The 72089-nt window shown below is 42.9% G+C and overlaps 2 long non-coding RNA genes across 4 annotated transcripts; one reads left to right on the top strand and one right to left on the bottom strand.

Annotated features, from left to right (window-relative positions):
• The first annotated feature begins 21545 nt into the window (after positions 1 to 21545).
• LOC111092585 lies at positions 21546 to 59922 on the top strand. Of its 3 annotated transcripts, none has more exons than XR_005379198.1 (4): positions 21546 to 23313; positions 28904 to 29048; positions 29365 to 29592; positions 59770 to 59922. It is a non-coding gene; the product is annotated as an uncharacterized LOC111092585 (long non-coding RNA). The 3 variants fall into 3 exon arrangements; XR_005379197.1 differs by lacking the exon at positions 59770 to 59922 and adding an exon at positions 35700 to 35938 and having other exon boundaries at positions 21548 to 23313; XR_005379196.1 differs by lacking the exon at positions 59770 to 59922 and adding an exon at positions 30583 to 30887 and having other exon boundaries at positions 21549 to 23313.
• Positions 25484 to 28931, bottom strand: LOC119866160. The gene is made up of 3 exons (XR_005379199.1): positions 28794 to 28931; positions 28299 to 28438; positions 25484 to 26399 (listed from the first exon to the last, which is right to left on the bottom strand). It is a non-coding gene; the product is annotated as an uncharacterized LOC119866160 (long non-coding RNA).
• Positions 59923 to 72089: the final 12167 nt, after the last annotated feature.

Below are 72089 nucleotides of genomic sequence, written 5' to 3' on the forward strand. Positions count from 1 at the left end.
GGGATCTTCTTTAACCCCATCTCGCTCTGCACTCGCCCCCCGATCAGTCACGCAGCCCTGTGACTTCTATTTCCCGCGGGATCCCCAGGCTCGCCCTTGCACCCCTTCTGGGGGAGCACTGCAGCGCTGCCAACGGGAGAAGCCAGGATGTGTGCATCCCGCCTTGGGAAACCAGGCCCAAGGGAAACCAGGTGCTGCACCGTGTGTGCCTCTTTAGCTGTGTGCAGACTGAGACCTGACCCAGGGCCCGGTGTGGTTTGTGCTGCCCTCCTGATATCTCATAATCAACATTATTACAGGTGCAGGGATTTTACGCTTCAGGAGATACAAAGTCTCGAGCAGACCATGACACGTGTGTGTTCATGTGTGTGTATCTGCACACATATGTCTGCGCACCTACGTGTTTGTACACTTCCGTCTGATGTTTATTTCTATGCCCCTCCACGGACAGAATCTACAAGATGTGGGGAAAATCACAAGATGTTTCTGCAAAACCGCAAGCTTGCTTCTTTAACTAGGTCATGGTTAGTGTCATTTCCCTATAGCCCCGCACTCATGTGCTACAAGACGAGTTACTTCTGCTGAAAGTCAAACATCACCATAGAGATTTACCAGAAGGACTGTTGAGAGGATTATGTAAGGATAGGCCTGCGAAGCACTTAACTCGTACCTGGCACATGGAAGCATCTAGTACATTCTAGTACCGTGGTTATCATTATTACTATTATTATAAGGAAGAGGCTTTTTTTACTATCATGTTCTTTCTGGGTCACGTCCTTAAAATTTCGCGTCTTGATAAATGACTACAGACAGCTAAGACAGAGCAGTTCCCTTTTCATCCTGAAAATGAGCAGCACCTCCTTAATTAGCAGCCACTGGGAACATCAGAGTGTTGTCCTCTCACTGTTTATATTAACAGCTTTCATTCATCACACATAAGATAATAGACACCGTCATCCCACCACACCATGTGTGAAAAAAAATACTCAAGTTAATTGTGTCTGAGTAGATGTCTGCACCCTCAGAGAAAATGTTCAGAATGGAAACTATTTCAGCCTCTCTTTCTTTGTACTGTCTTGAAGTTGAAAGGTGGCTCACTGGAAAAAAGTTTAAGAGATGGGAACTGTAACTTTAATTGTATTTCCATTATATAATGGTGACTTAGCCAGCGTTCACGCTTTAGACAGCACACTCCTCTTGGGCCTGTTTTACCAGCTTGGAAAATGAAGCTCAGAGGGACCATGCCACCTGTGCAAGTTGACAGAGCTGGCCACTCCCCGTACAAAGCAGTAGTAAATGATTGTGCATGGACATTAAGTAAAACAGCACAGGTAAAGTGCTTGCAACAGAAGGGGTCACGTGAGATGCACTCTATAGGTGCTAGTTATCTTGCACTGCAAATTAACACAATCGCAGGCATTTTCACTAGTTTTTTCGTTTTTTTTTTAAACAGCTGTATAGTATTCTAAGGCAAGGGCCAGCAGATTATGACTTATCGGTTAAATCCAGTTCCCTGCCTATTTTTGTAAATAAAGTTTTATTGGCATATGACCCATCCATTCATGTGCACACTGTCTGGGGCCGCCTTCAAAATACGAGTAGAATTGGGTAGTTGTGGTTGAAACCCAATAGTGTGGCATGTCCACCAAAGCCTAGAATATTGACTCCTCGGCCTTTATAAATATTTTGCTGACCTTTGTTTTAAAGGATAAGAGTCTATTGATAGACATTCAGATTGAATCTATTTGTTTATGTGTGTGTGATTACCTCCGTATCCAGACATATTTGTACCTTCATGTGGATATAGCTGTAGGATATATTCTTAGGTGTTGCATTGCTGAGACAACTAAAAAGCAGGAAGCTTCTGAGAGTAAGAGATAATAGTTATTTAAAGTCCTGGACTCCTTCATGGAATGGGCACCTGACCTTTTTTGTCTGGGGAGGAGACCTAGCTGTAAGTCAGATTTGGAGCTTTTAAAGTCCTTCACTCATAGCCGCAATGATTCAGACACAAAAATCAGAGCAACTCAGAATCCCTCGGACTGTATTTCCATTAAAGTTTTATGCAACAGTGCAGCATCAGACATTTTTCATGTGTCTGTATTGGGCCAGGTAACAGCAATCTAAAATCTCAGAGATTTAATTTTTAGTACAGGGGATTTTAAATGGGTTCCAGTCGAGGTTCTTTCATAACTCAGGAAAGCTACAGAGAGCCTCTGCCTACAGCTACACGTTCATGTATAATTTTTCAGAGTTTCAGAAGATTGACAGTTTCCCTGAAGCCCTTCCATTGACTTTCTATAAGTTCTTGGATTAAGAATCACTTTTCTAACGGAGAGACTGGCCCATAAAGAACAAAATAGTATAAAGTATCATAAATGTGTATTTGAGGTGCATGCAAACTATAGTGTGTGCATAAGAGTGAAAGAAATCAGCATTGCTTTGTGGCAGAGCGTGGGGTTGGGAAGGTCAGGGAGGGGCCCTTGTAGGAAATGGCACTTGAAGGATGCGTAGGAGTTCTCTGGATTGTCTAGAAATAAGGGAGGCAATTTCATCAAGGAAAAATCCATTGGGGTAAGAGGAACTCTGAGAAGGTCTTAATGTTGATGCCCAAAAGTCTGGACTATTTCTGGCTTGTCAAATGACTCTGGAAAAAAGGGCAAATATCTTAACCTCAATTCTCCCTCCCATATCCCCAATCCCCCATGGCCTCATCACATGAGGGCCAGAGCAGAACTCACTCCCTTTTAAAAGTTGTCTGGAATCCAGAGATAAAAGCCTCCATGTTAAAAAAAAAATATCACAAATGCTAAAGAGGGCCAATTCTCTGGTTTCATGTTTCGTGTCTGATGCTTTTTCCCCCCATGACTTGCTCGATCAGGGTTGCAGTGGAAGTTTGTCTGTCTTTTTCTTTTTGTTATTTCCTTGAAAATTAGTATTCATGTAAGGAAAATGCTAAGAAGGCTTCTTGGTCATTCTACCTCTTTGAAGTGTATGGTGCTTGTATGTGTGCATGCGTGTGTACATGTGCCCTTTTCCTAAAAACTAGAATACTCTGGGTCATTGAATTCGGGAATATGAATACATTGAATAATGCACTGGAAAGTACAGAGCTGGTTCTGAATATGTGAGTCATGGGTTACTGATAAAGTGTTCAGGAGGGCACTTAGGTTCAAATCCTGCCTCAACCACTGTGTTAGTTTCCTAGGACTTCCATAGAAAATTATCAGAAAAAAAGAAAAAGAAAAAAGAAAATTATCAGAAATTGGGTCCCTTAATACAACAGAAATTCCCTTGCAGTTCTAGGTGTAAAAGCCTGAAATCAAGTGTTGGGCAGGGTTAGCTCCTTCTAGAGGCTTTGAGGGGGAATCTATTCTATACTTCTGATGTTGCTGGCAATCCCTGGCATTCCTTGGTCTATAGACACATCACTCCAATTTCTGCCTCCATCTTTATATGGCATTCCCCTCTGTGTGTTTGTGTCTCCAATCTCTATCTGCCTTGTAAGGACACTAGTCATTGGATTTAGGATCTTCCTAAATCTAGCATAATCGTATCTTGAAATCTTTGATCATATCTGCAAAGACACTACTTTAAGTTTGCATTCAGAGGTTCTGGGTGGACATGTCTTTTGAGGGCCACCATGCAACCCACTTAGCCACATACCACCCAAGTGTCCTTGGGTATGTTCCATACCCACTGCTGAGCCTTCATGGTGATCTCATCTTAGGCTGAGGCTACTAGGAGAACCTCGCTTGACAGAATAAGATAGTGCACGTAAAAGCCACTGCCCCAAGCCTAGCACACTCAATGTGCACACACAAAAGGGCGATGCTGTTATTCATAGTAGCAAGGATGATATCAATGTTGCTGCCTTTCAGCCAGGAGCTCTGACACACAGAGGGTGGGACAACACGACCTCAAACAGCTGTTTGGCATCCCATAGACTCCAGAAGCAGATGACAGGATGTCAATATGATTGACTATCCTCTTCCCTTTCCCCCAGATGCTGTTTGGCAGGTTGGCTGAGCCTACACGTCATGGACACTTGTCACTGAAGGCGCACATGTGTGTTTTTTCAAAGTTGGTTGCCTGTGATTTCCATGGACGGTAGGACTAAGTAGCTGTCCTGGATGGCATCAAATATATACATAGTCTAGAGGCCCATCTAATGGACTGGTTGGGGATGTCATGAACTTTGGGGTTACGCAGAACTAGGGCTTAGAATCTCAGCAGTGCTACCTGGGAGCTGAGAGATTCTGAGCAAGTCTTTACACCCCTTTGATCCGACCTTTCTCATCGTTGAACTGGAACTAATTATGACTCTTGCAGGGTTATTCTTACCATTAACTGAAGTGATATAATATATATTATAATTGTTACTCATAGTAAATTATATCGTGTATTGGTTCAGATGACTTGCATGGAAGGTTGGTTGATTCAATAGCCCCCTATAGTGGAGTGTTTTACTCAGCAATTGAATTGACAGTCTCCAAGCACTTGTTGCTAGAAAATACAGGTTCAAACCCTGTCTCAGCTCTATGACTTCACATCTGAGTCTCAGGGATCGCCTCTATAAAATAGAGGTAATAAAACTCTCTTTTTATGAAACAGAAGTACTCTGGGGATCAACGAAAGCCAGTATTCTTACTTCTTCAGTCAACAATTATTTATTGAGCTCTTACTATGTTTCAGGCCTCTGAAAGGCAGGGTAGAGGTGGTGAGGAACAAGACAAGGTTCATTCTTGCTCTCAGGGCACTTTTAGTTCAGAGTGTATTGTAAATGATGAGGAAATGTATCAATGTTACAACTTTTTAAAAATTTATTTATTTGAGAGAGAAAGAGCTCATGAATAGTGAGGAGCAGAGGGAGAGGAAGAAGCGGACTCTCCACTGAGCAGAGAGCCTGATGTGGGGCTCTATCCCAGGACCCATGAGATCATGACCTGAGCTGAAGACAGACACTTAACTGACCAAGCCACCCAGGTGCTCCTGTAACAACTCTTTATTTTCATTCATCCTTATTATGCCTTTCCTCTGATAGCCGAATAACATGTTGGAATCCACTTTACAAAGTTTTTTTCAAATTTGGCCTGACTTTGGGGAGCGCTTGTGTCCTACTGGATATGAGTGTGCCGGTGGCCAGTGCTTCGGCAGCCCTGCAGCCCCATCCAGCCAGCAGCATTCCTGGTTCTAGGGGCATTTTACAGAAGATGAAAAAGTTATGAACTCAGAGCTTTTGGTGTGTAGGAATCTGGGCTTCTGTATTTCAAAAATCTGAGCTCTCTGAATTACACATTTAAAAATGGTAAAAATGGTAAAAACAAATGGTAAAAATTTATAACATAAATTTTATGTTATATAGATTTTATCAGAATTTTTTTAAAATGCTGAGAAAGGCTTGAAGTCTTAAAATACTCTGGGCAAAATATTTCTTCCAGAAACAGAAGATTGGAAGAATGAGGGGTGGTGGCAGAGCTGACGTGCCTTGCCTCACAGGTGGGACTCTCTGGGCTGAAGAATGTGAGGGCAGTAGGAGGAGTCTCCAGAACATTCCATGATGGCTGCATCCCTAATGTGGGCTCACTGGATGAAAACTGAGCCTCCAGAAGGGCTTAGAGAACAGAAAGAAGAGAGAACCTGTGCCTCCTTCAGGCAAGTGAAGCATCTGGAGTGAAAAATCAAAGATGCTCATTGTCAACTGTCTAACATCTGCTCGCATGGCTCTGAGAATGATTGCCTCCTTCAGTTTTGTGCCCGGGCACCTCTTGAAGGAAAACCTTTTTATTGTGGTAAAATATATATAACATAAAATTGGCCATTTGAGGGACGCCTGGGTAGCTCAGTGGTTAGGGTCTGCCTTTGGCTCAGGCTGTGATCCCAGGATCCTGGGATCAAATCCCACATCAGGCTCCCCACAGGGAGCCTACTTCCCTTCTGCCTGTGTCTCTGCCTCTCTCTGTGTGTCTGTCATGAATAAATAAATAACATCTTTAAAAAATTAGACATTTGAATCATTTTTGAGTGTACAATTCAGTGGCATCAACCATATTCACAATACTATGGAATTATCCCCATCCTTTGCTTTCCCACTTTGTCATCACTCTGAATAGAAACTCAGTAAACATAAAGCAGTAATTCCTGGTTCTCCTCTTGCACCTCACCCCTGGTAACGTCTTAGCTACTTTGGATGAATGTGCTCATTCTGGATATTTCAAATAAGTAGAATCATACAAATATCTGCCTTTTTGTGTCCTAGCATGTTTTCAAAGCTCATGCATATTGTAGCATGCATCGGAATGCCATTCCTTTCTATGGCTGAGTAACGTTCTCTTGCACGGATGGACCACGTTTCCTTTATCCAATTCATCTGTTGATGGTCCTTTAGATCATTACCACCTTTGGACTAAGGTGAATGATGCTGCAATGAACATGGGTGCATAAATATCTGTTTGAGTCTCTATTCTCAATTTCAGGGGCAATCATTGGAGTGGAATTGTTGGGTCATCTGGTAATTCTATATGTCGTTTTTTGAGGTGCTGTCAAGCTGTTTTCCACAGCAACTGCGCCATCTTATAATCCCACCCCCAGTGCCCAAAGATTCCAATTTTTCCACATCCTCTCCAACACTTGTCATTTGTCTTTCTTTCTTTTACTTTTATCGTGGCCAGCCTAGTGGATGTTAAGTGGTATCTCATTGTGGTCTTGATTTGCATTCCCCCAATGAGTAATTGCATTGAGCATCTTACTAAATGTTTATTAGCCATTTATGTATATTTTTTCCTTTTTTTTAAAGAAGATTTTATTTATTTATTCATAAGAGACACACAGAGACAGAGGCAGAGACACAGGCAGAGGGAGAAGCAGGCTACCTGCGGGGAGCCCTCAATCCCAGGATCCCTGAATCACGCCCTGCACCAAAGGCAGATGCTCAACCACTGAGCCACCCAAATGCCCCTTATGTATTTTCTTTTCTTTTTTTGCCCCTTATATATTTTCTTTGGAGAAGTGTCTGTGTCAGTTCCTTGCCCATTTTTAAATTGGGTTGTTTATATTTTTGTTACATTTTCTGAGTTTTTATAGATTCCAGATCTTTAGCTCTCATCAGTTACCTTGCTTGCAAGTGTTTTCTCCTATTTTGTAGGTTATCTTTTCATTTACTTAATAATGTCTTCTGATGTACAAAAGTATTGAATTTTGATAAAGTCTAATTTACTTATTTTTTTATTGCTCATGCTTTTGATGCTCTATCTAAAAATCCATCACCAAATTCAAGGTCACAATTTCACCCTATGTTTTATTCTAGGAGTTTGTGTGGTTTTAGCTCTTCTATTTAAGATATGGTTCCATTTTCCTGGGTACCTCACTCTTAAGAAGGCACTCGCTCTCAGGGTCATGCAAGTAAGAACTGATATTTGACAGAATTCCTTCTTCAGTTTTTCATCACAGGTACCTCATATCCCTTCCCCGGGGGAGTCAGGGCAGGTGGCAAGCCTCCCCACAGTTTGCCTGAATCAGGCTTAGTGAGGGAGGACAAGAGGAGAGAATTCTAACTACATTGCCTTGGCTGATGGGTCTCAGATGATAAACACATTCCCCATGGCCTCAAGAGTGGCATGGAAGCAACTTAGGAAGATGGCAAGGCCCAGAGAAGTTCTGATAAAGGGACGATGCAGAAGGTACCAGGCACTGGGAGCGACTCAGCACTTGCTGGGATGAATGAATGACCTTGGCCAAAGAGCCAGTGCACCCCCACAGCCAGGCCTTGTCCTCTGAGTCTATAGATCTTAGCCATGACTTGATAACTTCAGAGAATGTGGGGGTGATCAGACTCCAGACAGATGAAGGCAACCCTGAATTGACTGCAATTTGCCTTAGTTAACAAAGAGGAAACTTTTGTGACCCAGTATGATCGAAGGTCTAGGTGGGAATTACATTCCACCCCAGATGAATCAAGAAAGAACCACTGCAGTGTGGCGTTGACACCGTCCCTCCATCTGATCTCCACATGTGAACAGAGCACATAAAAGTAACATGTTTTACCTCCAATTTCCTCTCATGTTCTAGGTCACTCATCTCCTCCAGGAGGGGAACACTGCTTTCTAGCCTGTATTTCCACTTTTGGGGAACTATACACCAGCAAAATTTTTAGAAAGAGGCAGAAATCTCTATGGTAGTGGTTTTTACTTGTGTGTGTGGGGGGGGTGATTTCTGTCCCCAAGGGGACACTTGGCAGTGTGTGCAGACATTGTTTGGTTGTGAAAACTGAGGAGGAGATGCTACTGGCATCTGGTGGTTAGGGACCAGGGATGCTGCTAGACATCCTACAATGCATACAGCAGCACCCCCACTCATGACAAAGTCTATCCCCAAATGTCAGTAGTGCTGAGGTGGAGGAGCCTGGGTGTACAGTGATATATGTCACGCTCTCTACACAGGCAGAATGTAGCACATCATCACCCTTCTCTTGCAGCACATCATCATGTCATAGAAAGAACACTGGGCTGTGAGATGTCAGGTGCAGGTGTCTCTGACTGGCTAGGAGCCTTAGGTGGGCCACTCCAGCTCCAAGAGAGATTCATTCTACACATTGTAAACCAGGTGTCATGAGCTCTGCCTTCCTCTCAGAGGCTCAAATGAGACTATAAGTTGTGAAATTCCAAAAATGCATCTTTCTAATAGTCAGCAGTAGTGCCAATGATCTGGTTATTGAAGCAGCGGTGGAAAATTCTCAAAATTCTTTCAAGCATTCTAGGAGGAGACAAATTTCCCAGCCCAGACTGATTTTCTTCAAGATGTTTGTATTATTCAAGGTGATTAACACTAGCTGCCATAATAACCCACCAGATTTTGGTGGCTTAATGACATAACAGTTTAGATCTTGTTGATGCAACAATCCAACTTGTTTGGGTGGCTCATTTAGATGGTCCCTAATGAATAGCAACTTGGAGATCCAGGTGTGTATCTTCCTTCCTTCCTTCCTTCCTTCCTTCCTTCCTTCCTTCCTTCCTTCCTTCCTCTTCTCCATCCCCAGAGGCCTAGAGTATTTTGCTTCCAGTTTCATAGATGCAGAGAGAAATTGTAGAGGTTCAAGAGGGAGGTTTTCTTAGGAGGCAGACCTACTGGTGGTGGGTATCACCTCTTCTTATTTTCCATTGGCCCAACCTCTCGGTCACATGATCCCACCTGACTGCAGAGAAAACTGGAAAATGTAGTCCGACTCTGTGCTGAGGACAAAAAGAAAATGAGTTTGGAGAGCACATGGTGGCTTCCTCTAACATCCTTTTTGCACCAACACAAATACATGCAGATTTGGTCTAAATTGGGGTTTGAGTCATGGAGATTGGGAGTTTATCTTCCATAAGTGGCACATGCTCCTCCTGAGGGTATTACACCTGCCCCACATCAAAGGATTAAGTACAACAACCCCAGAGCTTGTCTTGCCTGAGTGCAATTCTCTTCCTTCATGCAGCAATGATTTATGGAGTTCTTTCTGAGTGCCCGGAACCATCATAGATGCTGTGGATATAGCCGTGAACAAAGAGACAGAAAGATCCCTATCCTTATGGCGTTTGCATTCCAGTTGGAGAAGATAGTGAAGAGGCATGTGATAAACAAACAAACAGCAGGCAGGGATGTCCTTGAGGGTGCTCTGCAGTACAGACATTAGCCTGCCTTCATTTTAGGAGCATTGGGCCAGTTGGATTTTTCTCTCTTGGGAATTTGCAGTTGGGATTTGGAGACTGGATTTTCCACACAGTTTTGGAGGCCAGAAGTCAAAGATGAAGGTGTTGGCAGGTTTGGTCTCTTCTGAAGCAAGATGGTCACCCTCTTGCTGCATCAAGTGGTCATGTCTCCATGCATCTACATCCCTTTTCTTGCCTTTATAAGGACACCAGGCATATCAGCATAGGGTCCTACCTAACAGCCTTATTTTAACTCATTTATCCCTGTAAAGATCTTATTTCCATAGGCTGTGATGTGCGGAGGCACTGGAGGCTGGTATGCAATGTCTGAACTTTGGGGGGACACAAGTCAGCCCATCCTAGCCACCTACCTCTTCTGTCCTCCTACTTTGTGAGAACCCTGATCTTCTTCCACCAGCTCTTCTCACTTTTTCTTGTGCAGTTTTAGTTAGTGTCTGTCCCCTCTCCCTTACAAAATTGCTGCCTAGGTTAGTCTTCCCTTCTGTGCTGTACTCAGAAGTCAGTTGTTCTGCAGCAGACATGACTGGTCTCATCCTTTGGGCCAGATCCAGGGACACAAAAGGGAGGAAGATGTGGGTGCTACTCTCAAGGAGTTAGCATTGTGGACTTTTGGCAATTGCAGGTTGAAGGTTTCTGGCAATAATTAATCTCTATGGTAGGCATGTATGGTAGGCCACTGTTTGGGAAAATGGCCCACATGATAAGCTGTGATGGAAGGAGAATATTGATTAACCTGTCTTTAGGAAAAAGACTCAAGCATCTTCAAAATCTTCAAAGCGGCAGATTTATTGCAAGGATTTTTCTTAGGGAAATCACAGGAGAACACAAAAGTCTCACAACAAAGATGCTCCTTTCACCAATAGCTGCAATAGCAAAAATGGGAAAAACAAAGTGCCCAGGAATAAAGAATTAGTAGATAAATTATGACATCTCCAGAAGATGGAATGTTCGACCATTATAAACTATTGCTATAAAAAATCATTTAGTGACATGGAAAGATGTTCCTGATGTATTTTTGAGTAAAAAAATGAGGCCATAATTTACTACAGTGAGTATGATCCCATTTTTGAAAGAAAAAAAGGCACATAGGAAAAATACAGACAGAACGAAGAATAAAATGGAAGTATTAGGTGTCTCCAGGTGGCAGGTGTGGTTGTTTTCATTGTGCCCTTTTTGACTTCACTGAGATCATGTACAGTGCTTATCATTGCCTGACATGCAGAATCATTAAGTAGATGATAAATCTTGTTATTATTAACGCCCCCCATCAGTTGAATGGAGTAAATATCCACCTTCTACGTTTATTAGACGTAAACAAGGTCATAAAGCACCTGGTACACAGTAGGCTTCAATGGATAATGTTTTTGTATTTATTCTTTTTTGTTTGTTTGTTTTTCCTTGAAGAGAAGGTAATATAACACAGGGGTTGAGAATGAAGTTTCCTTAGACAGGTAGGCTTTGATTCAAATCCTGCTGCTTAGCCATTTGCAAGCTGATCAAGAATGTGGGCAAGTTCCTTATGTCTTCTGGGCTTCCCACCGTTTGAAGATAGAGACTAGTAGTTTTATCATAAGATTATTGTCAGCATGAAAGATTGTGTATATAAATCATGTAGCACATGGGAGGTAAAGCGTTAGTCTCTGTTTTCCACCATATTGTGGGAAAAGGATGTGTATTACATTGGTAAAACAAAAAAGTGCAATTTTAAATATGAGAAAAACATAGATCTTAAAGCATGTGGTGTCCTCTCTTCATCTCTCCGCTGCACCATACATCAGGAATGCATTTGGCATAGAGCAAGGCTGTTACCAGTTTCAGTGAAGAAAAAAGGTGTAGAATGAGCTCACAAGAGCCAGAAGCTGTTAGTGGGAGGGACAGAGGAAAGAAGTTTATGTGAACTAAAAGGAATCTAGCTCAGCCCTTCTTTTTCAGCAAGGCTTCAGGCTAGAGCAGGGAAGGTGTCGGGAGCATGAGTCTTATCCAGTTTACTAGGATCATCTGCTTTTCATATCTCACAAATCCTCTGTGATCCCTGAAACAAAGCCAGCTCAATTAGCAAGCTGCTTTCATTTGATTGGTAAAGAAGCTATTTGTAAGCAAAATGTACAAAGGGATAAAGATATATCGTTAAAATCGGCATCATATATTATGGATACACACACACATGTATCTCTACACTATCATCCTTTTTCTCCTCTTTAATTGATCTCTTTTTTTTTTAATTTTTTAATTTTTATTTATTTATGATAGTCACAGAGAGAGAGAGAGGCAGAGACACAGGCAGAGGGAGAAGCAGGCTCCATGCACTGGGAGCCCGACGTGGGATTCGATCCCGGGTCTCCAGGATCGCGCCCTGGGCCAAAGGCAGGCGCCAAACCGCTGCGCCACCCAGGGATCCCTTAATTGATCTCTTTATTTCGACTAGCCTTGTTGAGATGTAATTGAAACATAATGCTGTATACGCACACGTGTTAATTTGATACATTTGTATATTACAAAATGATTATCACGATAAGATTAGATAATACATCCATCATCTCACAGAGTTGACACTTTGTGTGTGTGTGTATGTGTGTGTGGTGAGAATTTTAAGGCCTATTCTCTTAGCAGAGTCCCAGTATCCAATATCATACAACTATAATCACCATGCTGTACAGCAGATCCCTAGAACTTAGGCATCTAATAACTAGAAGTTTGTACCCTACGACCAACATCTTCCCATTTCCCTCATTCCCCACTCCCTGGCAACCACTAATCTACTCTCTTTTACTGTGAGTTAGGATTTGTTAGATTCCAGCTATAAATGATGCCATATAATATTTGTCTTTCTCTGTTTGATTTATTTCACTTAGCACAAATGCCCTCCAGTTTCATCTGTGATGTGGCAAATGCATATATCTTGGAATGTCAAGGAACTTTCCCCCTATCCTTTCTTCTAGGAGTTTTAGGTTCTTAGGTCTTATAATTAAATACTTAATCCATTTTAGGTTAATTTTTGTGAGTGGTGTAAGACAGGGTTCCAATTTCATTCTTTTGCAGGTGAGTATCCATTTTTCCCAATACCATGTACTGAGAGTTCAGTATTCTTGTTAAATATTAGTTGACCATATATACATGGATTTATTTCTGGGATCCCAATACTTTTTTTAAAGATTTTATTTATTTATTCATGAGAGACACAGAGGGAGGTAGATACATAGGCAGAGGGAGAAGCAGGCTTCCTGAAAGGAGCCTGATACAGGACTTGATCCCAGGACCCTAGGATCATACCCTGAGCCAAAGGCAGACGCTCAATCACTCAGCCACCTAGGCATCCTTCTGGGATCCCAATTCTGTTCCATTGGTTTCTTTGTCCTTTTTTTTAATGCCAGGCCATATTATTTGGATTATTATAGCTTCATAGGACAGTTTGAACTCTGGAAATGTTATTCCTTCCAACTTTGCTCTTTCTCAAGATTTTTTTGGCTGTTCAGGGTCTTATATGGCTCCGTGGGAATTTTAGCTTTTTTCTATTTCTGCAGGGGGAAAAATGCCATTGGAATTTTGATAGAGATTGCATTGAATCTCCAGATGGGTTTGAGTAGTATGGGCTTTTTAACAGTATCACTCAGCCAGAAAGAGGGAGGGGTGCACCCAAGCCCAGTTCTGTCAGTCAAATGTCAAAGAGGAACCCAGTTCCTCTTCAGTCACTAGATGATCCCTAAGGGCAATTCCAATTCTTGGACTGTATAAATCTTGCTGTCACATTCTTCTAGAGTTCAGTGTTCCAAATTCATGGTGACTCTTTCCATCTCTTTTCTTGGAGTCTCTTATAGGGGATTCCTTTTGATTTCAGCCTGATGGGACAATTTTGGGGATGAGGATATGGACAGAACTCTGGAATTGTGCCTCCAAGTATCAGAAAAGTCCAAGGACTAGCCCAGTCCAGGGCTTGAACCCAGGCATCTCGCCTTCTAGCTGTAGCTTCTGTAGTGCCCCTTAGGCCTTTAGGGGAGAAGGGAGAGACCCCTGCCAGCCACCTTTGTTCCAGACAAGCCCAGAAGAGCTGCCAGAGGAGGACAGAGTTCCCAAAATGAGGGCATTTATTATTTAAACATTGATTGTTCTTTTGAAATCATACAGATGGAAAAGGCTTTCCATTTATACAAGTCATTTTTTAATGGCAGATCAAAGTCTGCCGACATTTCGCTGGACCCTGTGTTCTTGTGGATGCCAAAGAGGTGTGAGTCCAGCTGACCAGAGCAGGATGGGGAAGAACCAATTCAAGATAGTGCTGAGCCCCACTTTCCCATCTGGCAAATGGAAAGAATAAGCTTCTTTAGCATCCTGTATCAATCAGTGCCCCACCAGGAAAACAGACCATCCTAGGTCTTTCATATGGAAAGAATTTAATATAAAGAAGGAATTACCCAGGTGATGGAACAGTGTAGAAGCCAAACAGTCAGTGGAAAGACAGCTCAGAGCTTAGCGACAGAAGTGGGATGCTAACATCCTCGGGCTGGGGGAGTAACTGAAGGAGTTGGGGCTGACTGGCAGGAATTCCATCCATGGCAATTTCTACTCGGCAAGAATCGAAACCAAGATGGGAAGCTTGGTTAAGGTATGTCGTAGCACAACTCAGATTGAAGGAAAGGAAAAACAGATCACCTCTTGACATGTGGAATGACATGTACCTATAAGGAAGGAAAGAATTGATGGCAGCCGTCTTTGGAGAAGCTACCACAATATGCATTTAGTACTATTAACATGCTCCAATTTATCTCTAACCATGCTCCTTATCTGGAATTACGCTTCATCTGATGTTGATACAACCATCTTAGCTTCTTTATTTTACCCTATCAGTGTCTTTACATTTGTGGTATATCTCTTATAATGCAATATGGTTGGTTCTTGCTTTTTATCCAGTCAAATGATCTCTGTTTTATAATTAGAATATTTAGGCCATTTATATTTGATGTAATCATTAACATGGCTGGGTTTGTCTACCATCTTATTTGTTTTCTATTTATCCTAGCTGGTTTTTTTTGACCCTCCCATTCCTGCATCCTTTTGCACTGAGTATTTTTAGTACACCATTTTAAGTTTTTTTAATGTATTTTTAGCACTTACATTGAGGATCATAATATGCATCCTTAACTTACCCTACTGTAATCTGAATTTGTGTTTGACTTACGGACACGTACACTGAATTAATTCTAATGTCTTACTTTTCATATAATGTAAGAACCCTCCCACCGGACACTTGTATTTGTCCTTTATGTTATTTTTTTTTAATTTATTTTTTATTGGTGTTCAATTTACTAACATACAGAATAACCCCCAGTGCCCGTCACCCATTCACTCCCACCCCCCACCCTCCTCCCCTTCCACCACCCCTAGTTCGTTTCCCAGAGTTAGCAGTCTTTACGTTCTGTCTCCCTTTCTGATATTTCCCACACATTTCTTCCCCCTTCCCTTATATTCCCTTTCACTATTATTTATATTCCCCAAATGAATGAGAACATACAATGTTTGTCCTTCTCCGACTGACTTACTTCACTCAGCATAATACCCTCCAGTTCCATCCACGTTGAAGCAAATGGTGGGTATTTGTCATTTCTAATAGCTGAGTAATATTCCATTGTATACATAAACCACATCTTCTTTATCCATTCATCTTTCGTTGGACACCGAGGCTCCTTCCACAGTTTGGTTATCGTGGCCATTGCTGCTATAAACATCGGGGTGCAGGTGTCCCGGCGTTTCATTGCATTTGTATCTTTGGGGTAAATCCCCAACAGTGTAATTGCTGGGTCGTAGGGCAGGTATATTTTTAACTGTTTGAGGAACCTCCACACAGTTTTCCAGAGTGGCTGCACCAGTTCACATTCCCACCAACAGTGTATGAGGGTTCCCTTTTCTCCGCATCCTCTCCAACATTTGTTGTTTCCTGCCTTGTTAATTTGCCCCATTCTCACTGGTGTGAGGTGGTATCTCATTGTGGTTTTGATTTGTATTTCCCTGATGGCAAGTGATGCAGAGCATTTTCTCATGTGCATGTTGGCCATGTCTATGTCTTCCTCTGTGAGATTTCTGTTCATGTCTTTTGCCCATTTCATGATTGGATTGTTTGTTTCTTTGGTGTTGAGTTTGATAAGTTCTTTATAGATCTTGGAAACTAGCCCTTTATCTGATATGTCATTTGCAAATATCTTCTCCCATTCTGTAGGTTGTCTTTGAGTTTTGTTGACTGTATCCTTTGCTGTGCAAAAGCTTCTTATCTTGATGAAGTCCCAGTAGTTCATTTTTGCTTTTGTTTCTTTTGCCTTCATGGATGTATCTTGCAAGAAGTTACTATGGCCGAGTTCAAAAAGGATGTTGCCTGTGTTCTTCTCTAGGATTTTGATGGAATCTTGTCTCACGTTTAGATCTTTCATCCATTTTGAGTTTATCTTTGTGTATGGTGAAAGAGAGTGGTCTAGTTTCATTCTTCTGCATGTGGATGTCCAATTTTCCCAGCACCATTTATTGAAGAGACTGTCTTTCTTCCAGTGGATAGTCTTTCCTCCTTTATCGAATATTAGTTGCCCATAAAGTTCAGGGTCCACTTCTGGATTCTCTATTCTGTTCCACTGATCTATGTGTCTGTTTTTGTGCCAGTACCACACTGTCTTGATGACCACAGCTTTGTAATACAACCTGAAATCTGGCATTGTGATGCCCCCAGATATGGTTTTATTTTTTAAAATTCCCCTGGCTATTCGGGGTCTTTTCTGATTCCACACAAATCTTAAAATAATTTGTTCTAACTCTCTGAAGAAAGTCCATGGTATTTTGATAGGGATTGCATTAAACGTGTATATTGCCCTGGGTAACATTGACATTTTCACAATATTAATTCTGCCAATCCATGAGCATGGAATATTTTTCCATCTCTTTGTGTCTTCCTCAATTTCTTTCAGAAGTGTTCTATAGTTTTGCGGGTATAGATCCTTTACATCTTTGGTTAGGTTTATTCCTAGGTATCTTATGCTTTTGGGTGCAACTGTAAATGGGATTGACTCCTTAATTTCTCTTTCTTCAGTCTCATTGTTAGTGTATAGAAATGCCACTGACTTCTGGGCATTGATTTTATATCCTGCCACGCTACCGAATTGCTGTATGAGTTCTAGCAATCTTGGGGTGGAGACTTTTGGGTTTTCTATGTAGAGTATCATGTCATCAGCGAAGAGGGAGAGTTTGACTTCTTCTTTGCCAATTTGGATGCCTTTAATGTCTTTTTGTTGTCTGATTGCTGAGGCTAGGACTTCCAGTACTATGTTAAACAGCAGTGGTGAGAGTGGACATCCCTGTCTTGTTCCTGATCTTAGGGGAAAGGCTCCCAGTGCTTCCCCATTGAGAATGATATTTGCTGTGGGCTTTTCATAGATGGCTTTTAAGATGTCGAGGAATGTTCCCTCTATCCCTACACTCTGAAGAGTTTTGATCAGGAATGGATGCTGTATTTTGTCAAATGCTTTCTCTGCATCCAATGAGAGGATCATATGGTTCTTGGTTTTTCTCTTGCTGATATGATGAATCACATTGATTGTTTTATGGGTGTTGAACCAGCCTTGTGTCCCAGGGATAAATCCTACTTGGTCATGGTGAATAATTTTCTTAATGTACTGTTGGATCCTATTGGCCAGTATCTTGTTGAGAATTTTTGCATCCATGTTCATCAGGGATATTGGTCTGTAATTCTCCTTTTTGGTGGGGTCTTTGTCTGGTTTTGGAATTAAGGTGATGCTGGCCTCATAGAACGAATTTGGAAGTACTCCATCTCTTTCTATCTTTCCAAACAGCTTTAGGAGAATAGGTATGGTTTCTTCTTTAAACGTTTGATAAAATTCCCCTGGGAAGCCATCTGGCCCTGGACTCTTGTGTCTTGGGAGGTTTTTGATGACTGCTTCAATTTCCTCCCTGGTTATTGGCCTGTTCAGGTTTTCTATTTCTTTCTGTTCCAGTTTTGGTAGTTTGTGGCTTTCCAGGAATGCGTCCATTTCTTCTAGATTGCCTAATTTATTGGCGTAGAGCTGTTCATAATATGTTTTTAAAATCGTTTGTATTTCCTTGGTGTTGGTAGTGATCTCTCCTTTCTCATTCATGATTTTATTAATTTGAGTCTTCTCTCTCTTCTTTTTAATAAGGCTGGCTAATGGTTTATCTATCTTATTAATTCTTTCAAAGAACCAACTCCTGGTTCTGTTGATCCGTTCCACAGTCCTTCTGGTCTCGATTTCGTTGAGTTCTGCTTGAATCTTTATTAACTCCCTTCTTCTCTTGGGTGTAGGATCTATTTGCTGTTTTTTCTCTAGCTCCTTTATGTATAAGGTTAGCTTTTGTATTTGAGTTCTTTCCAGTTTTTGAATGGATGCTTGTATTGCGATGTATTTCCCCCTTAGGACTGCTTTTGCTGCATCCCAAAGATTTTGAACGGTTGTATCTTCATTCTCATTAGTTTCCGTGAATCTTTTTAATTCTTCCTTAATTTCCTGGTTGACCCTTTTATCTTTTAGCAGGATGGTCCTTAACCTCCACGTGTTTGAGGTCCTTCCAAACTTCTTGTTGTGATTTAGTTCTAATTTCAAGGCATTATGGTCTGAGAATATGCAGGGGACAATCTCAATCTTTTGGTATCGGTTCAGACCCGATTTGTGACCCAATATGTGGTCTATTCTGGAGAAAGTTCCATGTGCGCTTGAGAAGAATGTGTATTCAGTTGAGTTTGGATGTAAAGTTCTGTAGATATCTGTGAAATCCATCTGGTCCAGTGTATCATTTAAAGCTCTCGTTTCTTTGGAGATGTTGTGCTTAGAAGACCTATCGAGGGTAGAAAGAGCTAGATTGAAGTCACCAAGTATAAGTGTATTATTATCTAAGTATTTCCTCACTTTGGTTAATAATTGATTGATATATTTGGCAGCTCCCACATTCGGGGCATATATATTGAGGATTGTTAAGTCCTCTTGTTGAATAGATCCTTTAAGTATGATATAGTGTCCCTCTTCATCTCTCACTACAGTCTTTGGGGTAAATTTTAGTTTATCTGATATAAGGATGGCTACCCCTGCTTTCTTTTGAGGACCATTCGAAGGGTAAATGGTTCTCCAACCTTTTATTTTCAGGCTGGAGGTGTCCTTCTGTCTAAAATGAGTCTCTTGTAGACAGCAAATAGATGGGTCCTGCTTTTTTATCCAGTCTGAAACCCTGCGCCTTTTGATGGGGTCATTAAGCCCGTTCACATTCAGAGTTACTATTGAGAGATATGAGTTTAGTGTCATCATGATATCTATTCAGTCCTTGTTTTTGTGGACTGTTCCACTGAACTTCTTCTTAAAGGGGAATTTTAAGAGTCCCCCTTAAAATTTCTTGCAGAGCTGGTTTGGAGGTCACATATTCTTTTAGTTGCTGCCTGTCTTGGAAGCTCTTTATCTCTCCTTCCATTTTGAATGAGAGCCTTGCTGGATAAAGTATTCTTGGTTGCATGTTCTTCTCATTTAGGACCCTGAATATATCCTGCCAGCCCTTTCTGGCCTGCCAGGTCTCTGTGGAGAGGTCTGCTGTTACCCTAATACTCCTCCCCATAAAAGTCAGGGATTTCTTGTCTCTTGCTGCTTTAAGGATCTTCTCTTTATCTTTGGAATTTGCAAGCTTCACTATTAAATGTCGAGGTGTTGAACGGTTTTTATTGATTTTAGGGGGGGATCTCTCTATTTCCTGGATCTGAATGCCTGTTTCCCTTCCCAGATTAGGAAAGTTTTCAGCTAGAATTTGTTCAAATACATATTCTGGCCCTCTGTCCCTTTCGGCGCCCTCGGGAACCCCAATTAAACGTAGGTTTTTCTTTCTCAGGCTGTCGTTTATTTCCCTTAATCTATCCTCATGGTCTTTTAATTGTTTGTCTCTTTTTTCCTCAGTTTCCCTCTTTGCTATCAACTTGTCTTCTATGTCACTCACTCGTTCTTCCACCTTGTTAACCCTCGTCGTTAGGACTTCTAGTTTGGATTGCATCTCATTCAATTGATTTTTAATTTCTGCCTGATTAGCTCTAAATTCTGCAGTCATGAAGTCTCTTGAGTCCTTTATACTTTTTTCTAGAGCCACCAGTAGCTGTATAATAGTGCTTCTGAATTGGCTTTCTGACATTGAATTGTAATCCAGATTTTGTAACTCTGTGGGAGAGAGGACTGTTTCTGATTCTTTCTTTTGAGGTGAGGTTTTCCTTCTAGTCATTTTGCTCAGTGCAGAGTGGCCAAAAGCAAGTTGTATTGGGAAAAAGAGAAAAAGAGAGGAGAAAAAGAAGGAAAGAAAAGAGAAAGAGAAAAAAAAAGGGAAGAGAAAAAAAACGGAAACAAAAAAAGAAGAAAAAGAGAAAGAAAAAGAAAGGAGAAAAAAAAGGTGGTGGGGGAAGGAAACAAATCAAAAAGCAAAACAAAACAAAACAAAACAAAACAAAAAAAAAAAGAAGAACCACCGGGGAGTATCTTCTGATTCTGTGTACTTTAAGTCCCTTGGCTTCCCCTGGAAGTTGTCAGTCAGTCTAGCTGGTGTTCTGGGGGAGGGGCCTGTTGTGCTGATTTTCAGGTGTTAGCAGTTGGGGGAGCTGCTGTGCCCCTGCCTGGTGCAGGGCTCAGGGGGGGCTGTTCACCCCGTGAGGCCCCAGGAGGAACAACGGCAGTGGCGGGGCCAGCTCTGCAGCCCTGGAGTCAGCTCCTGCAATAACTACAAAGCTCTCCGTGTGCAGGGCCTGGAGGCTCCGGGGCGGGGCCGCTGATCTGCTCAGCTGGGGCAGGAGCGTCCTCGCTGTCCTGGGCCCTCCCGGCCTCTGCCTGTCCCGGGGGAGGCCGGATCCTGGGCTGTGTCCCGGCGCCCTGTGCTCCGGAGCCTGCGCTGGTGGATTCGCGCTCCCGGGCCGCGCAGCCCCCTCCGCGGAGCCGCCGCCCGAGCCCCTCCGAGCTGCTCCTGGAACCGCGCAGCCCCCTCCGCACGGAGCCTCTTCCTCTGCCCGAGCCCCTCCGAGCTGCTCCGGGTCCCGCCGTGCGCTGCAGCCCTTAGGGAGCTCGGCGCACTCTCCCGGGGCGCAGTTGCTCTGTTACTGTCCCAGGGAACCCGAGGGCATCCCCGCCCTCCCGGGTCCTGCTCCACCTCCCTGCGAGCCCCTTTCCCCCGGGAAGGTCGGTGCAGCTCCTGCGTCTCCGGGACGGGGCTCTCCTGTCCTGGGGACACTCGCCCCGGCCTCAGCCCGGCTCCTCGCGGGGCCCCTCCCCCTTGGAGGCCTTTGTTTCTTTACTTCTTTTCCCCGTCTTCCTACCTTGATAGAAGCGCGAACTCTTCTCACTGTAGCATTCCAGGTGTTCTCTCTTTAATTCTCAGGCCGAATTCATAGATTTTCAGGATGATTGGAAGGTTTTCTAGGTAATTTGGTGGAGACGGGTGATTTGGGGACCCTACTCTTCCGCCATCTTGCTCCTCCCCCCCTTTATGTTATTATTATAATTATTTTAATTTTATAAGTATTACAAACCCCATAACATATTGTTAGTATGTTTTGCTTCAAGAAATTGTTTTTTTAAAGAAATTACCTTTTTTTAAAGTCATTTATATTTATCCATATATGTCCCATATCTGGCCTATTTCAGCCTTTTATGTAGATTTAATTTTCTGTCTAAGGAACTTCCTTAACATTTCTTGTAGGCAGGATGGCCGGTGATGAATTTAGATTTGTTTAGCTTTCTTTGTCTTTTGCTCATCTTCCTTATTGAAGGATATTTTCAATGGATACAGTATTTTAAGGCAACTCCCTTAATTTGCTCTTAAAGATGTAATTACTTGCCTCTGATTTCCATCATTTTTTAATAAGAAGATAGCATTAAAAAAAAAAAAAAGAAGATAGCATTTATTCTTCCATTCTTCTTTGTGTGCCATATGTCTTTTTCTTCCGGTTGCTTTAATGATCTTCTGTCTATGTTTTTCATTTCCAGCAACTAGATGATTACATACTAGGTGTGTTTCTCTTCGCAGAGACCATGCTAATGAAAATATGAATCGTCTTCTCTTCCTTTAAAGAGAATTGAGTTTTATTTTGGCAAAGTAGTTAATGGGTTGGATGCTCAGGTTGACCTCAGAGAGTGACCTGGTCAGGTTTTGTTAACATGGGTAGGGAACAGCTCCATCTCCCAAGCTAGAGGAGTTTTATCCCTAAAGGCATGCACTTCCTGGGGGTATCAATCCATTGCTTGGGTTATTCAGAATACTCTGTTCCTTCCCTGGTCAGAATTCCAACATCTCCTGGCCCAGGGTACCCTCTGGAGTTGCTCTGTGACTCACCCCTTCCCTGGCCCTGCCAGTGGCTCTTCCCCATTAAGCTTTGGTGTCTTGCCTCGCAAATCCACAGTAAGTATTTGGCCCAGAGGTAAGGGGACCTCCACGCAGATTTGTGGTGTTTCTTGTTGATACAGCTTCTTATATCTCTCTCTCTTTTTTTAAGATTGTTTTATTTATTCATGAGAGACACAGAGAGAGAGGGGCAGAGACACAGGCAGGGGGAGAAGCAGGCTCACTGTGGAGAGCCAGATGCGGGACTTGATCCCAGGACCTGGGATCATGACCTGAGCTGAAGGCAGATGCTCAGCTGCTGAGTCACCCAGGGGCCCCGAGCTTCTTGTCTCTTATTGTCCTCTTCCACTAATTCTGGCAGCATTGTTACACCGAACTCCTGCCTCTGTTTTCTCAGCCCAGCAAGGCCACTACCCATCTGCTTTGGTTGTGCTTCTCTCTGCTGGGAGTGGAAAATAGGGTGAACATGGAGGTGGTCCTGAGTGTTCCTTTCTCTCAAACAACTCTTGACTGTCTGAAAGCAGTTGCTTCATACATTTGTGGATGAGGGAGAGATTGAGTCTGGTATCAGTGACTCCATCATGGCTGGAATCAAAAATAATCTCACAGGGTTTGGAGAATAAGTGATAGAATGCTTATGAAGTCTCAGGTACACAGTAAATGATTAATAAATGCAGCTGGTATTATTTTAATATTTTACTACATATTTAACTCTGTTTCTAGACTATATAGATTCTTTAAGTTAAAGACTGTGTCTTCATCATCTTTAAATCCTCAATACCTAGCACGAAGCCTGGCACACTGCAAATGTTATTTGAACTCGAGTTATCTTAACCAAGAAATGTGTTGACCAAGCACTCCTATATGTATAAAGATGGAGTTCAGGAAAAAGAATTGTCAGGCAGCTCTTGGTACTTATTTTGAACCCATTCCAGGGTTAAATCAAAACCAAGAGTATTGACAAACTCTTTCATTTACTTATTTCTCTACTGTGGATGTATCCAATAACATCGAGGCTGCTTCCCAGTGTCAAGTCCTTGGGCAGGGCTGGAGCAGAGAAATGGGAGAAGATGGGAATTATGACCCTGTCAACTTCAACACCTGTATCAGAGATGATACCACAAATATGCATATAGTACTTCAATGAAGAACCAATTCTGATAAGTCTGTGGAGTGATCAAAAGACTTCAGGAATTCCAGAAATGGGAGATAATGCATATATTCGGAAGGGATGGCTGAGGAATGGGAGGTAAGTCTGGATAAGTTACTGGTTGGATCAGATTTTATTTTGGGTCTTGACTCGCACACTAACCCTAGACTATAGAAGTTTGGACTTTTGAGGTGGTGTTAATGGGTAGAGTCTCAGAAGGTTTCTCATGCAGTGAAATGATAGATTCTGATGCTCTCATGTACATTAATTTTTACCTGAAAGTACTCAAAAAAGGACAGCAAGAAAGCTAGGGAAAGAGAGCCCAGAAGAGGAAAGAGAAAAATTCAGATAGTCTACTGAAGAATCCACAGAAATCTGACACAGATATTCAAACCTCGGTTCCCTGTTTGGGTGATCTTGGCTTCCATGCATAGATTTTCTTCTTCCTGGGTGCCCATCTCAAATAGGACCATGAAGTGGAATAGGACAAATTTGGTGTTTGGACTCTCCAGAAGCCACTGGCTGATTTGAGATCAGTCCTGCATGGGGCCTTCATCTAGCCGTATTTGCCCTCACCATGCACAAAGGTCCCCTTCTCATTTTCCATGATCTGAATCCTGAACACTTTTCTTGGAACACCAAGCTTGATTTGTTTAAGCACCAGGACTTCGAACCTTGCTACTTACTTTCTTGTTTTCCCCTCACTTGGAAGGGCTTTTCTTGGGTCTCTTGGCATCCATCAGTTCAATCTTCCTCTATCTTATCTGATCTCCCTGTGGAACCCTTCCTCTGCATATAGCTCTGACCTGCATATTCGAAGCACAGCATAAACTCTTGAGGATGAGCTGTTCTGCTTCTCTCTAATCCCTTCCCATTTGGTCCCAGATTCTTATGTAGGATCCAGTTGGTTTCCTTCAGGGAGGCAAGAGAGCACTTTGGTTAAAAATCATGGGTTTACAGAGTTAGGCCTAGATTCAAATCCTGACTCTGAAATTTTTATAGATGAGCGATCTTGTCCATTGAACACAAAACCCCTCATTCAAGATTAAGCCAAGGTTGTACTTCAGAAACTCCTCCTTCCTTTTGCATGTTCAGTATGAAAATAAAAAAGTTAGCTACAACTTTTACTTGGCTGGGTTTTGGGGATTTTGTACCAATGCCTGGAAAACCTAGATGTGGTATCTATGTTGGTCCATCTTATTGTCCAAGTGAATGGCTTATTCCTGAATTTTTCTCCTCAAAATTTCTAAAGACTTCACTCCCTTCCCTTAGGCCTGGGTCTCCAGCTGGTAGAAGCCAGAAAGAACCACAAAAACAAAATCCTTAAAAAACAAAAACAAAACAAAACAAAACCAAAATCCTTTTCCAGGATTGCTCAATGGCATTTGATTATGCCCAAGGCCGCAAGTGGTGTTAGGGATGCAGCCCCAGACAGGCAGCATTATCTCCATCAAGGGGTTGATGATTTACTCTCGCGATTTTTCTGGCTTCTTTGAGGAAATGGGTCCCTAAATCCACCATCGTCTAGACAAATCGCCAGCCTTTCCAAAACCATCTCCCATAAATTATCTATACGGTAGGGCGTTAACATCCATTGGGGATCTATTTCATGCCAGTCATTGGACTAAACCCCTTAGGTAGATTCACTTTTGATTCTTCACTCAGGTCTTGTGAGGCTTCCCTTAGCCCCATTTTACAGATGAGAAAACTGAGTTCAGAAAATGTAGATCATTTGCCCAGAGGTGATTGCAGACAGATGGGCGGAGCCAGTTCAAACTCCCTCCTATTCATTCAACCAGCCTCTGCTGCCTCTTTGAACAGATCTTCTACTTTCCACCTCCCACATGGATAGCTTTATTTTTGAAAGCTGTTAGTTTTTCTAGCCTCCACCCCCCACCCCCTCTGCAGTCATTCTTTTATGGAGCATTCAATACATTCCGCCTTTGAAAGGAGAAACAAACCTAAAAGCTCCAGTGAAATGAAAATGCTAAGGCTTCTTCAAACTTAAGTAGCATTAGAAGCAATTACATTTGTGCAAATGTAGAAAGGTTTGTTGCTATTTCTGACTCCCCCATACCCCAAGGCAGTAAACCGGAGGTGGGCTGTTAACCATTTCAGGGCGAAGTTCAAGGTAGCAAAGACTCAGGTTTTATTGTTTGCATTCTCTATCGAGTACCTTTTTAAAGTGAAAGCCACCATCTGTTTACTCAAATAAATTAATGCTTTTATTTCAAAATACACTTTTGTGAGAATAGGGTTGCACGGCCATTCATTAGAAAAAAAAAAAGACAAAGTAATGAAACATACCCTTACATCTTTGCAGTTAGCGACAGATTTTAGTTCTTCTTCCTTTTTTTTTTCTTTTTCTTTCATCTGTTGACCTAAACCCACAGCACCATTTTCACAAAACGCGTACAAGCGTGTGGCTTATGAGAGGATGATGACAAATGAGGTGATGTGAGATGCACTTAAAAATGTATGAAGATGTAAATAATATCACTTGCAAAGTGCAAAGATGTAAAACTTGCAAAGATAGAGGCTGTTAAGTCTGAAGGAGAGAGAAACAAATTCTGCCCAGCTGACTCCTTAGGAATATTTTCCTGTTAGCTGTTGCTGCATGACAAAGGGCCCCAAGTTTAGGAACTTAAAAGGACAAAATATCCTTTCTGACAGTTCTGCAATGTGAGCAGGGCTGGGCTGCACCATTCTTGGGCTCCCCCCAGCCCCGCCTCTGCTGGGGCTGAAATGTCCAAGATGCATGTGGAAGGGTAGCTGGTGCTCCTTCTGGAATGGCTGGAGGGGCTGGGGTCTCCTCGGGCATGGCAATCTCTCCCCATGTGGGTTCCTTGGGTTTTCCTACAGCATGGGGAGCTCAGAGTCACTGGGCTTCTCAGTCAGTGCTGGCTTCAAAGAGGCAGAAGCTGTCAGTGCTTTCATAAGGGCTGGATTCAGCAGTCCAAGGGCTTGAGATCCTCCGTGTTTTATTGGTCAAACCAATTCATGAGGCCATCTGAGGTTCAGGGAAGGAAAACAGACTCCACTTTTGGAGTGGGTGCCGAGCACTTGGAGGTGAGGAGGGATTCATGAGGACTGCTGCTGGAGACTCTGCCCCACACAGGCGCTGGCTGCTATCCGATATCAATTCTTTCATCTTTCAGTTCTGATTAATGGAATATTCTACAGCACTGAAAAGATAAGTCACAGCTACATGCAAGAGCTTGATAAATATTCCAAACATCACAATGATAGAACGAAGACACACAATAATGCAATGCTATATGATTCATTTTATGAAGTTTAAAAGTAAGCAAGGTGAACTATATTGTTCATTGATGCATAGATAGGTGGCAAAATTATTAAGAAAAACAGGAAAATGATTATCATAAAAGTCAGATTAAGGATGCAGGTGTTTGTGGGGGGGGGACATTAGAGGCTTCTTGGTGCTGGTAATATACATTTTTTTTTTTTGCTTGATGTGGGTCATGGTCATGTGCATGTTTGATTTAATTGTATCATTTATGCAGATTTTGTGCTTGTAGGTTATATCCCTAAATTTTTAAAAAATTGTGAAAAGTTAAATTTTGGCCAAATTTAAAATTGTCATCTGTATACTTGACACGTACAGCTCAAAACTCTGGCTAATTTTTGTCTCTGATGAGACAGATAAGTGGGGGTAGCCTTGCCTAAAATCTTAAGTTTATTCATGGGAATGATTGCTCATGATTTTCAAACAGGTGGCATGTCCTAAGCTCTCAGTAGGTACTTAATATATTACTGTACCCAATGCAGAGAAAAGTCTGAGTAATACGTATTACACCCATTTTCCAGAAAAAGATACAATGGCTTGTTAAGTGTAGCCTCAAAGTCACACAGCATTTGAACCTAGTCTCGCTGACTCTGAACTTCCTCTATAAACAAGCTCATGGCCCAGGGGTCCTGAACATCGACAGATTTCACCCATCTCCTGTGCTCCAGCTGGTCAAATCCAGAATGGGCAGCACCCAGGTCACCACTAGCACAAAAGCATAATTGTTTCAGGCTCTGTTCTCACCGGAGAAGCAGCCCATTGCAACCACGGGTGGACTTGGCTCAGTGTCAAGCCCTGGATCGAGGCCTCTCCCCTTGGCTTCTGACTGTTGACAGGCAGAGTGGCTCCCTTGGCCAGGCCAGGTTGTAATAAAGCTGCCTGGCACCCAGGATCTGCCAATGAAGGGAGGGCAAGGGCAGTGGAAAGAGCTGGTCTCCAAATTCCAGGAACCACATGGTGTTTATTCTGAGGCCAGCCTCCCATCACCCACCCCACTGGAAGCTGCTGCTGCCGAGTCTGGAGAGAATCCAGATTAAATAATAGTGTAATAAGGAGTACGTCTCTGTTTTGGTTTTTACAGATTATGCCATTTCAAAGGGACAAGAGCAAAGTCTCCTAAGGCCCTTATTGGGGTCTACTGAACCATGACCTAATTAAATCTATTGGAGAAAAGTCTCTTGTTGAAGAAAAGGGGGGAGGGCTGCATTGTTTCTTCTGAGAAATTATTTAGCCTTATGATGGCACTTATTTTTATGGGTACTAGAGAAACACAGACCAAACACTACATTGCCATTAGTGACTCCAAGGGGGTGGGGGACGGAGGGGATGTTCTCTGTAAGGACAATGCTTACATTGTCAAAGCTCTTTCACATCCATTATTGTCTTCCAACTGCTCCACAAAGCGGATGGGTCAGATATCACCAGATTAATTTTCAAGATGAACCCAAGAATTAAAGAGGTTGCCTTATAAAACTCGTTTACAGACTGGATTATTTTCCGTGTTCTTCACATATTCATAACGGGAAAGAAATTTTGAGGAATGATGATTACGTTAAAACGAATACAAATACCGTTGATGCTAATATTAGGATGAAGAAGAAGAACAAGGCCCATAGCAAAGGGATGGAGAGAGGGAGGGAGAAGGATGAGGAGGGGAGGGAGAGAAGGGAGGGGAGAAGGAAGAGGAGGAACAAGAGGAGGAGAAGAGAAGGAGAATAAGTAGTAATGACGTGCCTTGAGCACCCATGGTGCGCAATTCATTGTGAGGAGTTCTTACCTTCTCCTCCCTTGGAGGAGCTGTCTGAGAAGGGGCTGCTACATCTTTCCTCGCTGATCATGCATTGGAGACTTGGCCCATGTTGGCCCACTTTGAGATGAATCATTGAGACTATCTCTGAGCCTTTCACCCAAATTTCTCTGTGTGGTAGGAGACACAACGGAAGCACAGAGTGGATAAGCTACTTGCTCAGACATATGACCAGCGAGCACTGCAGAGCTGAGACAAGCATGGAGAGTCCCCTAGAACCTGAGATCTTTTCCCCTACTAAAGGTGGCTGAGGACATGTATGGGTGTTTGTGCTCACATCCCTATTATTTGGGCACTCAATTCAAGACTCCTTTGGTTGCCAGTGGGAAAAAAAAATCTATTCAAGGTCATGTACAATTACAAAAACTACATTTATTTCTCACATCTAGGAAGTCCACTCAAGGGATATAATTGGCTTGAGCCATGACTGCATTCAGAGGCTTAAGCCACCTTGTCTGAACCTACCTTCTCCCTCCTTCAGCTCTATTTCCTCCTAGTTGGCTTCATTCTGAAAAGGACTTTCTTTACTCTGACAAAGATGGCTATACGTAAGTTCCCGATGTGTGTCTTTACAGGTAGTCCATTCTAGCTGGATGAGGGAAGCCACCTACTGTTCCAGCCAACCTTCTAGAAATGGCTCCCATTGGGCTGATTTGAGTCACATGTCCATTACAGAGCCAATCACTGGCCAGCAGGAAGGAATGCTTTGGCCACGATGAGGTAATGGGCCCACTCTGGAGAACTAGTGACTATACTCAGCCCACATTTACCCTCTGGCCTAAAAATAGGAGCGGGGTCATAGTTCACAGGAAAGACTGTGTGCTGTTATGCAAAGAAAGTAAGGTGGACAGGAGGTGGATAAAACCTACAGACACCCAGTACAGACCCATGCAATTAGTCCCATCCTGTAACCTATCAGCATACACCATTGTCTAGAATCCTTTAGAATTGGGTCAGCAGGCTTGGTGGGGGATTTTAGGAATTAGGCAACTGTCGAGGTTTTGAAATCGATTAGCTCATATTCCTCATTTTACAGCTGAAAAGTTAAATGACTCGCCTCAGGCACCCATCTATTGAGAAAGAGGCTAGCGCTGCTCCTTAGGCCCAGGCTGGGATGCTGCATTGGCCTTGAACCCTGACATCTTCCTTCCCAGGACTGCCTTGACTGACCCAGCAACCCAACATCTGGCAGGCTCCAGGCTTCTCACTATTTCCCAACAAGACTTCTGGCGTTGCCTTGACCAAAGAGGATGTTGCAGATGCTGTAAGTAGATGATATCAGAAATCCAAATGCAAAACAGGCATTCCCACATCCCCATTAGCCAACGTGAGTGCCTATTATAAAGCATTTTTCCCCATATTTATAGACATTTCATTGTGACCCAACTAGTCCTCGAAAAACAAAATGTCTAAGTAAGGAAAAGGTCTGACGTAGTATTGATGCAATTGTTCTTATGAACGTAAAAGGAAGAGAAGTCACCCAGATGTGTTATCAAGCGAGATCTTGAACTATTTTTTTTAAGATTTTTTTTAAAATTTATTTATGAGAGACACAGAGAGAGATGCACAGACACAGGCAGAGGGACAAGCAGGCTCCCCACAGGGAGCCTGATGTGGGACTCCATCCCAGAACCCTGAGATCACGACCTGAGCCAAAGGCAGACGCTCAACCGCTGAGCCACCCAGGCATCCTGAGATCTTGAACTATTTTCTAAAATGATATTTAAAAAACCAAACAAAACACACACACACACACAACTGCTCTTTGCTTTTCACAGTTGTGTGCAGCCCTGTGTAGAGAGTGGTCTGTTTCTTAGAACAGGGCCCGGCAGAAGGTGGCCTGTGGGCCCAGTCTTGCCCACACCTTATTGTAAAGTCGTATTGGAGCAAAGCACACCCGTGTCTGTAACTGTTGCCTGAGCCTGCTTCTGTGCAACACACACAGGGGGTGAGCAGTTGTAGCAGAGACCATATGGCCTGCAAAATGGAAGTCATTTAGTCTCTGGCCCCTTATGGGAAACTTCCGACCCCAGGGTTAGAATACTAGATTTTCAGAGCTAACTATAATCTTAGCATTCGTTTCATCTAGAGGTCTCTAACTGGGGGTCTAGGGGCTGAATCTAACACACCAGCATGGGATTCTTGGGGGCTAATGTATTATTTAGTTCACTCTTAACTGAACCAATTTTTAAACACAAGAGGAAGATGTTTTAAACTTCAGATATCTGGCTTTTGTTTTTTTTTTTTTTTTTAGATGATTTGAAGATCTGGGGACATGAAACCATACCTATTTAGCAACCATTGGCAGGAGTTGAATAGTGGTTCTCCTTCTTTGACACAGAAGAGTTGGTGTATTTTTCTACAATCTCTCTCTCTCTCTCACCTCATCATTAAGGCTAAGTCTCAGTTGTCATGAATCATTACACTGTTGTCTCAAAGTCCAGAGAAATCCATCTGTGGTGATATTTCTATAAAGAGATAAAAAAGAACAACACCCCAAATCATTGCATGTATAGATGACCCTTGAACAACACGGCTTTGAACTCCACAAGTCCTCTTATATGCAGATTTTTTTCCCAATAAATACAGTATAGTACTATAAATATATTTTCTCTAGCTTGTGATTTTCCTAATTACATTTTTTTCTTTTCTCTAGCCTACTTGACGGTAAGAATACGTTATAAAAAAATATAATATATACAAGATGTATTTTTTTACAGCAAAAGGAGTTCTTTTTTTTTACATTTTTAAAATTTAAATTCAACAGTATTAATTGGCTAACTGTTCATGTTATTGGGAAGGGTTCTGGTCAACTGTAGGCTATCTGGTAGTTAAGTTTCAGAGGAATCAAAAGTTCTACATGGATTTCTGACTGCATGGGAGGTCAACACCCCCAACCTCTGTGTTGCTGTTCAAGGGCCAACTATATTGTGAAAAGCGGTAGAAGGCATATTCCATTACAGGATATAGTGAAGAATCTTCTTCCAAGTTTAATATGAAGACATATGGCCCTGGACAGTCACTACTTTTGAGGAATTTAAGTTTGTGGCCTAGTGATCAGTGTGACATTCTCATGGTTGAGGTGGGGAAACTGAGTCTCAAATCAGAAAAGAGACTTATTCAGGGACCACTATCACACAATAAGCTGGTGGTAGACACAAACCACCCAGGGTTACTAATTCTTGCTTCCATATTACATCATTATTTGGCACTATTGGCGCTCATCCAGGGCTTCTATATCATATCAAAATCAGTGCCAGCTTGTGTGTGTGTGTGTGTGTGTGTTTTAAAGATTTTATTTATTTGTTAGAGAGAGAGAGCACGAGAAAGAGAGCATGAACTGGTGGAGGGAGGAACAGAGGGAGAAGAAGACTCCCCGTTGAGCAGGGAGCCCGATGCCAACCTCGATCCCAGGACCCTGTGCTTATGACCTGAGCCTAAGGCAGACTTTTCACAGATTGATCCCCTCAGCCACCCCCAGTGCCAGCTTTTGTAACAAATGTTTTGTAAACTCCCTTTACCACACTGAAATGAAAATCGCAGATAACAAAATCTATTACAGACAAATTTGTGGATAATACAACCAACCTACACATCATTCACAAACACAGACACACAGACACGCACACCCATAACCACAGACTCAATGAGAAAGAGGACAAAGAGAACCATGACAAATAATCCACATTGCACCTACATGTGGGCCTGCTGTGAAGGCAGCGGCTACTGTGCCAGCTGATACGGACGTGCTGTGCTCCACTGTGCTGGCAGCTCAACTCCTGCTAATGGCATTGTCGTGAGTGACATATTTTTCCATCTTGTCACCAACACAGCCAAGTCCAATTTTCCCTTGGATTGCATGATAGTGGCATGTATGGAAAATCCAGGGTACATTGAAATTGAGAAAAAAATGACTGGTGCTTTTATATATATATATATATATATGTATGTATGTATGTATATATAACACAGGGTTAGATTCTGGGCTCAGCTAATTATTAACAGGTTTTCACCCATATGAATGTCTGTCTCATGGTGTATTCGAAAGTCCTGTGGGAAACAGTCATTTTTCATATGGTGAGATCATCCTGTTGATTATAGGACATCTCACATCCCCAACCCTCGCTCACTGAATACCAGTAGCATCCCCACACCACTGAGATAAAGAAGGCCCCCACAAATTTCTGACACCCCCTTAGTGAGTGATACCACTGCATTGAAAACCACTGTTCCAGACCTTTCCCTGTTTCATCCTGGACTGTTTGGATGAATCTGTGCAGCTGGATAGATAGCCCAAAGGATCATGGGATATTTTGAACCACTGGAAGCGATGCCTAATGACCCCAGTCCCTGGGAATTTGCCCAGTTTTCTTAATAGGGAGCATCCTGCAGTGATTACTTGGGAGTGGACTCAGAGAAAACTCAGCAAGACCTGGGAATAATATTCCAAATGCCCACATATGTCCTCCCAAGTGAAAGCAAATCTCCCAACGGAAACCAGTCAGATGGGGGGATAGAGGGTCCATCCCCAAAACCTAGAGCATGGAGAGAAAAGATGACCCCAGAGAGGTGCCAGGGCCCAAAGAGTAGGTCCAAGAGTTCAGACCAAGCCCTGCCCCTTCTAAGAAACAAGAGGAGCTGGGGCTGTGGGCATTGTTATGCAAATGAAGCACAAAAAAATCCCCAAACTCTGAGTGCTCCCTTGAACAGTGGCTTAAGAGAGTCCTCAAAGATGTTTTTACCACATGTGCAAGAAATTAAAATTAGGCTTAAGCTATCTGAAGAGCCACTTTGACATTGCCATATGGTGGAAGCAAAAGCTGCTTTTTGGATTTAGCAAACATCTTAAACTATTTTTCAAATGATTTAGGTCCAGCAAGACCCAAAATGTATTTTTTTCTCCAAGTACCTTTTCCCCCCTCATTTTAAACCCTAGAGTATTTTGAAGGGAATTCAAGCCACATGTTTCTGATTCATTTACACTTAACTCATCAACATGTTGTTTTGCAAGAGTCATTTGATGTCCAAAAAGACCTTTTGAAATATATATTAAGTGTACGTGTACACGCACATTTATATTTATACACACACACACACACATACACACTTAACGATATCTTCTCCTAAAGAGCAAGGAGCTATGTTTTGCTTAGAATTAACCATCTCTAAATACCCAAGAAACAAATCAGACAAGAAAGAAGCATCCTTCAAGTTCTTGAGTTGACCAAAAAAAATTCCCCCTTCCCAGCCAAAGGTTTGTGTCCCAGAATAGCCTCGTCCAGAGGGAGGTCCATTGAGCTGCAGGAATATGACCCAAAGGTGCAGAGTGCCTCCTTGAGGACGGGAGGCTGGACGCCAGCAGAATGTGGACCCTGCCTGCTTTGCACATAGGTGCTGACCAAGGGTTTAGACTGTGCTTCTATGTAAGTCAATCTTGTTCATGCTATAGGTTGCTTTGAAATGTCTCTTTCTGTCTCATTGGATAGATGATTGATGATAGATTAGATAGATAGATAGATAGATAGATAGATAGATAGATAGATAGAGTAGGTAGATAGATAATAGATATAGGTATACTTGTATATGCATATATATTTACAGATATAGATTACATATTCATATATATTTCATCTATCTATCCATCTATCTATATAATTTTGAAGAGAAACAATTCCAGGAAAATCATGTGGAAATCATTATTGCTTCTGGGTTAATAATGTGTGAATTATTTACATTGTCAGAACTGCCTTTCTTGACACCACATTTAGTAGATCTGGGGCCTTTGGAAGGCTCTTTCTCCCTCTTGTACTGAGGGCAGACATCACTAATTGATGTCTGAGCTCTTTCCTCATGAGCCTATACTAACCTTTGAATGCTTTTTTAAAAAAAGATTTTTCTATTTATTTATTCGTGAGAGACAAAGAGAGAGAGGCAGAGACATAGACAGAGGGAGAAGCAGACTCCCCACGGGGAGCCCAATGCAGGACTCGATCCCAGGACCCTGGGATCACACCCTGAGCCGAAGGCAGTTGCTTGACCACTGAGCCACCCAGGTTCTCCCTTGAATGCTTTTTAAAAGATAATTCTACAGGAAGCCTCCACTGAAGAGTTGGAGTCAGTCCAAAGAAGTGACCTCTTTGTCATCTCTGTGAAACATTAATAAGCAGTAAGGGTTATTTCTAATTTATGATGAGAAAACAGAACACACTAGCTCATTTGCTCAAGGGTGGGCAGCAGGTAAATGGCAGATGTAAGATTTGAACCCAGACTTGAAAGACCTGTGAATATTCAGCTGATGTGTTCTCAAACCTTCTTACCATCATCATCCTCTGTATCACAATCTTTGTTACTGCTATCATCAATCGGAAAGATCCTCCTTTTGTTTAAAAAAAATATTTAAAAAAGATTTTAGAAAGCAGATAAAATTAGCATTTTTCATGACTTAAATTTAAGACATTCAGAATGTTAATATATACTAAACATGAAATCAGGCATTGAGGAAACAAGACTGTCATGATGATAAAAATGTGAAATCAGGTATTACCTGCAGCGTCCGAGTCTTGTACATCTTCACTAGACTTCTTAACCGTGTAGTTCTTAATCATCACCATGTCATGATCCTACAGTTCAAGAGATATTTAAAGAGAAGTTGCTTTAGAATCTCAAGATACTGTCAAGTCAGCTGGATTAGATGCCTGAGAGGAAAATAAGAAATTTATGTTTTAGATTGCATCCTTAAAATATGTAGTAACTATTCCTATTTGTGCATTCAAGCCAGCAAAGTGTTCCTTAATTTACTACCAGAGCAATAAACACCCATAATAAAATGTTATCCCAACATAATATGTTCCACATTCAATTTTTATTGTAACCCAGTATCTTAAGGCAAATCCTAGTCACAAAGGTATCTCTCTCCCCAAGACACACACACACACACACACACACACACACAGACCCAAAACAAACGAAACAAAGGGAACACAGAGCTCAACCTACCATTCCTCCATCAGGATACACTGGATCCAGGTAGTAGAACACTTGATCAACAGTCACATAAGCTGTACAGATATTGAATTATCTCCCAAGTTATTATGAAAGACAAAAAGAAGAAATATGATATGATTCTTGACCTTAAAAGCACCGTATCCACTTTCTGCAGAGCTAGTGAGTTTATGTGTGTCTTGCACCCGTGAAGCACTCCACAAAAGTGTGGATGGATTTGATTTGACAAGAGGATGACCAGGTGTTAAGATGGAGAGACAGAGAGAGTCAAGAAAAACATTATTACAACCTTCAAGGTGCCTCATGACCTAGCATTTCCAATATAAGTCTCCCTCTCTTCCCTCACCTCTCCTCCCATGTGATTCATAGCTTCACAATATGGACCAAAGCCAACAGAGAGAAAGGCAACAGCAGCAACGAAGCTCCAAACCTCTGCCTGGACTGTGCTGCCTGCTGACAGTCTTCGTGTGGATGCTGAAATCCAACTCATCCATTAACAACCAGTTCCGAGACGCCTGGGTGGCTCAGTGGTTGAGCGTCTGCCTTCAGCTCAGGGTGTGATCCCGGGGTTCCTGGATCAAGTCACACGTCGGGCTCCCTGCATGGAACCTGCTTCTCCCTCTGCCTGTGTCTCTGATCTCTCTTTCTGTGTCTCTCATGAATAAATAAATAAAATCTAAAAAAAAAAAAAAAAGAACCAGTTCATATGCCTCATCCTCATCAAACTTCCCCAATCTCCCAGACCAGAATTAGTCACTCTGAGTCTTTTCTTCTCAGTGTTGCCATAACAACTAATATTACTTTTACTAATCATGGCCTTGTATGTCATGTGTCATGTGTGTCATGGCCATGTGCTGTGTGTCTTGGGTCAGATCTTGTGCTGAGCACTTTACGCACATTATCTCATTTAATCCCTACAACAATCCATTGAGACTGTTTCCCTCTTCCTCCTTCTCCTCCTCTTCCTGCTTCTTCTTTCCCATCTCCCTCTCCCCTTCTCCTCCTTCATCATCATCATCATCATCATCATCATCATCATCATCATCACCAGCAGTATAATTTCTTCTCTTCTTCCTCCTCTTCCCCCTCCTTTACCACTATTGTTCCCATTTTCTAGGCAAGGAAACCGAGGTCTAGAGAGGTTTAACAACCTATTTAAGCTCACTCATCAACTAAGTGAATGAACCAGGCCTAATGCGGGTCTGTGACTTGAACCCCTCCTCTGTCAGACTCTCTGGCCACCATTCCACTCCACAGCCCATCTGCACTCCACCCTTTAGCTATGCTTCGTAGCTAATAGTACACCCACCACCTCTTCTCCGACTATCGGATATTCGTGGGCAGTGATTGTGTAGTATTCACCTCTAAATCTCAGTCTCGGGTGCTCTGCCTGGCACACAATAGGCCTTGACAAATATTGACACTTATTTTAAAGACTATTTTTGAATGGGAAAAGCCTTCACATGGTTGAAAAATCACAAGGTGAAAAGGGGAATAAAATGGAAAGTCTCAACCCTGGCCCCCAGTTCCCCAGTTCCTCTCTCTTCAGAGCCATTCTGTAACACTGGCTTCTTACATATCCTTCTAGAAATATTTTATGCACATACAAGGAAATATGTAAATGCATTCTCTTTTCTCCTTTTAAAATAAAAATGGTAGTGCACTATGCATACTGTCTTGTGCTTTTATGTTGGCTATTGGGTATTGTAATTATTAGCTACTCAACACATTGAAAAATTATCTAAAAAAGCCAAAACAGAAAACCTATTACGTTTCCTTCTACACTCGGCATAAAAATTTATTGAGGCCTGCCTCTAGTTGGAAGGAAAAGAATAATCCCCTCCTGCCAACATCTCTGTGTGTTCACTGCTCTTCCTCCCAATTAGACAGAAGCCCCCATGGGGCAGGGGGTCTAATTTCCCAGGACCCGTCTACTGGATCCGTGCTCCTTAGTATCCAACAGATCTGGCTAATCCTGAGGATCCAGGTTCCAGCGTTCTGAACATAGGCCCACAACGCCAAGCCATGACGTTTATATATTTCAGCAGGCAGGTCTGGGTAGGGGACGGTAGATTCGGGAGTTTGAAACCACACAGAGGCTCTTGGCGAATATCTAATGGTTTCTGGGTCTCCCTATGGAATTCTAGCATTCCCTTCCTTTCATCTTGTAAGTCCTCTCTGGTTTTATCCTTGACCAGCTGTCTCGCTTCTGCTTTCTGCTCTGGTTGTGTGAAAGCCAGAGGGTCTCGAAGCAAATGGGTAGCTTTCTGCCCACACCCAGCCCTCATCAGATGGTGCCATCGACACCGCTTGGGTCGGGTATTGGAGGAAGGGGTAGGCAACGTGTCATCATTTTCGGCTTCTGGCAGGACATTCTCCTCTCTTGTTCCCACGGTGGCTTCCCACAGTCCTCGGAATTTAGTGAGGCTGAAAGGAAGGGTGGGCTGTAGGCAGCTGAGGTCCAGAGGGCCCCTGCCAACAGGCTGCTATTTCTACAAAGGAGAACGCAGCCTTGGGCGTGCCTTCACACTAGGCTTCTCTCTCTTCCCCAAACCTCTTTTCTGTTTCTCCTCCAATGTTTATACCTTATGCCCCTGGTCTACCACCCAAGATGCCTGGCAGTCTCTGACTCAAAATTCATTTTTTTCAATTCCTTCTGTCTCCTGAGTCCAGCCACTTTGCCCACACGAAACACTGATTTTACCATCAGCCGCCTACACGAGGTTACATTTTCCGGTGTAATTTCCTTCAAATAATCCCTCTCTCCCCCAAGCAATCCTCACGACTGGACTTTACACCTCTTTTCCCACCCCTACTGCCCGGGTCCCTGTCAGCATCATTCCCCGTCTCCCCTCCCCATGATGACCCTACTTTTCCAGGGAGAATTTCCAATTTGTAATTGTTTGGGAGAACTGATGTCGAAGCTAGCAGCTTCTGTTAAGCAGGCTTCAGAGGCCCAGACATTTTTATATGAAATCAGATTGCTGGAACACCCAGCCACGAAGGGTTTTATGTACTGTTGGCATAGACTTCTTTGCCAACTAAGCTTCAAGAAGTTTATAGGTTTGGTCGAGTTACACGGCAAGTCTTGGAAGGATTTCTCAGAGTTATGTAATCATTGGAAGAATAAAGGGTGGTGGTGGTGGTGGTGGCGGTGGGGTGTGTGTGTGTGTGTTTCCTGATGCTGTGCTTTTTTTTCTTTAAGAAAAAAAAAAAAAAACCCTTAATACAAAGGAATGTGTGAAAGGCACAAATGTAAAAGCTCCAGGGCCTTTGGATGACTAGTAAGGAGCAAAAGGGCCAAAATGTGTTCAGCGCAATTGTCTCCATTCAAGCGCTAACAAGATGGAACACGTCTTCCAGTTCCCTGGGGATTGGAACAGACTGGGCAGAGTGCTGGATCTTTCCTTCTCCTGAACCTCTTCATCACATGCATCTCCATATGAATTAATTGTGTCCTTATTTAATAGTTAGCTTTCTTGTAAAAAAGAAAAGCTCCATGAGGGTAAGGCACTTGCCCTCATGAGTAAGTTCTCTATTCCAGTCTAGCAGAGTAGTGGACACAGTGTTTGAGCAGTAGGAGCTCAAGATAACCTGTCAATGAGTGAACAGAGCCGGGTTCATAACCATGTCCTCAGCATTCAGCATGATTGGCAAATGAGAGGAGCCCGACAGGTAGTGAAATAAATGGAAGAAGAAAGACCTATTTCAGGTAAAACTGCTCATTTGTCTCTTGAGGGACTTTGCATTGTCTCCTGGACCTTGTCAATGCTGCCTTGGGGAATTCTGAAGTCTGGTATATTTTCTGGTCTGCAAGGTTCTGCCCCCGTCAGTAGGCAGCAGCTATGAGCCTTCATTCAGTAGACTGCTTGAGGTCCCCTTCCACATGCTTAGGGGTTGGCTACAGATCAGGGCAGAGTTGATACACACAAGAGGGGTGCACTTCCCTCTGGATTTTTCTTTTTTGGGTTGCCGCAGATCAAGGATTGCTCTTGGTTAGAAGCGATATGAATGGGAAGCTCACCCAGTGCAGTTCCTTTCTTCCCAGAAGCTGCCTGCTATTAGTTACCCTCCAATGCCTTCAAGCAGTTATTATTACTTTTTAAAATTTTGTTTGGGGTTCATTGTTATCTGCCAGAGGGTAGAATGATCTGTCCACCTAGCTGTCTTTCTATCTACCTAATAAGCACTGTTGGTTGCAAGCTATCCAACCCAATTTGGCTGACCTAAGCAGAGCATACATTTGTTAAAAGATACTGGGTGACTCACAGAATCTCCAGGAGTGTCTTAGATCACACTTTTAGCCTAGACAACCAAGAGTGACGTCCAGAGCAGCCTGCGATGATGCCCCAGTGAAACTTGCAAATCCTCTGTTGCTACCAATGCTGCAGCTCACGCACGCACTCTGCGATTCTTACCAATGACACTGGCCCCCAGATATTAGAGGCTCTGCTCACCTTAAAATGTGGACACTTTCACTTTTGCCCTCACAAAATAATGAATTTTATGCAAGCTTGCTTTTTAATGTTAGAAGTATCCAATTGGTGGAGATTAAGCCAAATGTCTAGCTGCAAGGGAGGCTGGAAAAATGAGTCTAGCTAGTATCTTCTAAAGGAGGGGCTTATAATGTGGCAAATTCTCTAAATAGAGGAAAGTTTTTTGGGGCACCTGGATGATTCAGTCGGTTAGGCATCTGACTCTTGATTTCCGCTCAAGTCATGATTTCAGGGTCCTGGGTTTGAGCCCCACCTCAGGCTCCCTGCTCAGTGAGGAGTCTGCCTGTCTCCCTCTCTCTCTACTTGCTCTCTGTGTCTCTTGCTCTCAAATAAATAAACAAATCTTTAAAAATAATGGAGGGAAGTTTTTCAAATGATGCCAGGTGACAGAAACTATGAGAAAGAAAAAACCCTACTACATTAACTATTAATTTGTCTATATACCCATCTTGCTATTCTTCTTCAATCCATCCACATACATTTCCATCTTTTGGGGATGGAAACACTGTTTTCATCCTCAGTATTTAATCCAGAACAACAAAGTAGATAGTCACGATAATAATGATAAAAATGCACATTTGCACAGTAATTTACAGCTACCAAGATTTTTTTTCACAACTACATTTTCTACATATTACTTAACTGTCACAATGCCACTGGGGGCAGGTTGTATTGTCTCTTTGATACAGATCAGAGAACTGCTGTCCGGAGAATCAGAGGATAGTGTCACAGGATACAAGGGTACACATGGTACTGGAAGAAAGCATTCATCTGGAATATTCAGCCTCTAAGTACTCAGTTTTTCCTGATAGGAGTTTGGAAGGACTAGGCCTTACTGCTATCAGGCTAATCTAAAGATGCATGAGGGTTAACAGAATATAACTTTATTTCTTACTCATTTAAGTGATCAGTATGCCCCATTTCCAATCTCTCCTGGGACCTCAGAATTGCCTCCCCTGAAACCCAGAACTTCTGAGACCCAGACAAACCAGGATGTTGACCATCCTGCTGGTTCAGTGATGATGTAGATTAGGCAGGCCTCCACCGTTTTGAAGGCAGGTCTTCTGGAATGCAAGGCCTCTGAGATCAGGAAAGGGGAAGAGAGGATCAGAGAGACACATGGAATATGCTTAGGGATCAGTTGTGGAAATGACTTAAGTGACTTCTATTCACTTTGCATTGGCTAAAATGCAATCATATGACTCCAACCTAGCTGCAAGGGAAGCTGGGGAAATGTGGTTTTTCTGTGTGCACAGGAAGTGTGCTTCCTGACATATGGTGTGTTATATACCACCCCTCTGAGCTTTTATCCCTCTTGGTGTTTCCTGTAGGGTCTAATATGGTCTCTTGTAATCTGCTGGGCAAGAGCATTCAGCATATACACAGCAGGCATGGTGATCAACATTAATATGAGTATTGCAATAAAATGAGTCAAATGGATTTTTTAGTTTTTTAGTGCCTATAAAAGTTATGTTTACACCACATAATATTGTTTTAAGTGAGCAATAGCAATGTGTCTAAAAAACAATGCACATACCTTATTTTAAAAATTCTTTATTGCTGGGACCCCTGGGTGGCTCAGTGGTTGAGCATCTGCCTTCGGCTTAGGTTGTGATCCCAGGGTTCAGAATCGAGTCCTGCATTGGGCTCCTTATAGGGACCCTGCTTCTCCCTCTGCCTGTGTCTCTGTCTCTCTCTGTGTGTCTCTTATGAATAAATAAATAAAATCTTAAAAAATACTTTAATGCTAAAAACTGCTAAGCATCATGTCAGCTTTGGCAAGTTGTAATCACAGATCACAGATCACTGTAACAAATATAATAACAATGAAACAGTTTGATATATTCTGAGAATTACCAAAAGTGACACAGAGACATGAATGAGCAAATACCATTGGAAAATGTACCAATAGACTCACTTGATGCAGGGTTGCCATGAACCTTCAGTTTGTAAAAAACAAACCGTGGTATCTGTGAAGGGCAGTGAAGTAAAGTATGCCTGTCATTTTTAAGCATAACTTTTATTATACTTCATTCTCTTTAATAATTCAGTAGTTCCTGTTATTTTGGGAAGCAGAAAATACAGATAAGAAAATTAAAAATAAAATCACCCCCAATCTCATAATTGCCAAATTATATTAACATTTTTTGTATCTGTTTTATGTATTTTTAAAAAATGTATGTAACCATGATGTTTCCCACAAAGGTATCATAATATATTTATAATTTTATATCCTGCTTTTTCACTACCTATAAAATTTTCGGAATATCTTTCCGTACCATATACATACATCTTTAAATGGCGGAATAGTATATTTCCTTATGGGTGTATTACAATTTATTAAGGGAATCTCATCCTGAGGGGCACTTTAGTTAAGTGGACAGGCTCTGGATCTAGATTACCAGGATCCAACTGTTGGCTTGGATACCTCTGTTATGTTTGTGTAGAGGGAATGTATATTCTGAAGCCACACTCGAGAGGATCCTGGGCTTGTCTTTCCCCAAACCCCCACCATCCCCTTCCACGGGGTAAGTAGTCTCCGGGGTGAAGAGATGCACTTTTGTAGAATCTGTGTCCCCTTTCAGACCACACTACCATGACTGAGACCTCAGAATTTCTTGCCCTGGCAACCACGGATATGCTTCTAGGGCCTGTGCTGGTTTTTATCTGGGCGTGGCCTCCCGAGGAACACCTATGCTTCCAGTGTGTGTACTCACAGTTCTGAGTGATGGCAGGGGCCACGGTTCAAGGTGGAGGTCTTTTTTTTTTTTTTTAAAGATTTTATTTATTTATTCAATTTATTCATGAGAGACACAGAGGGAGAGAGAGAGGCAGAGACATAGACAGAGGGAGAAGCAGGCTCCATGCAGGGAGCCCGATATGGGACTCAATCTCAGGACTCCAGGATTACGCCCTGGAGCTTGGGACAAGTGGAGGGATCTTGAATGAGGCTGGGATGTACTGGCTGGCCTGTCCACACACAGGTCTGCAGACAGCCTCTCACAATGGGGGATGGAGCCAGGGGTGGGAAGAGAAATGGAGTAAGGTATTGAAGATGGGCTGGTTGACCCCATACCCCCACATCCCGGCACAGAACTCCAAGGAATCTAAGGATTCAGCATTCAGACCCAGCCTCACGTATTTGTCCATACTTGAGGATAGAAAACAGAGGACTTGACAGTTGATTAGCTATATTGATCACTTTTCAAATGGTCTGTAGGCCTCCAATTTTTTTCTCTTGTCCCAGGCCTGGCAAATGTTGAGCATGACCTTACCTGACTCTGTGCTCACAAGCTGTGCAACTTTGAGTAGTTCCTTAACCTCCCTGTGCCTCAGTTTCATCACCTGTAAAGCGGTCCAAATAATACTACCAACTCACAGGGTTGTTGTGAGGATGAAATTGAGCTACTACGGGCAAAGTGCCTGGAATAGGGCCTGGGCACGTGCGAAACACTAAATATTTAACACGACAATCGCTGTGGTTGTTATTATCGCCAATGCCATGCTGTTAAATATTAGGTTGTTCTTAGTCTTTGCTAACCTGAATAATAACTCAGTGAGCACCTTTTAAACTGTGTTTCGGTTCACATTCATAATTATTTCTTTAGGGCAAAAAAAAAAAAAAGCCATATGTTAGACAGGAAATTTTAAGGTCAAAGAGGGTGCACATTTTAAAGTCTTTTGATATGTTAATAAGCTGCTTGTAGAATTAAATTAGTCAAACATATTCTTCATTAGTTATAATTCCCTGACCTTTGAGGGTTTGGGCACTAAATTGCCCAAGTTGTTAGTGATTTTATTATTTATTATTATTATTTTTTTGTTAGTGACTCTTTTGTTGTTGTTAGTGATATTTTAAATTTAAACTCTTAGTGGGAAAAAATCAGTCCATGAATGAAAAGCTGGATGAACCTGAACACAAACTAATTAATAGCTGTCTCCTGCCCAGGAAATCAAAAAGCATATAATGAAGTCAAATGCAAAGTCCTGAAGTTCTTTCATTGACTGTTGACTGCATTCAGGATACTTACATTCTTCAGATCTCTCCCTTGCTTTGGAAAAGTCTGAGGCCGCAGGGTTTTATCCCACCTTCCCCTGCCCCCTGTCTAGCTCACCCCATCTGCCTTCTACACAAAGGTTTTCATCCTGTGCATGGAGGAGTTCTGCATTCATTTCGCTCATCTTTCCCTAGAGAAATCAGTACGCTTCTGTGACTTACTGTCAGCCCCTGGCAGCTGGAGGTTCAGAGAGGTGGCCGTGGCAGGTGGAGATTTGGGGCAGGTGTTATTTCCTTTTGGAAATGAGCTCTGGGAAGGTGACAGAAGCCAATGGAGTTGAGTTTGGGGTTTAGTTACTCTATAAATCCCAGGAGGACAATATAGTTCATGTATTTTCATCTGACTTTTGGAATGTCTAATTTCCACTTGTACCAAGTGTGGGAAATAGGGAAAACATGACTTGCTGGAGCTGTATTATTTGCCCAGGTCCATTCTGTACCTCCTCCACTCTGCTCTTTGCCCAAGACTCTGGGCAGTGTGGGCTGCCTCATTGTGCTTCCGTGACCTCAGGCTTCTATTTGGGTTTAGCCAATAGCAGGCACCAGCTGGAGAGGGAGGAGGCAGAAAGAGGCTGGGGTATTTCTTCCTCTGGCTCCCTCTGTTCCAAGTGGCATGTTTGCCGCGGCCACTTTCCTGTAAGAAAATCCACATCTCTTATAGTTCTCTGTGCAGCTTCACTTCTTCCCATTTGATAACCAGGCTTGCAGGCTTAAGAGGGATAGAGAGTATTTTCCAGATTTTCCAGTGGGTTCTGGACCATTCATTGCTAGTTAGTTTCTCTTAACTTTGTTCAGAGGGTTGTGAATAAACTCTCCCCTTTGGAGTAGGGTGGGTCCTGCTGTTCTGTTTAAGACAGGAACTCTGTGGTTGGGGCCAAATTCCAGAAGGGGGTTAGCCTGCTGTTTCTCACGGCATGATCAAGGGGCAACAGAATGTGGTGGCTACAAATCCAAGAGTCCTGGTTCTGTTACTAGCTGTGTGACCTTGTGCATGTGACACTGTGTGACCTTGTGCATGTGACATCATCTCTCTGATTCTTAGTTTCCTCATGCCTACAGTGGGGATAATAGGAAGAGTCATTTCTTGAGTTGCTTGATGAATCAATGAGATGGTGCCTCTTAAAAAGCTGGCACATAGATGGGGCACCTGGGTGGCACAATTAAGCATCTGACTCTTGATTTTGGCTCAGGTCATGATCTTAGGGTCACGATCTCAGGGTTATGACATAGAGCTTCACATCAGGGTCCATGCTCAGTGGGAGTCTGCTTCTCTTTCCCTCTCCTACTGTCCCTCTTCCTACTCTCACTCTCTCTCGCTCTAAAATAAATACCTAAATATTTAAGAACCTGGCACATAGGAACCACTGAGGAAAGGTAAACAGTTATTATTATTGTTCCACTTATCCATGCATAGCCAGCCACTCGAAAACACAGTATCATGCAAATCTGCCTAGAGCCTGTTATTCAGGTGGGATTTGGTGGGGATGACTTTTCTTTCTTTCAAACATTGCTTGGGGTCTCTATAGGGGTGACTTAACAGTGGCTGGGGGCTGGACCATCTGGGGGCTGGTTGGACATTACGATCTTTACATGTTATCTCAAGGCTTCCATGTGTCCCTCCAGTGCAGAAGTCTCAAGCAGTCATACTCTTTACACAGCAGAAGCAGAAGCTGGGCATCAGGCAGTCATATTCTTTATACACCAGAAGCAGAAGATGAGCAGAAGCTCAAGGATTCTTTTCTTTCTTTCTTTCTTTCTTTCTTTCTTTCTTTCTTTCTTTCTTTCTTTCTTTCTTTCTTTCTTCTTTCTTTCTTTCTTTCCTTCCTTCTTTCTTTTTGAAAGATTTTATCTATTTATTTGAGAGAGAGAGCATGAATAGGGGGGAGGGACAGAGGGAGAGGGAGAATCAGACTCCCCGTTGAGCAGGGAACCTGACACGGGGCTTGATCCCAGGACCCTGGGATCATGACTTGAGCCGAAGGCAGATGCTTAATGGACTGAGCCACCCAGGCACCCCTGGAAGCTCCAAGGCTTCTTACGACTGAGTCTAAGCAGTCCCAGAATATTTGTTTCACCACAAGTCAGTAGGGCCAGCAGGGAAATTCCAATGTGGAGGAATTAGATGCCACCTCTCAATAGGCACAGAGAAAAGAATCTGTGGTCATCTACATTATCATTTACTGAGGGAAGCAGTGTGGGTGGTGGTGGGCTATAAATAAAAATGGGAAATTTGGGGATTTTGAGCTGACTTTTCCCACTTCAGAAATACGGCTACCATTGGTGAATACTTACTCTATAGAGGTCATGATGTCAGGTACTGTGTCAATTCAGGAATCCTGTTTGTAGGTGATAGCAACCCAACTCCATTGACTTAACAGAAAAGAGAAATAAGTAAATAAATGGCAGGAGTGGATTTATTGGTTCATGTAACTGGGAACTCCCCCAAAGAACCACTTGATCCAGGATTCCTGGATCCGCCAAGCTGTCTTTCTTTCCAAGTCTTAGACTCCCTTCTCATGGCTGACTTGATGGCCAGTGGAGGTGCTCGGTTCACATTTTCTAGCTGAGAGCCACCCTCTTCCTGGAGAAAAGACCAGGAAGAGGTTTAATACTTTGGTCTCAGTTCAGTGACCATGTGGTAATGGAGGGAAAGAGGATTGTCAACCCTGACCGAGGCCCATGAAGTGGGTTGCCAACAGAGAAGAGGAGTTCAAAGACCTCTAGAGGAAGGGAAATAAGGAAGATAGGCCACAAAGGCAAAACCACTGTGGCCACAGTGTCTTCTCAGCACCTCATATGCTGCAGTGCTGATGTAATTCTGATGCTAACCACTTGGAATTAGTGCAGATCCCACAAATGAAGGGTGCATTCCCCAACAAGGCTGTCCTCACTTCACCTGCCAGTCACAAGCTTTGGGGTCCCCAGGCCACCCACACTTCTGACAAGCTGGCTATAAAAGTGAAGGTTCCCATGCCCTCTTCAGGTTTCGTAATACACAGGAACGATTCATAGAACTTAGCAAAATGCTGTACTCCTGATTGCATTTTTATTATAAAGGATGCAAGTCAAGAGCAGACAAACCAAGGAGAAGTTTGGGAGGATACTGAATGCAAAACTTCAATGCCCTTTGCCCTTGGAATTGGGGTGCATCACCCTCATTGTACATCAGTGTGTTCACCAAACAGAAAGTTCCACCAAGCTTTGGTGTCCAGAGTCTTTATTGGAGTTTCGTTACATAGGCAAGAGTGATTGGGTCACTGGATATGTGTTCAAGCTCAATCTCCAACTAGCCTCTTGTTTTACCAGGTGAGGCTGGGCTCAGAGCCCCCACCCTGTAATCATGAGGTTGGTCTTTCTGGTTGATCAGTCCCCACCTTGAGTCCTCTCAACTCTTAGCACAAACTCAGGTGTGATCCAACTTGCTCATGAATAACAAAGACATTCCTCTGACCCAGGAAATTCCAAAGATTTGGAGTCTACCATTCAGGAAAGAAAAGAAGGAAGGAAGAAAAGAAAGGAAAGTCAGTCAAATTCTTTATTATATAATGCATGCATTTGTTGACATAACATATGAAATTCCTATAATAAATTATCATGTCACATACTTACAAATGAAGACTTTGTGGATATCCTGGGATACACAGGACTTGAGCCTGTGTTTTCTTTAAGCCCATGTTTCCTTTTCTTTTTATTTTTTTCTTGTTCTACTCCAATGACTGCCTTTAATGAGAAAGCTACTTTGTCACAATTAAGCACTTCAAGGTCTTCCATCTCCAGTGGGGGAGTCCTAATTGTCCTAATAGTCCTAATTAGTCCTAATGCTAAATAAATAGTTGACTTTAGTAACAGAATTTGACTTACTTTTTTTTTTTTTTTCTTGCAGAAGATCCTGGGAGTTAAAAGATCTAAGTTCTCATCTTAGCTCTGCCCATTAAGTGCAGTTGGAGGAATGGCTGTACCTCTGTAGACTCCATTTCTCCATCTGAAAGACAATGGACTAGCCATTTCAGAGGATTTTGCAAGCTCTAAAAGTGCCAGAACTCACTGTTGCTAAACTTTGCAAGGTGGAGGTGTCATTTACCACAGAGATGAAGTTAGAAAATAATGCCTTCCAAGAGGGAAATCCACACCCAGAAATTCCCTTTTATTCATCTGTCCACAGTTTTTTTTGAGTACTTGTGTGTTCCAGGCACTGCATTTGATACTGGGGATATGGCAAAAGATAGGCAAATATGGAGCTTACCTTTATGGAATCAGAGAATGTTGAAGTCAGATATATTTTTTAAAGATTTTACTTATTTATTCATGAGAGACACACAGAGAGAGGCAGAGACACAGGCAGAGGGAGAAACAGGCTCCCTGTGGGGACCCTGATGGGGACTCGATCCCAGGACCCCAGGATCACGCTTTGAGCAGAAAGCAGACGCTCAACCGCGGAGCCACCAGGTGCCCTTTGAAGTCAGATATTAACTTAGTCACGCAAAACATGATTGAAGAAGTAGGGTGTTTGGGGCCTAAGATAGAGAGATCTAATCGGATCCAGAATCAAGGGGGGTTTCTAAGAAGAGGTGGCATTCAAGCTAAGACCTAAAGGATTTGAAAAGGAAGAGCAGTGACAATGTCCCAGGGTGTGATGGGCAGAGAAAGGAACCCCTGTGAAAGCCAGTGCTTGGCCTATCAGAGCTATCTGTTTAATAGAGGGAATAACCGCCTAGCCTAGATTTGTCCCTCAAATTTCTTGAATGAGTGACTTGATGAATATATATTAGTTCTTCAATCAAAATTTAAGCATCCTAGGGACAAGGCCAATAGAGGCTTTGAAAGCCTAGAGCCCAAGGTTGGGTACAATTGAGTTCTTCATTAAATTTCATTTAACAAAGAGCTCTTGGCTATTTATAGAAGCTGATGGAGAGTAGGGGGACACACATTAAAACCAACACTTCCTGAGCACTTGTTATGTACCAAGCACCATTCTAATTGCTAATATGATAACCAATTTAATCCAAATAGTGAGCATCTATAAAATGTTGTCATGTCAAGATCAGGAAACCAGGGAACAAGGAAGCTAAGTCACTTCCTAAGGTTCATGGTCATTAGATGGAAAAGCCAGGGTTAAAATGCAGGCCATCTGCTATTACCTACTGCATCACACTGGCTGTATTGAAAAAATAAGGTAAGGGAGGTCTTATTCTTCAACACCAAGCACTTACAATACTAGGGAAAGTATTTGTGGAAAAATATCATATGATCAAGCATTTGGACTCTAAAGTCCACCTAGACCAGATGTCTTGAGCCAGACAGTAAAGAAAAATATCAGCTACAAATTTTTTGAATGTGCTCTACACCAGCTGTTGCAGAAAGAAATGGTTAATTTCCATAATCTCATTTACTTCTCAAATTAATCCTAGAAAGAGGGGCTGTTCTTTTAACTCCCATTAAACCTGAGGTTCAGAGAGGTTAAGGAATTTGCCCAAGCTCACCCAGCCAGAGGTGCCAGCTCTCACTGGTTTCTCTGAGTGCCAGGCTTTCTATACTCGCTGATTCAACAGTAAAAGTCCACGCAGATACAGCTCTGGATGGAACAGCATTGGGAAAATGATCATGCGGCTCTGCATTTCATACGTGCTTCAGAACTGATGTTCCCTGGAGATTGTTGGCTGGGTCCAGACGTAGTCTGGAGTCACGGAGGTGTCTGCCTCAGTTGATAAGTTCCTCCTAGCTCCCTTACAGACAGCCAAATGCCTCACACCCTCCCCTGGCTCCTAGAGGAATGACTTTCACACTGAAGGGAGGTGGAGATGGTTCTTATCTTGACACTTCAAAGAAAGCCTACCCCCTTGACATGTTCCTGCCCTGAACAGTGCTGATGTGAAACCTGGTGATGAAGAGTTTGCCTCGTCCCTTTGATCCCAGGGCAGCCGCTCTTCCAGGCCAACCCCTGTTCTTCCAGGCCTGCGGAATGCTGGGCCCCACTGGCTCTGCTTCTTGCTTTCTCACTCAGTTCTGTCCAGAATAAATTGCTAAAAGGTGGGGCCCAGAGTTCAAAAATGAAAAGAACTCTATCTGGTGGCAGTCTGAATTGATTGGTCCAACCGGTGGTTCTGATGTGGCTAAATGCTTCTTCTACTCATGTTCCAATTCTGATACTTCTCAAACCCGCAATTCCAAATTGAGTGGCATGGACCCCCTTGAAAATCTATGGAAGGGCATCCCGGGTGGCTCAGCAGTTTAGCGCTGCCTTCGGCCGAGGGCGTGATCATCCTGGAGACCCGGGATCGAGTCCCACATTGGGCTCCCTGCATGGAGCCTGCTTTGCCCTCTGCCTGTGTCTCTGCCTCTCTCTCTCTCTCTCATGAATAAATAAATAAAATCTTAAAAAACAAAACAAAACAAAACAAAACCTATGGAGACCTATGCACTCTCCCTCAAAAAAAAAAAAAATGCACACAGACAGGGAAATTGGTGAATGCAATATCAAAGGGCTTACAAGCCCTCTGAAATCCATTCCTGGGCTTGCTGGGGGTCCAGGGATTCAACTTAAGAATCTCTAAGAGCCTGGCTACTGCCACTCCAAACAGGGTAGTGAAGAAACATGCTATTCTAGAGCCAGACCCACCTGAGTGGGAATCCTTGCCATGATTGTTTGTTCCTATTTTAATCACATTGCCTAATCTCTCAGATCCTTAGTTTCTCCATCTGTAACTTCTAGCCCAACTTTCATAGAGTTGTTTTGAGTGTTACAGGAGTTAGGGCATGAGAAGTATTGAGTATGTGTATTATTGGCGGTAATACCTCCATTGGTCATAACATTGTTATGATATGATTTCCTGTCTCTTCTGATCCTGATACAGGAAAGAGACTCTTAGAAAAAGATTTTTATATACTCAGGCCTCAGTTTTGCCAATGTATATCCTTATTAGGAGGCACAACTGGGCTGAAAGAGCATGTTCTTTAATTACAGATCCATAAACATGTGGCTCTGGATCATTATTCTGTTATATGGAAAAGTTTTGTTGGTCTTGAATTGAGAGGACAGTCTTCTAAACCCACAGGCTTGGAGTGGGGAGCTTCCTTGGTATTCCAGAAAGACTAGAACCAAGAAAGTTAGCTTCTTGGTGGATTACCAATCCCAAATATTTGTATAATGCTAACTAATATTTCACAAAGTCTATCTAGTCAAACCCATATTCAACGCTTCTCACCCTTTACTTCCTGGAAGAAGAAGGTAAGACTGATGTAAAGGAGTCCTCTCAAATTGCAAAACAGAAGGGAACAGGATGTAATATTCATTAAACCAGTACATTTATCTGACCTCAATTCGAGCACACCTAGGCAGCTCAAGAGAAGGTTATAAGACAAAGATTCTGATGCAGAAAAAAATGACCCATAGGAGGAAGAAATTCTGGTCCCCAGAATGCACCTAACATCCATCCATTCCCCATTGGATCGATGACCTTTTGAATAACAGGCAGTGTTGTAAACCCTGGAGAATCGGGGGTGCCTAAGGCTCTGGCTTGGCTTTGAAGATCTTCCTGAATAGTGGGAATAACAGCAGTGATCAAAGCAGGCATCATGCCATGCTCTTAACACACACCACTTCCTTCAGCAAACGTGTGCAGAACACCTAGTACATGGCAGGTGCTGAAGTCAAGCCCCTTCCCTCTCCTTCCCGACTTCCTGAACCCTGATGAAGTCCTTTTACCTTTGGCATGAATGCATGAGGGGAGATAAAGACAAAACCAGACAGAGAGGCACAGAAAAGCCAGCCAGGTGAGGAGGAGAGAGGGAGCTGTCAGCCAACACAATTTAGAGCCCTCTTATCCAGCCAGTTGCATGAAGACACCATTGCACCATCTGCGTCATTAGCAGACAGTTGCACAGGGTTGCGGGCTAATTTATGATTTGGAGATTGCTGCCTGTGGCATAATTCACCCGGGGAAGTAAAGCCTAGGTCAATATATGTTTAAGTAAATAGGTTCTGGAAAGCCCCCAGGGGTCAAGCTGGGAAAGCAGCCTCAGATTGCCAAAAGAAAGAAGCAGGGGTAGAAGGGACAGCGAGGGAAGTTGGTGGGGGTCAGGGATGGGGACGCAAAAATCACTGAGGATCAGGAACAGGACTGTTGGATGCCCCGCTGGGCTCTATAGTGATAGAAGAGCCAGAGAAGCCAATGGAATGAACTCACAGCTCACCAGCACTGTGTCTTTCATTTAATCTACATAATACACTTAGTGGATCCGTGTTTAAACATAGGTGGAAGTGGTACACTAAACTTATTAAATCTATCAAAGAGGACAAATGACAGTACCGAATCCATACGCGGGTGGATGTATGCACGTCCTCATCTACCCACAAGCAGATGCATAGTACAGTGGTTCAGATAAATAGTCCAATGGAGTTTCAGGTTATATTATTTTATGGGACAGATTCTTTAAAGGGGTCTCAGAAAGTTATCAGTTATATGATATGTTGCTCTCTTGATAGTTATGCTGCTCTCTTACATGTACCCACTAGCTACTGTCAATTAAATTGTTAAGCACTGCACCACGGGCTGTCCATATAGCCTCCCGTGTGATTGCTGGGAACAGCCCTGCCAAAGGTGTAGAGTTAGCCCATTCTATAGATGAGGGAACTGAGGCTCAGAGAGGGGATTTTTCCCACCAACACTCTCTGCCTCTCTATTTTGCCATCTGCTATGTGAGTGTAATACTGTCTGCCTTTCGGTGTATACCGCAGCCCCTCTCAGACCGTCGGCTTCATCTTCACTAAAGTAGGGGTCCCTGGGTGGCTCAGTCGGTCCAGCATCTGGCTCTTGATTTGGGCTCAGGTCGTGACCTCGGGGGTCGTGAGATTGAGTCCCCCCAGCGCCGAGCCTGCTGAAGATTCTCTCACTCCCTCTCCCTCGGCTCTCCTCCCCACCTCCGGCTCTCTTTCTAAAATAAATAATTAAATACATAATAAATACATACATAAATAAAATGAAGGACAGTAGAGAGAGATGGGTAAATGCAATCCAGTTCTGTGCTTGGACGGGGAGTAAGTTATTTTCCCAGGACATCAGGGCACCTTGTATGACGAGCCACAGGTGCCTCAAACCATGTGACTTCAGGATGTTTCTAGAAAATTCTCTGCAGGTGGCTGACCTGGATTTAACACTGGCTAAAAGTGATCATGTGTCTATTGCATCCAGAACTAGAAGACAGTGTTTTTAGCTCCCAGCCTAGAGATCTATGTTTTGAAGGTTAACTAGAGATGTGGGTAGATAAGGATGAAGCATGCAGGTACTATCACCCCATTTGACAGAACAATACATTGATGTAGGATTTCAAGCCTTGACTTACCAGCCAGGACCCCTTCCAGGCCCCGCCACTGAGCTTCCTTTGGAATTTAAACCTTTGCAGATCTTTTCTTCGTCTCTCTTCATTATGAATTCTGATACCCTTACAATTTCCAGGTCGTTCTGGCATCACATCTTTGATGGTCTTTTTTTTTTTTTTAAAAAGATTTTATTTATTTATTCATGAGAGAGAGAGAGAGAGAGAGAGAGAGAGAGAGAGAGATAGGCAGAGGGAGAGCAGGCTCCATGCAGGAAGCCCGACGTGGGACTCGATCCCAGGACTCCAGAATCATGCCCTGGGCCGAAGGCGGTGCTAAACCGCTGAGCCATTCGGGCTGCCCACATCTTTGATGGTCTTTATCTGGGTTCTTTCCCCAGAAGTTTCTGGAACCAGGGTTCAAATCAAACATCCCCCCTATAAACCAAAGTAATCATTTGTGTTACAATTTCCTCCCTCCCTTTATTCCCATCCACTGTGCTAGTAAAATCTGGAAAACTGAGTCACAAGATGGCTGAACTCTGAGGTGAAGCTGTTGATTCCATTCCTACTACGTGAAAAAATTTAGAGCCATGAGTTTAGTTCTGCCTGCCTTAACTCTTCAGATGGAGCATGAAAGAGGGGACACACATTTTTCCCCAAACCAAAATCTGAAATGCAAACCTGGCTCAAGGCTATGGTTTCCAGATTAACCAAATAAAAATAAAAGATGCTAAGTAAATGTAAATGCAGATAAACAATCACTAAGATTTTAGTGCAAGTATATTCCATGTAATATTTGAGATATCCTTATGTTAAATAAGTTAAATTTGCATTTATCTAAAACACAAACTTAACTGAGTGTGATTTATCTGACAACTGTAGTTGGATCCAAAGCTTGAACGTTGGTCTGGATTTAGAAGAAATTACAGGAGAATGGTAAATTAGAGAAGATGGGGAGACCCATCACAAATACTTCAGTTGAACTATCTGAGCAAACCTCTCCTGTGGTTCCCTCTAGTACAAAAATCGCTAACACCGAACAGTTCCAGGCTTGAAGCTCTAAAAACACAGGTGCTCTCTGGCTCATCACAGTTCCACAAAGTAGGCTTTATGGGTGTCCCCATTTTACAGAATGGAAAACCGAGGTCTGGGTATTTTGCAACCAAAAAGTGGATGGTACTAAGGCGGAGTGTGTTAGGGATTAATGAGCTCAGACCCCTCGGTGTTCCTTACAGATCACAGAGGTGCCGAGACTGGGGATCACTTGCCCGAGGTCCGATACTAGTCCCCAACAGAGCCAAGGTTCTGAGTGCTTCCCCATTTACCGTTCCTTTCTAATTCCTTCTACACCAGCTTTGATCCAACTCAAGTTTTCTACCCAGCCAGCTTTAGAGAAATTGAATTTCCTTAATAGGTTTTCCTAGACAAATCACTTGAGCCAGGAAAACTCAAAGAGAGAATTAGGGGGAAGCTAGGAGCCTTCCATTCTCTCTCTGGCTCCACCGCAAACAGTCTCTGCAGACTGAGGCCAACCACTGGCATGGCTCAGAGTCTCGGTGTGGGCTCTGGAAAACAAAGGGAGCCATACTCAGTGACCCCCAAAGTCCCTAACAGGGTCGCACGGTCGCCCTGTCTCCTGCAGGCTCCCACATTGGAGCCTGCCTCGCACACCCAGCGTCTTAGGGCTGATACAATAGACAGCAGACAAATCCCATTACAGACCACTCTATGAGTCTCCACTTTGTCACTGACTGTTATGTGACCTTAAGTAGGCATTCTCCCCTAATCTCCCTAGGCCTGGCCTCTCCTGTTAGCAGCTGGAGACAAGGGTATTTACCTGTAATAAAGCTCTTTGAGCTCCTCAGATAAAGAGCTTTGCATCAACAAAGCTCAAGCAGATTTTTTTTTTTTAATGGACCAGCATGCAGGCTTTGTTTTGTGTTTTTGTGTTCCTTTTCTCCCCTACACTCCAGAGAAGTGCAAAGTCATGTTTGCCCTCCAAATTCTCTCTGGATTAATTCATTTGTTTGCCTCTGGGTTTGAATAGGGTCTTTTTTACCCCCCAGACTTGAGGTTCCCAAACTTTCTCAGTTCTCAGTGACTTTAGTATCTCAGTGATTTTTTTTTTTTTTTGTTCCATTGTGCCCAGCACATTTCTGTTTATGAAGTCATTAGCTCCAAAAATCTTGGTCATTAATTACGCTCCAGTGTGGCTGTCTCCCCAGCAGCTAGAACAGTTGTCGGCTCCACACTAGGGGCTTAATAAATATTTGCTAATTATTTATTTGAATAAATGTTAAGAATGGTGACGGAGCCTCCAAAGCAAGTCTTTGGCTTGTATTATAATTCCACATTTGGATGGAAGTTTTGTGGAAAATTTAAACATCAGAGTTTCATGGGGGAGGGAGGATAGAGTGAAATTAATTATCTTTGATACTTTGCTTCTTTAATACTGTGATTACCAGTAACAATCATAACCCGGCGTTATGGAGTGCAGCATATGTGCTCAGCGTTTTCCATACATGATAATCAGTTTACCTCCCTTATCGTTGCTATAGTGAACTTGCCTCCTAGAGTAGGCGCTGACGTGCAGTGGGCACTCAACAAGTATCAGTTGAGTGGATGAAGGAATGAATGAATGAATGGCCTTAGGTTTCAGTTAATGGGCAAATTGTTCGCTCTTAAGAAAGGAAGACACTTTGTATGAGATAACATTAACCATGTTCCGATATCCTCTCCCAACCTAAAAGGCACCTCTACCATCACCCACATGTGAACTTGGACACCATTCCGACGTGGGATGTATTCATCGCCAGGAACACATTTTATGAATAATGGAAGTGAGACCAAGGAAAACAAAAGTCTTAACGGTTACATGGCTTCTAAGTGGTAGTCTGGAACTTGTTCTAGCAAAGCAGGTCCTTTTTTTCTTTCTTTTTGTAAGATCTTATTTATTGACTTATTTGAGAGAGAGAAAGTGAGAGACAAAGCATGAGTGGAGGGGGAGGGGCAGAGGGAGCAGGAGAAGCAGACTCCCCGCTGAGCAGGGAGCCCAGGCAGCTGGATTCCAGGACCCCAGGATCAAGGCAGAGGCTTAACTGACTGAGCCACCCAGGCGCCCCCAAAGCATGTCTTTTTAACAGGAAGTATGGTGTATTTTTAAATGTTTACAGCTAAAAAATGAAAATATTTACACAAGAGTGCAACACAAAACAATCATGCTATATACAAAATAATCAGACTTTATGTAGAGCAAATGTTTAGAAAAGGCACACCTGTTCAAAGTTATATGAAGTCAGTGCATCTATGGGAGTCTGTGTGGAACCTCATTTGAAGATAACGTCAAAAGTCTCAATTTGAGGCCTCTTTTTTTAAATTGAAGTATAATTACATCCAATAAAATGCACAGATCTTAAACACATGGTTTGATGAGTTTTGACAAATGTGTACACCCATGTAACTGACATCCCAATCACAATATAAATGATCTCCATTACCCTGTTCCTGCCTATTCACTCACCCCTGCTTCCCAAAAGCAACCAAGTTTCCGATTTCTACCCCTATAGACTTGTTTGTCTGATCTTGAACTTCACACAAATGAATCATGCAAGTAAAACTACCCTTTTGTGCTCATTTCATAGTATCATAGGAACAGTACTTATTTGAATGGTTTTTGGAATGTTTTAATGTTTATGGATTTCTGGATATTTATATATTTATATTTATAACATTAAATTTCAGTTTAAGTCAAAAATGCACTTAGTTAAAAATAATATTCAGTAAATCATAGTATAGGCTGTGTGCATGATGGATTGCCATTTGGAAAATATTGAATTCTGGCATAGTAGTTAAGAGCATAGATCTCATGGTCACCAATCCCTGGGTCTCTGGGTCTCTGCCACTTGCTAGGTGAGTGACTGGGGACGATAAACTAAATCCTCAGTTTTCTCACTTGTAAAATGGATATGACTTTTTTACTAATTCTCACAGGATTGCTGTGAGAATAAAATAATACATGCAAACCTTTTAACTCAATACTTGGCGCAGACCAATAGCTCAATACACAGCAGTTATTATTAGATTTGGGATGGTAAGAGTTAAATTATTAAGCTTTTCTTTTTAGCCTTAGACTTGGAACCACCAGTACAACAACTACAGACTACGACTTTCTTGGCTACCTCTTCCTGCTTCCCTTTGGATGAATGCATAGTACCCTCAACGGGAAAGTTAGAGGAGCCATACGGAAGGATGGTCACTCCAATGATTCCCGGGGAAATAGGAATTCCAATTTTCTCAAATCGTAGGCATTGTTTTCATAGCCAAACTGTGAATGAAGGAGATATTTATATCTAACGTATTTGTCTAGGGTTTTATTCTGTAAGTCACATTTCTCACTTAGGCTGGAAGATGGAACCCGAGCCCCTTATATCAGAAATTTCTCTCTTGGCTATTCTCTTGTGCACACTCTCACCTCTACCACCTGGACGCTAAGCTTTGCCATCTAGAATAATGTAAAAGTGTCTCTGTCTCGATCTTGATTTGCCCCCTCACCTCTTCCCTGCTGTCATAATTTTGACTTGGTCCCCATGCAAGACTCACACATCTTTCCCCTGCTGAAACTTGTTTTAGGGTCCCAGAAGGAAGCATCTCCATAACACAGTGTCCAAAGTCTTTGAAGGGCTTTCTCTCTGGCCTGGTCCACCACCGCCCTGCCCCTAGGACTTCAAACTCTATCCTACCAGCATTGCACTACTTGGAGTTCCTTTCTTTTCTTGTTTTTTTTTTTTTTTTCTTTTGTCTCCTTACATATGCTTTTCCTTCTCTCTCAAAGCCTTTCCCCCCATCTGTTCAGCAAACTGCTTTTCCTTCGGCACAACCCTACTTAGCTACAACTTTCATGAAGTTTTCCCCACTCCAACTGCCTTTCATCCCTTACTAATTCTCGAAGACCTTAACTGATTCAGTTGGTGTGTCCCTATATCTGTCTCTTCACTGATATTAAAAGCCAACATTGAACACTTATCATGGACCAGGGACTGTTTTAAACATTTTATATGTTTATCTCATTTATCCTTCATAATACCCCTTTGGGTTAAGTTGCTGCTGTTATCACACCCATTTTACAGAAGAGAAAACTGAGTTAAGTGATTTTGCCAGAGCTCCATGACTTGGCAGCGATCTCCATGACTGGATAAATGTGGTGAATATCAGACACTTACCCTTATTGATGGGATTGAGATGGTTGGAAGATTGGGAAACCTTTATATTTCTGTTTTCTTTCTTTTCTGCTTCTTTCTTGGCATGACTAAAGGAAGGAGAACTATAAGTTTGGACAGATCATGTATGGTATCTAGTTCAAATTTCTATGTTTCTCTTCTTTTTTTAAGATTTTTTTTTTTTTTTTTACTTATTAATGAGGGACAGAGAGAGAGAGAGAGAGAGAAAGGCAGAGACACAGGCAGAGGGAGAAGTAGGCTCCTTGCGGGGAACCCAGTGTGGGACTCAATCCCAGGACCCCAGGATCACCCTGAGCCAAAGGCAGGCACTCAACCACTGAGCCACACAGGTGTCCCTAGTTCAAATTTCAAATGCAGTCTTTCTTGTTTCTGTGGTCAAAAGCTGAAATCAGAATTTTTGGTCTCAGAGCTTTCATTGATACACTGGCAGGATTGCCAGATTTAGCCAATAAAAAAAAATAGGGTGATCAATTAAATTTGAGTTCTATATAAACTACACAAAACTTTTTCATATAAGTAGATACCAAATATTGCACAGGAGAGACTTACAAAAAAGTATTCATTGTTAATCTGAAATTGGATGTCTTGTATTTTATCTGAGATAAAATGTGTGACATCTAGACATGTGTGTGTCTAGAGTTGGGATAATGCTACCACCTTAGCTGGGCTATCCCAGGGTCACTAACAGGAGAGAGCTTACTTTTTGCTTTGTGCCTGCTTTTTGCCAAATATTCTGCATTTTACTTTACACTCATTATCTCCCTCCTCTCAATGACTTTGGTAGGTGGGTAGGTATTAGCTGCCTCATTTTATAGATATTTTCTTTTTTTTTTTTTTAAAGATTTTATTTATTTACTCATGTGAGACACACAGAGAGAGGTGGAGACATAGGCAGAGGGAGAAGCAGGCTCCCTGCGGGAAACTCCATGTGGGACTTCATCCCAGGACCCCAGGATCATGCCCTGAGCTGAAGGCAGACACTCAACCACTGAGACACCCAGGTGCCCCTATAGATTTTTTTCTAAATAAAAGTTACCATTTATTGCCTTATTATGTCTCATGAGAGAGATTAAAGATGCCTGCAAATCCCTCATCTGCCTGACTCCAGACCCTGGCTAATATTTCTCCATTCTTCCTTATTCTCACTAGTTTTGAAATATAATGAACCTCAGTTTCACCATTCACAGGACAGGGATGCTAATAGTACCTTCTTTATGGGGTTATTTTGTGTATTAAGAAAAACAACATAGAGTGCTTAGTAGAGTGCCTGGAGCATAGTAAGCACCCTGTAAACACTCATGATTATTATTATTTTATTATCTCTTCTGCCAAAGCTGACAGCGAACATCCATCCTGTGCCTGCCTGCTTTCTCCGGTCTCTAACTTGCGGGAAACCTCATCAGGACAACATCTTTAACTGAACAATCCAGAGCACTACCTTTTAATATTTAATGAATTCCTGAGGCCCTCGGAGAGGAATGTGAGAAATATCCTGTAAAAATCTATTAGTGTTAATAAAATACCACCCAACAGGTTGGCCATTACCAGCAATTAAAGTTTTCAAGCAGGTCAAATAACTCTTTGTGATGATTTGCACAACTCCCTTTTCCGCCCACCTTCCTTCGTCTTTACGGGAGCATGTATTATTTCTCTGTTTAAGGTTCTGGACTTGGGCTTGTCGTCTTTCCCCATTCCAACCAGTGGGTTCAAACATTAATGAGGTGTTTATATTCCCTGCTCATCCATCACAGATGTGTGAACCCAAGCTCCAAGCGATAGCTGAGAAATGCGAAGTTGGCTTCCAAATAAAGGAGCCCCTTTCAAAAGGAGCTCTCCCACCTTTTCTGAGCTTCTTAAGGTCAAGGGAGGTGAGGGAGGAAGGAGTGAAGTGCTGTCCCCCCTTTCTTTCCTGTTGGGAGTAGAAGAGAATTCATGTTTCCCTGGAGGTTGATACATGCCAGGACCTGTTGTTGGTCCCTTCCTATATATCCCTTATGAAATCTTCACAGTAAGAAAGAATGGCTTTGGGGGCTCATTTGCCAAATGGAAAGAGGTTCAGAGAGGTTGAAGCCCCCTGCCTTAGATCACGCAGTTAGCCAAGGACAATGCCAGGATTAGAACTTAAGTTTATGAGATTCCAAAGCCTCCAGTGGTCATGAATTAGAGGTGCTCTTCAGAATCACCTGGGGAGTATTTTTTTGAAGATTTTATTTATTTATTCGTGAGAGATACACAGAGAGGTAGAAACACAGGCAGAGGGAGAAGGCTCCCTGTGGGGAGCCTCATGTGCAACTCGATCCCAAGACCCTGGGATCATGATCTGAGCTGAAGGCAGATGCTCAACCACTGAGCCACCCAGATGCCCCTTGGGGACCATTTTTGACATTTGTATGTCTGAGCTCTTTGCCAACCAGACCTCCTGAATCAGAAGCAGTAGGATAGGTGTTTGCAGTTTGAACCAGCTACTCTAGTGATTACGACACATTCTCTATAGCATAAGAGCAACTGGACTGCATTGAACATATTTTGTCAATGGTTGAGTGTGTGTTCCTTTCTTCCTGCCACTGAGCTACACATGCCCCATGGCCCCTTCTTTTTTTTTTTTTTTTTTAATTTTGTGATGTATTTATTATTTTATTTATTTTATTCAGCTTTCTTTCTTTCTTTCTTTCTTTCTTTCTTTCTTTCTTTCTTTCTTTCTTTCTTTCTTCTTTCTTTCTTCTTTCTTCTTTCTTTTAATAATAAATTTATTTTTTATTGGTGTTCAATTTGCCAACATACAGAATAACACCCAGTGCTCATCCCATCAAGTGCCCCCTTCAGTGCCCGTCACCCATTCACCCCCACCCCCCGCCCTCCTCCCTTTCCACCACCCCTAGTTCGTTTCCCAGAGTTAGGAGTCTTCATGTTCTGTCTCCCTTTCTGATATTTCCTACCCATTTCTTCTCCCTTCCCTTCTATTCCCTTTCACTATTATTTATATTCCCCAAATGAATGAGAACATATAATGTTTGTCCTTCTCTGATTGACTTATTTCACTCAGCATCATACCCTCCAGTTCCATCCACGTCGAAGCAAATGATGAGTATTTGTCATTTCTAATGGCTGAGGAATATTCCATTGTATACATAAACCACATCTTCTTTATCCAGTCATCTTTCAATGGACACCGAGGCTCCTTCCACAGTTTGGCTATTGTGGACATTGCTGCTAGAAACATCGGGGTGCAGGTGTCCCGGCGTTTCATTGCATCTGTATCTTTGGGGTAAATCCCCAACAGTGCAATTGCTGGGGCGTAGGGCAGGTCTATTTTTAACTCTTTGAGGAACCTCCACACAGTTTTCCAGAGTGGCTGCACCAGTTCACATTCCCACCAACAGTGTAAGAGAGTTCCCTTTTCTCCACATCCTCTCCAACATTTGTGGTTTCCTGCCTTGTTAATTTTCCCCTTCTCACTGGTGTGAAGTGGTATCTCATTGTGGTTTTGATTTGTATTTCCCCATGGCCCCTTGCTTTCAGGATTCTGCCACCTGCCCCCCTGGTTCTAGAGCACAGATGCTGGTGAAGAGGCTTGGACTTCAGACAAGCCTGGGCCTGAACTCACACTCACCACCAACCAGCCATCTGGCAGCTTGACTTTATCCACCTGAGTGTGTTCCCTCATCTTCAAAATAGGAACATTAATGCTTATAAGGGTGATTGTGATACATGAATAAAATAACAAAATCTGTAGAAAACTCTTCGATGCTTCTGATGCACAGAAAGTGATTAAAAGGTTCACTGTGTGGAAATGATGGATTCTTGTAGCAAGGCAGGACAGGTGATGTCACATTACCTACAGAGTTTCCTTGATTTTAGCCTAGTAGTGACACATACCACTTCTATTAGTATTTTTTTGGTCACAACCAGTCACATGGCTCTTCCTGACCTCCAAGGAGCTAGTAAATGTAGTCTCCTAAAGAAGCATCAGTGATATTAATGATATTATCACAGTGCTCAATTAATATTTGTTCAATGGAAGACTATAATAGTTGATATTTTTGAGTCCTCACCATGCCTCAGGCATTGCACTAAATGCGTGGAACAAGGCTCTGAATCCGAGGTCCTTCATTCCCTGGAGCCAGCCATCCTACTAGGAAGTGACCCATCCTAACTGCTAGGTGGACATCACGAGCTACTCACTATACTGCAGGATAGAATATTATAGGCAGGCAAGAGGCCAGAGGAGCAAGAGCTAAGCAGGATGAACTTGGTTTGGGCAAGGGGTGGGGGCATGGAATGTTTTGGGGAGTCATCCAAGGTCGTTGAGCTAGATCTTTGGTTCTTGAAAGAAGAACTCATCAAGCAGATAAATGAGGGAAATCCATCTAGTTTGAGAATGTCCACTCCACACAGTCAGGGCTTTGCCTGTTCACTCTTGTATCCTCAGTACCTCGACGGTGTCTGGCACATAGTACGTGCTCATTGAACACTTGCTTCCCATGCCCCATGAATGAAATGAAATGAACCATGATTCAGCATAAGCTGTTCAGGGATCCAGATTGCTAGTGTCATTGATGAAAGGAGAGGTCAAATCATGATTAACAAGTGGGCAGGGGATGGCTTCCTGGAAGAGGTGCAATTTGCAAGAATGTTGATCCTGCATCTTGAGTGAGCACATAGGGGCATTTGTATTCCCTGGTTGGTGTCTTCCTGAGAAAACCGTGAATTGGAAGGAATCAAGTCAGACAGTCCCCAGTGGCATCCTTCTCTGAAGGTGCAGGGTTTGGGAAGCACCCAGCTGTTTCTGACTGTGAGTGAGCTGAATGTGTGTCCTGTCAGCATCTTCCTATTTGGGAGACAAGAACAGATGACTGGAAGGCAGAGGATGGACATGAGCAAATGTCATGCTCGCAAAGTAATTGCTGGAGGGTCTGATCCGGGAGACTGGAACTTTGTCTCACTCAAATCCCCTTGAGTTTTCCCAGATTAAAAAGAAGGTTTCCTTTTCTGTGGAGGACTTACTTTTTTTAGATTTTGCCTTCTTTGCCCATGACATCCCATAATAATAGTATTAAAAAGAGAGAAGTGGTGGCTGTCTCCCATCCTCTTTTTTAATAAGGGAATTTTACAACATCCTTTTAAAATATGATCTGGGAATTGGGTCATTGGTCTTTGAGTTTCTTCCCAGGAAAATGAGTTGTTTTCATGTTGGTGTCTTGGTGCACAATCTTCTTTTGGCAGGTCTTTCACAGATGATGTAACAGATAAGAAATGTGTCCAGAGTCTGTGTGCACCATTTTCAAGCTTGATTTCTCAGGCTTGTGAGCCCTTTGGCTCCATAGCCCCTGATCATGGATCTGGCTTCAACTGGATCATGCCCAGTGGCTGACCAGCTGGACACTGAACTTTTGCTTAGACTGTTCTGTTTGCTTCAAAGTCCCTTCTATCTTTCCAAGTGCCACCTGGTAAGATCGTTAGGACCCTTCAATGTGTGACTCAGCTGTCCCCTTCTCTGAATAAATAGGTGTTTGACTAAAGGTAAAGTGGCAAAACTGAGAACCTTGAATGTCAAGATCCAAGTACTTTCCATCACTCCACGCCTCAGAGGAGTGAGAGAGTGACACGGAAACTGGAGGTGGTTTTCTCATGATGTCAGCTAACCATTGTGAGCTTCACATTCAGGGCGGCCCTGTTCTAAGTGCTTTGTGCAGATAAGCTGATTTAGCATGGGGTGACCAGATAGCCGGTTTCTCAGGACATTCTTCTCGTATACTAGAGGTTCTAGAGCAATAACTGAGAGTATCATCTTTCACTCTCAAGATTCTCATGGCTTGCAATTGCAGATTCACCTGATTTAATTCTCACAACAGCGTTGGGAGATAGATATCATTACCAGTCCCATCTGACCAGTGAGGAAACCAGCACTCAGAGATGTGAAGTGACTTGCCCAAAGTCATACAGCTTGTAAGAAGTAGATCAGGATTTGAATCCAGACAGATTGCATCCAAGTCACTGACAGTCAATTAAAAGGAAATAATCTGGGGGCACCCGGGTGGCTCAGTTGAATAAACATCCGTCTCTTACTTTCAGCTCAGGTCATGGTCTCAGGGTCCCGAGATAGAGCCCCACATTGTGCTCTGAGTTCAGCAGGGAGTCTGCTTGAGATTATCCCTGTCCCTCTCCCTCTGCCCCTCCCTCCCTGTCCTTTGTCTCTCTCTCAAAATAAATAAATAAATAAATAAATCTTTTAAGAAAAAAGAGGAAATGATCTTTATCTCCAATATTAAATGAGTGACATATTATTATAAGCAGGGAAATATTTGAGCACCCTGAAGTAGCTTTACAGACCTAAGGCTAGGATTTGGCCCTTCTGTCTATGAATTTAATAAGTGTCTATCGAGAGTAAGTGTGTGCTAGCCATACAGGTGCTGGGTACAATCAGGACTCTGCATGCATGTATGTGTGTGCATGTACACACACACACACACACACACACACACACACACACACCCTGCCACACACACCCTGCTAGTTGGGAACTCAGTCTGGTTGGGAAAACAGATGAGGGATGGCACTGAGCACCACCATGAGTTTCCTTCTATGCTCCCAGTTTGCTCTAAAACAAAGGTCCAAAATAGTCACTTTGCAGACAAATCCAACATATTTGGGGGCCTACAGAATGATTTTTTTAAATAAAGAATTTTGGGCAGCAATAAAAAGCATGACATTTCACATTAAAAACAATTCACCTACATTTCTGATTTCTCTTGCAAAATATATTTGGTAGATGTGATAATATCTGGCACACCTTTTTCCATGGCACAAATTGGTTAAGCAAAGTAGCAACTTGCCTCTTTACTTTATTTCATTACCATTATTTTTAATTGAAGGATAATTGACATGCAATATCCTATTAGTTTCAGGTGTACCTTGTAGTGATTCCATATTTCTATTCATTATGAAATGATCCCCATGGTAAGTCTAGTTACCATCTGCCACCATATAGAGTTATTACAATATTATTGACTATATTCCCTATGCTGTGCATTACAGCCCTGTGACTTATTTGTTTTATACCTGGAAGATAGTATCCCTTAATCCCCTTCACCTATTTCCCGCACCCCAGCCCCTCTGTTAACCTAGTTTGTTTACTGTATCTATGAGTCTCTTTCTGTTTTATTTTGTTTGTTCATTTGTTTTGTTTGCAGCTTTCCTCTTTAAATGAGAACTACACTCTAGAGCTCAGCAGAGTCCCCATCTGGGCCACATTAATCATTATGTCACCTTCTTGGCTCCTAAAGGCATTTGAGTTTATAATTCCTACTTATATGTCACTTCTTCCTTAAATTTTCTTATTGAATCTTAGGTGGGCTTTTTTTGTTGTTGTTGTTGTTGTTAAGGTTTTAAATATACTCATTTACTGAGCTTCCTATTTATTTTTAACCTGTTGAGTTGCGGGTATTTCTTTTTTAAATTGCTCTGTTTATGCTGCGAATACTGCACTGGGATGCCCAGGGCAGACATTGCTAATCGATCATGACCAGCCTCCCTCCCATTATGAGCTGGAAGATGCCTCCCTTGCTCATTCTTTTCCCACACAGGCAGACATACTAATCAATCAGGAACAGGGACTACAATGAAACCTATTTTTTTCCCCTAAATTTGTATTAAAACTCCTGAAAGGCTGAAGTGTATGTTTTAATTCTTTTTTACTTATCCCCTACCCCTCAAGGCAGATCTAATCTGGGACTTTCCTGAGGGAACTGAGTGCTCCAGGGTCAGCCGGCACTGAGCCCCCTCTCTGCCCATAGGGCTTTCAGAAAAGGGGCCAAGCTCTCTGCAGGGAGGACAAGAGGATGCAGAAAACAGCTCCAGAGAAGAGTGTCCCTGTCTCCTTTTTTTCTCTCCCTCTTGCAAAAAAAGGAGAAAAGGAAAAACAATATAAGCCAGAAGCTCATTAATGCACTTGACCTTCCAAAAGAAAATTAATTCCAACTTCACACCTACCGGCTGTGTTGCTCAGCTTTGTCAAAATGTTGGCATCATTAGAGAGGAGATGACATGGCTTGAGGGCACCAAGAGCCTGCCACCTCCCCACGCTGGGCTGAGTTAGCAGGAGCTGGCAGGAAGCACGCCGAGGCGCCGGCCCTGTCAGCTTTTCACTGTGGATTAGGCTCCCCTTCTGTAGGCTCTGGAAATTGTTATCACTGTTGAGCTGATCCAGTGATTCTTACCAGGCTCCCTGACAGCACAGGCCTGCAGAGGGGCAGCCTTCCCTGGGGTCTTCTGCTGGAGGGTTGGCAGACTCTGGGCGTGTGTGTGTGTGTGTGTGCGTGTGTGTGTGTGTAGGCGGGGTGGGGGAGGGAGGGATTGCAGGAGACTGTGTCTGCATGCGTCTGTGCGTCTACGTGTAAGAACATGGGCATGTAAGTGTGTCTGTGCGAGAATATGGGCATCTGATTGTGTGTGTGTGTGTGAGTGTGGACACGTGGCAGAGTGTGTGTGAGAATTCAGAACTGAGCTAGTGTGTGCAGATGCACATGTATATGCAAATGGATGTATATGTGTACACACGTGTGCCTGTTTGTGTGGATGTGAACACACATGCATGTGCATAAGTGTGTACAAATACACTCACGGGGGACCTAAGAGGGTGTACTTGTGTATCTGTATCTGCGTGTACACTCGAGTGGGGGTAACTTCCATCCTATGCATTGGTGGGTGTGTGTGCTTTGCCAGGTACATACATGCATATGCATAGATGATATGTGTGCATATATGTTTAGAACACATGTGGTCATGTGCATGTATGTGAACAATGCACAGGGACTGTATGTGTAAGTCTCGGTGTGTAATTGTGAACATTTGTGCATGTATGAGGGTATGTATGTTTATATGTGGACAATTCCACCTTCATGTATATGTGAGATTGCTTTCAGTGCTACATGATTCCAGAAAACATCTCAAGCCATGCCTCGGCACCAGCAGATCATAGACACTAAACCTCCTTCCCTCCTTTTCAAGGATCTTGATGTTTGTGCTGAAAAAATTAAGAGGGGGTGCCTGGGTTGCTCAGTTGGTTAAGTGTCTGCCTTCAGCTCAGGTCATAAACTCTCTCCCTCTGTTCCAGTCCCCACCCCCGCTTGTGCTCTCTCACTCTCTCAAGTAAAGAAATAAAATCTTTAAAAAACATTAAGGTAATTATTATGACAAATCCCAGAACTTTCTGGATTTCTGGACTCTTATTATTTTATTTTAAATTATTATTTTGAAGCTAATGAGATTGCAAGGAACATCATCTTTGCATTGTTTGGTGGCTAATCTGGCCTTGCTTTATGCATAGGCCAGGATACACCATGCGTGGCGTTGTGTGTGTCCACATCCGTATTTGTGTGTTTATTTATATGAACAGTGGATGCCTGTGCAGGTAGTTGTCTATGCACATTCTTGGTCAAATTAGCTTAATTTGGAAATGTATGTGGGAGAGAAACAAGGAGACAAGTAAAACCCTGTTCCTGCCTTTGAGAGATTTCCCCTTATTTGCTAACTCTAAATATTTGGCAGTAGATTGTCATGGTTCTGTGTAGGGTTGGATTTTGAGGCTATGTCCATGCTTAGCAAGAAGAAGCCGTGGTTGATTAGTGACGTCTGCCACAGACATGGACGTGGGACTTGTAGCAAGTGTGTCATTTGTATGTAAGAATCAGAATATCACACTCTAAATGGTTCTTTGTGATCCTGGATTCAATTTCCTCATTTTATAGCTGGGGAAACTGAGAGGAAAGGAAAGGAAGTGGTGCGGTCAGGGCTGAGTCTGGAGTGAAGGAAGGGAGGAGCCTAGGGCAAGCAATTTAAGGAGGCATTCACTCTCAGGTCTGTGTAAGTGCCCCCCTCACTTGTATGACCTTAAGAATGAGGGTGTCCCTAAATTGTGGCCCCAGGTGCCACCTTTGTCCTATCTTCATTCTGGTCCTGGTTTAAAGTGACTTTTTCAAAAATTACCATACACTCTGTTAGGAGGAATCACTGCTTCCATACAGAAAGTTCTATAACTCTGTTTGTTAACATTCATCTAATTTAAAGTAATAGGAACCTCCTGAAGCTTAGGAAAAATGGGAATGGGGTGTCTTATAGAACCCAAAAGCAGGGATTCAGACAGGGTGGAGAAAGTCCTAAAATTAGGACCCTGGAGAACATTTTCTCTGTTTCTCAGACTTTTTTCAATTATTCTTTCTGGGCTGAGTGGCTTTTCCTGCTCCACCAGTTATCAGTTCTGTGCATTTGTGAAATATCCTTGCTTTTTTCATCTGTACAATAAGAATAATATTCCTCACTTCCTTATCTCAGAGGCTTGTAAGGAGAAATGAATGTGAGAAATACATGTAAACTACCCAGGTAGCGGACAGAAAATAACTGCTCAGTACATCTTGGCTGTTATCATCATCATCATCATCATCATCATCATCATCACCGCCATCACCAACACCACTATCACCATCATCATCACCACCATAATCACCATTACCATCACCACCACCATCACCACCACCACCATCTCCACCATCTCCACCACCATCTCCACCATCTCCACCATCACCACCATCACCATCACCACCATCACCATTACCATCATCTCCGTTATCTCTATCATCATCACCATCACCATCTCCATCATTATCATAATCATCACCACCATCACCGTCTCCATCATCACCACTGTCACCATCACCATCTCCATCACCACCATCATCATTACCACCACTATCACCATTACCATCATCACCACCACCACCATCATCCAAACTCCTTGCAGAGGCACTCTGGTGGGCTCATATTGGGCTAATTTTGACCTAATTAATTATGACCATGTTAGATGTAAACCTTCTTGGAGCTAATTTGTATGGATTCAGGCAATTGGTGGACAGTTAAGGATGTGAGCAAGGCATGCACACCCAAAATGGTCTAAATCCTGGAATATTCTTGGTTTGGTTTTGTTGCAACAGTGCTGAGATTAATGGGAGTTCTCTTCTGCCCTATTTTGATATGGCATTCAATCCACACCTGTTGAGGGCCCTAACGATGGTTCGATCTGCTCTGTAACCATGCCTGCCTCACCCTAGATTTTGAGGTTCAAGCTCACTAACTAAGGGCTACAATTAGTCCACAATTTGTTCTGATCTAGACGATGCCACTGAGCCCACTGGACTCAGGATACATAGGTTTTCGTGGTGCTGGATGGCAGGGGTGAAGAGATAATAGGATTAGAGGCTGAAACTCTGAATGTTGCTGAATGTTGATGGAGGTGAGAAAGAGGAAAATCTCCAAACCCTAAGAATGAGGACCCAGGAAGGGTCTCTCTTGCTGCCACTTACAGAATGCGCCAGAACTCAGAAAAGAAGAAGGAGGGGGAGGGGGGAGAAGGAGAAGGAAGGAAAAGAAAAAGCAGCGGCAGTAGTAGTAGCTGATGGGAAAAAAAAGGTACTGCTGTTGATGTGATGGTGACCGTAATTATGAGGATGCTGAAGATGAAGATGTTCCCGGGGGACACCCGGCTTCAGGGAGTCCAAGTTCTAATTACTACGGACTTCTGGACATGGGCTGCCTTTCCTTGATTATGCTCTAATCCGTAATGCACACCTGCTTTCCCCGGCAAGAAAGAAAGAAAGGGCACTGGGACCCCCAACAACAATTCCAAGGTTCTGGTTCAAAGAAGGGTGCCTGGGCTCAGAGGGCTCTGCCCTGGGGTGGAAAAGCGGGATTAAGAGCAGCTGGTAAATAATTTACCAGGGTGGCTGAGCGGAGGAAATTGCTGATCCCATATCACCAAGCCCAGGAGGAGGGGATGGGGCCCCTGGGACACAGGCTGTCCGGGAGTGGAAAACAAGGAGGGAGCTTTGCTTCCCATGCTTCCATGAGTCCATCTCACGTCCTCCTTTATCCAGCAAAGCCACGGGCATGATAACTAAGCTAACTCCCATGTGTTTATTGGGGGATTACCATTTGCCAGGTGCCATGCTCGGCTCTTGCCTATCTTTTAATCCCCGCAGAAACTCTATGAGGAAGTTGTTTTTTTTATTGAATTGTTTTTATTGAGGTTATGACATCGCTGTATTCAAATATTGTTAATGTAGGAGACTGGCAATTTCATGTGATTCAATTTATTGTTCTTCGTCTTATTAGTTGAGTCCCAGAGAGTGAAGCAACATGCCCAAATTTACCCGATCCAGCGTTAGAATGAGCTCCCTGCCAAGATCGGAAGCTCATGTGTTCTGGATAGGCTCGTACCTCCCTTCCCTTCTCTGAGCCTCAGTATCCTTACTTGTAAACTGAGGATATGTCGAAAAAGCTGCCACTTACAAAGCATTTAGTATGTGCGAGGCACCGTGCGAAGCGCTGTACCCCCGTCCACTGACTTCCTGCTCCCAGTCCCTCGCAGACAGAGGAGCTATTCCAAGCATCATCCTTGCAGGGTGTAAGGAAAGCTAAGTGAGCTGATGCCTGCACTGGCCTGGGCTCAACGTCCGCACTTGGTAGAAGCCAAGCTATGTTGCCTTTATCACTGCAACCCCTCTCTTAAGAGCCATTGCAGTGGAACAGGAGGACAGAGGATACCCCGCTACCAGGACTGAAGCCACCTTCCTCCTGGCCCATTGGGAACACATGCAAGTCAAGAAGAGGTCTCTCCACTGGCTCATTCCCAGAAATCAAAGGCTGGAGAGGAACTTCCGTCTTCTGGGTATCTTTTTGTGGATGGTCAACATGTCTCTCTTGCAAATGCAGATTACCTCTCCCGGTGAGTTAAGGCAACATGATGCTGATCCCCTTCCTATGGCAATGAAAAGAGGGGCCAGAAGGAAGCAAATGCTTGTCCTGCCAATTAGTGTCATTCTGGTCATTTTGTTCCACTCTTGGTTCTTTGGTCAGATCGTTCATTCACTAACCACTCACCGAGCAGGCTCTAACTGCCAGGCACTGTTCTGCCTGCTTCTAATGGCCCCATCCCTCCTTTTGCATGTGTGTGTGCGCGTGCATGTGTGTGCGTGTGTGTGTGTGTGTGTGATGCTTTAAAGGCTACAGCCTAAAACAATCTTCTTTTTTTTTTTTTTAAGATTTTATTTATTTATTCATGAGAGACACAGAGAGAGAAAGAGAGAGGCAGAGACACAGACAGAGGAGAAACAGGCTCCATGCAGGGAGCCCGACGTGGGACTCAATCCCAGGACTCCAGGATCACGCCCTGGGCTGAAGGCAGGCATCAAACCGCTGAGCCACCCAGGGATCCCCCCTAATACAATCTTCTTAAAGGGCTTCTCCTCTTCCAGCAGCTGGTTCAGGTCCTCACACACAGTAGGTGCTTAAACATTGGTGGTTGAATTAAATGAAATTGTACTGTAGTCACCTCTGTGAGCTCTTGTTGAGGCACATCGCCGGCAGGTTGCAAATGCCCAGAAAACATTTGTCAGGTGGGAGGGAATTGGAGCATAGAAGTTCACATTTATTCTCAAGTCTGGCTGGGCTTTGGGGAGAGGAAAGGTAGGGCCTGTTTTTATTTGCTGTCGCTTTGGTTTGATTTTTCACTGTATTGACTTCCCTGGAAGGGAAGGGGCCCCTCAGGTGAGTGGCGAGGAACCCCAGATCAGGCCTGGCTTATATTCTCATAACTTTCTCATAT

The sequence above is a fragment of the Canis lupus genome, chromosome 26 (genome assembly GCF_011100685.1).
Source record: "Canis lupus familiaris isolate Mischka breed German Shepherd chromosome 26, alternate assembly UU_Cfam_GSD_1.0, whole genome shotgun sequence".
NCBI classification, from domain to species: Eukaryota; Metazoa; Chordata; class Mammalia; order Carnivora; family Canidae; genus Canis; species Canis lupus.